The sequence below is a fragment of the Motacilla alba genome, chromosome 2, assembly GCF_015832195.1.
Source record: "Motacilla alba alba isolate MOTALB_02 chromosome 2, Motacilla_alba_V1.0_pri, whole genome shotgun sequence".
NCBI lineage: Eukaryota > Metazoa > Chordata > Aves > Passeriformes > Motacillidae > Motacilla > Motacilla alba.
The window spans coordinates 130,926,152-130,998,240 of NC_052017.1; the positions used below are offsets into that span (position 1 = coordinate 130,926,152).

At 43.2% G+C, this 72,089-nt stretch overlaps 1 protein-coding gene and 1 long non-coding RNA gene across 3 annotated transcripts; one reads left to right on the top strand and one right to left on the bottom strand.

Moving 5' to 3' along the window:
• Positions 1-486: 486 nt before the first annotated feature.
• YWHAZ (tyrosine 3-monooxygenase/tryptophan 5-monooxygenase activation protein zeta) lies at positions 487-26,442 on the bottom strand. Its single transcript, XM_038127073.1, has 6 exons — positions 26,295-26,442; positions 23,784-24,087; positions 8,675-8,798; positions 5,205-5,368; positions 5,020-5,115; positions 487-1,548 (listed from the first exon to the last, which is right to left on the bottom strand). The coding sequence occupies exons 2-6, from the start codon at positions 24,075-24,077 to the stop codon at positions 1,489-1,491; spliced, it is 738 nt and encodes a 245-aa protein (XP_037983001.1). The 5' UTR covers positions 24,078-24,087; positions 26,295-26,442; the 3' UTR covers positions 487-1,488.
• A 1,002-nt stretch (positions 26,443-27,444) lies between these two features.
• Positions 27,445-49,892, top strand: LOC119697027. 2 transcript variants are annotated; one of them, XR_005255704.1, is made up of 3 exons: positions 27,445-28,238; positions 39,547-39,816; positions 40,861-49,892. It is a non-coding gene; the product is annotated as an uncharacterized LOC119697027 (long non-coding RNA). The 2 variants fall into 2 exon arrangements; XR_005255703.1 differs by having other exon boundaries at positions 27,445-28,002; positions 28,098-28,238; positions 39,547-49,892.
• The last annotated feature ends 22,197 nt before the right edge of the window (positions 49,893-72,089 follow it).

Consider the following 72,089-nt stretch of genomic DNA (forward strand, 5'->3'; position numbering starts at 1 on the left):
CCTTCCTGGGGGATGGGGAATGCAAGAGCATCATTGCTTCATCACTCTGGACTTTTCCACAAACTGAGCTGTAGTGTCTGAAACCGCTGGACAATATGGAGGCTCCTGCTCAGGTCTCCTTTAAAGACCCAACAGTAGCAAGCGAGAGTTTTCCATATAAATAAAACTATTCCAAAAGGTCAGCTCTTAAAGAAGTTTTTAACGCCTTTTGCTCTAAGTCTGGGGACCATCTATGTTAAGCTATCTCCAGACTTCTAATCGGGAACAGTCAGAAAGCTCAGGCACCTAAAAGTTGTAAACTAATAATTAGAGCAATCTTAAAATCAGGTATGGGGTATTCAATCTCAACTTCCCTAAAATGAATTAAATACCTAAATGTGTATTAAAATTTTCCATAACAGAAATACACTTTATATTGAATTTCTGTATAGTACTGCCATTCCTCTTAAAGGTGTAGGAAGACAGATGACATGAAATCTACACCAAAGGTAGTTGAAAAGTCCATTCATAAAACTTTTATTCCACTTACATCAACTTAATACACATGTTCTGAACAGTTATGCTTGGATTGTTCATGAAAATTTCATAAGACATTAAACAAAGCTAGCCATCATCTCAAGTTATTTCCCTGTTAACTATTTTTACAGCACATGCATGTTAGGCAAGTATCAAAAAAAAATCACAAAAGCAAAAAACCTAAAAAAGTTAAATACATGGGTTTTTTTTTTACTGCTGTGCTCGATATACAGTGTCATTATGAATATCAAGCAATTCGTTTTTTACTGCATCTTTACTTGTACATTTGTTCTTAGGTTGCTTAAACCATTTAAATACAAATAAAATGTGTAGCAAAAATAATGAAAGCAACAGCAGGTAACTTTACAAATAATGGAATGTGAACCGTTTCTCTGTCCTTCTCTAGAGAAAGCTGACTGGGTTATCGAACTGTCTTAAGGAACACTTCAGCTGCAATCAAAGATGTACACTTGATTGGAATATTCCACAGATGTCACATGTTCCCCTGACATGCAATATCTATGGGACATCAGTTTATTCACAGCCATGTGTGCTCCAGCTTGGATATTCAGACTAACTACACCTGTGGCTGCAACATTGATTATCCCTTTTTTCCATCGTGACAGACCAATATGCAAGCAGTCATCTTTGCCTGACATAGAAAGCTGTTTTAACACTGGCCTTGTGGGAAGCCACAATGTACCAAAAGTACTATGCCAAACATGTAAAACTTGTATAAAAATTTCACAACCCTATATTGGCCACCTCAGATGAAAACAGATAAATTCCCCAAATGTTAACTGGCTCTATTCCCCTAATATTAAACAAAACCACATGGGAAATATAGAAATCCAAATAGAAGTAACATAAACCTGTCAAATCGTAAACAAAAACTATTTGTGGGACAGCATGGATGACAAATGGTCTACTGTTTAAATTTCAGAATGAGGCAGATGGAAGTTGGAAGGCTGGTTAATTCTCCCCTCCTTCTCCTGCTTCGGCTTCATCTCCCTGGGTATCCGATGTCCACAACTGTTTAGGAAAGAAAACAGAGAAACAGGTACATTATTATACATTTATTAGTAATAATTAGTATGTAATTTTTAGAAAGAAGGTCTATGTCTTAGTAATAGCAACTTCTAACAGCACTCCTAAGCACTGTGGAGAAAGAAAACGCACACGGTAACATGAATCTATTTCTTGGCTATGGCAAGACGGAAATTCAGTTCTAGGCGACCCAACCCTACGCTGCATTTAATGAGCAAGTTTATGAACAGTGAAAACACAAGTCCCTTACTCACAGGGCTCACTAAAATAACAAGCAGGCAAGAATCAGACCTACTGAGCAGGTGAGTGAGAACCAGGAGCTAACAGCAATTTCTTTCTCCTCAAGCAAGTTTTACATGCCTTTCTGAGGGAAAAGCTTCAGTAAAATTATCTCTCCACATCCAAAGCTACAGCAAATGTTTCCTTTTCTTCAGAATAGGCCTCTGAAGGTTTTCTCTGTTTTTTTAAACTCCAAAATATTTCATCAAAATCTCTACCCCCTAGCTCTGTTCAGTTAGTTGTGCTCCCCTTTAGCAACTTTCAGAACACTGAGCTGCCAAACTGGCGGGCAGGGCAAGGATGGAAGAAAATCAGACTAAGCATGCACTATGAACAAAATGTTATTTTCAGCTCCATAAAATCATACTAAGGAACCATATATCAAGATTAAGTACCAGCTAAGGAAACTGAGCATCAGTTCCAGAGCAACAGTCAGTGCCAAGAAATTATTTCGTGAGCCAAGTATCTCCATGCTGGCTGCTTCCAAACTATTCCCAGCCCAATATGATTTGTCATCTCTCACTTTATGGAGTTAGAGAAGCATTAACCAAATCATTCATGCTCTATAGTATAAGGTGGTAAAACATAAAACCAACTAATTACTGACAGTGCTATACCAATGAAGTCTTACAAAATGCCTTTATTTTTAAAATCCATTATCAGAAACATTTCCTGCTTTCAGGAGCAGAAGGCGACAGTGAAACCTGTAAAAGACCAGTATCCTTGTCCTTGTTCTGAACATAATGCATGGTATCTGCACTTAATCTTCCTTGCTAAAGGCATTAAGCAACAAGTTATTTTACTGAAGATAACAGCACACCAATAGTCTGTTTCTAGACCTGCACTGCAATCTTTAGTACATTACTATATTACTACTTTAGTCCCAAATTCAGCGCTATTCTTGTAAGGAGAATTAGTAAGAACAATTCTATCATATTTTATCAGAACTCAGAAACCATTAGAGGTTTCTATCCTAAATCATCACCCCTAGAATACAGTCACAAGAGTAATTTAGTTTGGAAAACAGCTTCAAGATCATCAAGTCCAACCACTAACACTGCCAAGTCCACCATGTCCCCAAAAACCACATCTACACAAATTAAATACTTTCAGGGATAGTGACTCAACACTTCCCTGGGCCACTTTGCTTGACAACCCTTTTAGTGATGAAAATTTTTCTCATGTCCAATCTAAAATACACATTCATTAAGACAAAAGGGCCTGAATGCTATGAAAAGGGCATTACCCATTTTTCCAACTGAGACCCTAAGATCAGTTTAACCAATCTGCTCGGGGTGGGAGGGAAACGCTTAGAAACAAGGACTGCCTTTTACTTAATAAAAGAAAACAAAATTTCATTACAGAGCAAAGAAATTATCTAGAAATTCCAGTTAAACAGATTTTGATGATATGTAAAACAGCCCTCTGAAAATTTCTCTGCCTTCAGTCCCCACAGAGAATGAACAAATTTCTTCAGCCGTACAAGCCTTGAGGTGAGCCAACCAACAACTGCTACTGCACAGAACTGATCAGCATGCTAAATCACTGTCTAAAGCCCACCTACCTCAGACTTCACCACTTGCATAACTAGCAAAACAGACCTTTTCTACATTTATGAAATTCACTGTAGTCTGTTAGTCACACACATATCAAAGTTATTTTCTACCTCAAGAAGTTGTGGATAAACATGGAATCAATGCACTCTTACAGATCACACTAAGCATTTAAGGCAAGACACATCACTCATTCAAGAATATGGAATCTTCCATCTGTTTACAGCTTTCTCCTTGCAATGGAAAGCTCACATCAATTATCAGGCCTACCACCCTCATTCACACACTGTAGTAGCTCAGCCTGACTTTTGTTCTTGTGAGAAACAATTTGCTTTCCAACTGCTATGACAAGCTTTACATTATTTTTACTGGGAAGTTAGCAATTAAAGTCAGCTTCTATCCTCTGTTTCAAAACCACTCATTCAGAGGGCAGCTCTTGAGCAATCCCACTCAAGGGGACAGTACACAGACACTGAGAGCAATGCCAACCCTATATCTGTCTCCAGAGGTTGAGAAATCACTTCCATTTGTTTTGTAAGCAACAAATGGAACAATAACAAGTAGTTTTTGCAGCAGTGTTAAGTTGCCATTCCCATGGAAAAGCTCCAAAAGACAAGAGAAATTAAATGTTAGATGCAAAAGCAGAAAGTGTGGCAACTCCAATTTTTTACAACTGCACAATTTTACTTGTAGTTATTTTTAAAGCAGTACAGCTATTTTGCAAAGGTCTCTGATATCAGAAGCACAAAGTGTTAACAAGGGGGCTATGTGTGGCAACAAGAAGTGTTTCTTATTTTTTCATTTCTTGCCTGCAGCTCTTCTCCCCACAGACCAAGGAGTGAACTAAGCTATTTAATTACACTCTTGCATGTTTGCTCACATTTAAGTTTCATTTGCTTTAGATGTTTATCTTTGTCAGTTTTAAAGTTCAAAGTACAATAAAAAAAATCCCACACACAAGATGAAGATTTTGATTATTCTGACAACTTACACCACAGCCGTGAGTCCAAGGAGGAAAAACAAAAAAAATTAATTAAGGCAGTATGTTACAATTGCCGTGGAAATAGCCTAGCTAACATAGATTTCCATTTCAGCTTTACCAAAATTAAAGCCAAACAAAAAACCTCTAAACCACAAGTCCTTAAATGGACTTGCTAGCTGCTAACTTTGTTTCCAGTTTTCATGTAGAATCTCTTCCTTGCAGATACATTAATGTAGAATAAGCTATAAGAAATTTGACATAAGCTTTAAAGAAGCAAATGCAACTGTATTCCCAAATGCTGCTTAACACTGGGTAGTAGGTTTGATAGTCACAGTTCAGACTCATCATTTAAACATGCTAGGTTCCTTGAATAAAATAACCTGAAAAATGTGGTAATTCGTCATCTGTCAGAAAATCATAGTAATTAGCATGGAAAAAAAAAACCAAAACAACCCAAACAAAACAAGGGAAAAACCCCCCAACAAACTAGGCAGGAAAAATATTTAGCTCAGAAGGATGATGCACTATAGATGTCACTTGTTTCTAAGCGACAGACACCTCCATGGCCAGGAACAAAAAGGACACCTTGAAGTGCCAGAAGACCAATTCTGTAATCTATTTGCAAACTTTGATGATACTCACTGTCAAGTTGTCTCTCAGTAACTGCATTATTAGCGTGCTGTCTTTGTATGACTCTTCACTTAATGTATCAAGTTCAGCAATTGCTTCATCAAAAGCCTAGTGTTATAAAAACAAACAACTCCATTAGCCATGTGACAAAAGGTTATGCAAATAATTTAAATGGAATTTTCCCCTCTTTGACTTACCGTTTTTGCAAGGGAACAGGCTTTCTCCGGGGAATTGAGAATCTCATAATAGAACACAGAGAAGTTCAGAGCCAGACCTAATCTGATGGGATGTGTTGGTTGCATCTCCTTTTTACTGATTTCAAAAGCTTCTTGATATGCCTGTTGTGATTGCTCCACTATCCCTTTGGGGAAAAAACAAACACAAACAAAACCCACAACATGTAAGTAATTCACACACTGTATGCAGACATACAATCAGGACTGTGTTCACACTTGCATGAAGAAACCATGTCAGGAGTGAACGCCTGTGAATGAGCACTTCACCTACCAAGTCGCTATTTAATGAAGATTTCATTAAATTACATTTTCAAATTATTAAAAAGGAGGGAAATTGTTAGTGACGAAATCACAGGTTTGAGTCTCTTCCCCATGCCCTGTGACTACTTGTATTTACAAATGTTTGCAGCAGTTCTGTAGCACTGATGATAAAACCCACCATCTACTTGATACAGTACCACAATTTCCAAGTCTTTAAAACACTGCAGTGCATTAGAGAGCCACATTTTAGTCACAGGAAGCACTGATGACCTTTGTTTGTCATGCTGAACCCTTTCAGTAACAGTCATAGATGAGTCTCCATTCAAACTGCTTGGCAAAGACAGTGTGGCATACCTCAAATCAAATTACATATGTATTTTTAAAAGCTTCCAACACAGTTCTATTTCCAGTGCAGATACAGAAAGCATTTTTACCTAACTTAGAAGTTCTAGTATCTATAAACTTTGAAGGGAGAAAAATTAATAATTTGGCTCCTTTATTTTAGAGATTGTCACTCTTAATTGGTTCAGTTGTAAGTTATTAACACTTGGCAAAAACCAGCAACTAGAATGTGTATATGAAGATTGAAGAGCTCAACAGTTTCTTTTCTCACTGAAAGCATGTGAACCTAGAGCAGGTTCTGTCTGCACAAGTCAGAGATCACGGCCCAACACAGCCCACCAGCTGCAGGGGCCAGGGAGGCACTGCATGCTGAGCACAAAGGGGCGCTTGTTCCTCAGCTCTCCACCAGCATCTGAGAAAAAGGTGGGCAGAAAGTCATCCAATTCAGATGCAAAAAGGATTCCAAACCTAACATTTCTGGATCAAACCAGAAATGCATCCAGCATGATGTCTGCAAGAGCGCAGTCACACGTATTCAAAAACAAAGAAAGGAATTTTAAGGTAAAGACTCAAAAATACAGCAGGATTTAAGTAAGGAGTTTTCAGACTCCAAGTCTTAAAACAACTCAGGATGTCTATGCAATTTGTTCACCTTCAGATAAGTCACAAAAATTAAAGCATCGTATTGTTCTCTTCCACGTGGAAGAGTGAGGACATTCACTGCACAGTTCAACAGTACTCTCTCTACACTCATCACTAATAATGGAATGCTTCAGATCAGACAGCTCCCCTAATGTCTTGAAAATGACCAGGAATTAGTACATTACAGTTGAGAAGAACTAGGCTTACTGCAAGTTTAATTTAGAAATAGTGAGAAATGTTTAACTCCTCTCACAATGGAAAAGCCTTAGAAAATGGTGCTGTTTATGAAAGGTAAAACAAACAGAATGAAGAACAAGTCACTTAAAGAAAAAATACTTGAAAATAAAACTCTCTTTAACATAATTTCAAAGCAAAAAGTGTATTTTTTCTCCCTATTTGAGAAAAGTTACCTTTTGAGCAACAATTTGGAGCACTTAGTGCATAAATTGATGTATTCTGTAATTTTTAAATCAGTCACACAGTATAAAAAAGTTTTTAACCTTGAATTCTTTAAAAAGTGCAGATCCAAAGTTAAAGGATAAAATGGAGTGAGGTACCTGCTTGACATTCCTGTCTGCTAGACTGCCATAAGGAGTCTAAAAAAAAAATCCAACTCCTAGTATTGGGAGCTTTATATTGTTGCTGTATTTGCTGCAAATGGCTGGAAGAATAGTGTCCAACTCAACAGCCATTCTTTCCTACACAATAATTATCAACTGCTCTTCTTCAAGTCACAGACAACACACAGGAAAAACATGTGACATGAAACACTGGAGGAGGGGGATGAATTGAAAAAATGGAAACCCACCACAAACTGCTCAGCCAGGAGACTGGATTAAATAAACTTTAAAAGCACTTTTTAAACAAAGATTTTCACAGTCTAACTTTAGAGCCTGTAATTTAATCCTCAACAGAAAAAGAAACTTTGGGACTCAAAATATTGTATCTTCTATGCTTTTGAACAGAGATCACTAAAATTACCAAAGGAAAACACGGTAACTCTCTATACCAGATCTAAAGTACTGGTAACACATACAATTCTGCAGTCACCAAGACTGGCTCAGTTTGCATACAGTAAACATGAGAAATCAAATCCAGCCTTACATACTAAGTATGGGGATCTTTGTGTAACACTCTATTATCCAGCATGCTGGGAAAACTGGGCTTCACTGTGTAATGTGGATATAACACCTGCCAGTAAAGCAGACATATCTATCCCCTTGAAATTATTCCATGTCTGTTTCACACCTATGCCAAGCTCAATCTAGTCTCTGAGGTCCCACAGCCATCGTTCTGTGCCACACTGGGGGCTGCAGGTGCTGCCGAGGGCAGAGCCCAGCGCTCCACACCCCCGAGGGTTCCTGCATGCCCAGTCCCTGCAGGCTCAGGGCAGCCCAAGGGAGCCTGACACACCAGGCTGGCTCTGTGCTGAAGCGTGCTGCTCCTCAGGGCACACTGCCAGCAGCCCTGAAGTGGCTTCAGGAAACAGCCTGGCACTGTTTGCAGCGAGCTGGATCTTGCTAATGCATTGCTCTGAACTGAAAGGGATTCTGCACGGAGGCAGCAATGCTGTTAGGGTGGCTCCCACCACCCTAACAGGAACTCAAAATGCTGAGTACCTAATATTAATTTTTTTAACTAAAATTAGGTGAAGGCAACTTACCTGCAATTCTGACAAGCTGCTTACATGAAAATACAAGAAACTTGAGGAAACTGAAGACATTTGGACATTAAACTACCATGGTAACAGAATAAACTTTCTTAACACTAACATTAATTTTATTAAACCCTTTCTCCTCCAGGTTGTTTCTAGTCTCTTTGCTCACTGAACATATGCAGACTTTTTATATTCTGTAGAAATGCAGGAGGAATGGCAAGAATAAGTCTAAGAGGTAACCCAGAAGATTCCGCCACACAGAAATGCATAAACCAGGACTTCAGTGGTAAACCAGATTTCAAGACTTTGTGACTCCGAGTCTGGTTTGTGCCTCCATCGGCATGTACGTGGACATTTCTGTAACTCATGTGAAAGCCAATAATCTATGACTTTCCTTCAGGAAACAGGAAGCCTATTACTAAAGAAATTCACATGCAAATCAGAATTACTCTAAAATTAGGGTTGTGTCACTACCCCACCAAGAGCAATCTAACTGGACAATGTTTATCCACAAGCTGACATACAATACCTTTCTTGTCATCTCCAGCAGCAACCTCAGCCAAGTAACGGTAGTAGTCTCCTTTCATTTTCAAATAGAAAACTTTGCTTTCTGCTTGCGAAGCATTAGGGATCAAGAACTTTTCCAAGAGAGACTAAAAGGGAAACAAAGAACACAGTGTTTTGAACATATGCTGAACCAACAATTCAATTATATTTCAATTTATTTCAAAGTCAAGACAGCTTCACTTCTTGCTTATTTTCTTCACATCCTACATAACACAGTCAGCTAGAGAACGTGTTCTGGATTCCAATTCTAGATATAAAAGGAATGATGCATTGTGTGCCTTGATGGGGAGATGGAGGCTGTGTCAATTTAGCAGATGAGTTTTACATGACCAAAGGATGGCTTTCTATAAATCACTATACAGAACTCTGGCAGAAATAAGGTAGTCCAAAGACTCTGGGCAGAGGGTATGCCATGGAAGAAAGCTTGCATCCACAAAATACAATAAAAGGATTTGATATCATCAGTTGCCAAATCAGAGACCTAATTATTTTACATACACAGGCAATAAACAAACTTCCCTAGCCAAGCTCCCATTAACTTTAATGCTCTAGTGGCATTCCCAGCGAGAAACCACAAGGTGAACCTGTATTCTTGCATTTCCAGTCAGCCAACAATCTGACATTCGGTTCTGTAGCACCTCTGACTTTATGTGCTGCCCTAACAGGTATTTCCTTTATCTTCCAAAGCAATAGTAGCTCTCTAGAGTCACTCCACCAAGTCCTCCCCATGGGCTGACATTTAAGACCAGGTTTTTCTAGATTATTCTAACGGCTTGTTAACATAGCAAGTTAGCATAGCTGAGGCAGTCATGTAATTTAGCAAGAATTCTATTATGATGGGAAAAAAAATCACTAGCTCCAACATATTCAGTCAAATTAAGGTACAAGCTTGTCAAACTTTGTGATATTGAGTGCTTGAAGTCAGACTCTAAAAGAAAAGCCAGTTATTTAAAAGTCAAAAAAGGTACAGCATGCCTGAATAGTCAGAATTCAATCAGAAGCTGTTACATATACTTGGTGAAGGCTATGCAGAAAATAACTTTTTAGAAGAGGTTTTAGTACAGATTTTTGGCCATTTTCCCCCCTATACACTAGATGACTGACATTGCAGTTTTGCTTCACTTTTTTTAGCTTTTACTTCCAAGGATATCACAGAAACAGACAAACTAATTTAGTTCCAACTTACAGAAATGATTGCTGCTTTACAGCACTGTCCTCTCAAGGCCATCCAGCAGGTTAAATGAATGTCTTCCAGGACATACTGCTGGGACAGGCTGCAACTACTGCACTGTGACATGGGCACCTGTGCTACCTGCTCTGCCTAGTAGGCCAACTATTAAGCTACAGAAAACCGCAATTCACAGAAAGAGCAAGAAGAGCAAGTCTGGCCTTGGCTTTTGTTTTGGTTGCTTTTTTCTTTAATCAAAGTACAGCTAATTCATTTATATGAATAATGAATATTTACTGGTAGACTCAAACTTGCGTGAAACTCCTCAAAATGAAGCGACCCATCACAGCAGATCTCTCACTTCTATTGCAGCTGACAGATAATAAAGAAATCAGGCTGACAGACATGAAAGTCAGACAAGGTTCAGCCATGCCTATGCTACAATGAGATAAAAACCTGTAAGTGGACTTCCTTTAGTGGCTTCAACAGAGTGGATTTATTTGTTTATCTTTAATATTAGGCCTTTCCAGTTATGTGGGGGGTTGGTATATAACTTCATTTTATAATCCCACAGGGAGACACTGAAAAATCCTGCATGTCCTCACTTCACATCTGAATGACAGCAGAGACAATTCCTTACCAACAGAAGGAACTCGACACAAGCCAGTCAGCAGCAGAAGTATTTTTCTGGAGACAGCCAAAAGGGCTGCTGAACTGCCTCATGCTGAAGGCACCCTTCTGAGGGCATCCCACCATGCCAGGAGAAGGGTTCAGAGCCAGCTCTGTCCCAGTGAGGCTGGGATGTAGAAGGAGGCCAGCAGGTTTATGGGTCACACACCTGAGCTCTCTGTGACTCCTTACACACTCTGTCCTCACCACTAGAGAGCTTCAAGGTTTGCAGCAGTGACATTTTCGTGAGTGCCAAGGACCTCCAGAGACAACTGAAGGCTGCCAGCTACTGAGAACAAGGCTCCTTATCAGTTTTTCTCTGTGAGACTTCAATTAAGCCAGGTGTGTCAGTTTGCACCTACGCTTCTGGCACCGTGGGGAGTTGCCCTTCTTCTGCATCCCCCATTAACTGGCCAGACCAAAATATTTTTAGTGATTCCAGACACAGAAATTATTCCTCATCCCTACAGAAGGTCATTTGATTAAAACATACAGCTCTACTCATCCACACAGCAGGAACCAAGCTCCAAGATTTAAACTTCACTTAGATCACAAATGAGGTGAAGCTGTTTGCAAACTGAGTGGGTGAATTGCACCACTAGACAGATAGGAGGAAAGACTACTAATTATCTTTTTAAACAGACCAACACCAGCAGGGCAAAAGCAGCTTGAATACTGTAAATCTTGTACTGCAAGAAGTTCCAAAGCCATGCTGAATTTCAAAGACTGATGAACTGAGAAAATCCCTTTGAACAGCTATTCACAGAATATGGCCAATGAAGAGACTCCAACTCAAACTGCACTGGGAGCTTACTAATATCTGGATGAAAGAGTCTATTCTATACAAACAACACGTAGGACTGGTGTGCCACGTATTTCTGGAAGAATTTTATTTATGGCAAATACTTCATAAACAGCAACAATAAACCCTGCAAGCAGATCAATATTTAAAAGCTAGACTGTGAAATGATTGAAAGGAGATCCCTACCCTATTATTTATTTAGTCGTATAAATTCAGTTTCTTCTGTTTGTATTAGTCCATTTATTTCAGGATCTCTTTTCTTTTACTGGCAGAAGTAGACACAGACCACTCCTCTAAAGTTAGCCTGAAGATTCAGGGTACACAGATTTATCCTAAAGAGAGTGGCTGTGAAAGCATAACATGTATTGACATGGTATGGCTACAGAAAGCCAGACAGGTAAGACCAATGAAACTATTAACCTTTTAAATTTCAATTATAGAAGATAGCAGAATCAAAAGCACAACAAATCTTAACAATTTGTTATCTGCCAACATATCAGCTTATGGGGAATACTGTTTATCTTGTAGATTTTTCTAGCAGCTTTAAGTGCAAAGCATCTCTGGAGGATACATCTTTTCCACAAGGAGGAATATCTAGGTATTTAAGTTCTATTGACAGGTTGTTCATGCACAGCTTAATTAGTACCAGCAATACATGCTCACCTTCTCTCTCCTTTACCAGTTGATGGGGCAGTGTTCATCAGTATAGAGCTGATCATCATGCAGGCCACTGAAGTGGGAGCAGCTAGTCCAAGACTGATCAGTTAGGTGATCTGTATCTACCTAAGCTGATGTGATCTCCATCACTGCAATGCCTACAGCACCCTGACACCTGCAGTCCATACAGCCCATGTCTGTTATTGCATTATATGTAGCTAAGGTCTCATGCTTGTTAATGATGTTCCTTGCTACCACATGAAGCTTCCATCCAGGTTGGATATACACTAACACACGGGCAGTTAATTACAGCATCTTCATCACAGCTGGTAGGAACAGTTTTCTGAACAAAACTAAACAGTCCCTGCCTTTGAAACCCCCCAAGGACGCAGCAGTAATTGTAAGAGCTTTTAATTTGAGAGCAAGAATCTAACTGCTGTGAAACAAACCATATCTTTGTAGTCAACTAGGCAGATGCAGCAGCATTTTAGAGCACTTTTCAGCCCAAACTTGTTATACCTTGTACAAGTGCTTCTAATACTTTTTGTAAGTCTTTTCAGAAAGATTTAATGGGAATTACTTTTTTTTTTAAAAGGATGTACTAAATCTGAACATCAACTCTCACTAACATGCTGGCTGTTCAAAGATCAACACTTCACAGCTGCAATTCTGGTTATGACTTAGCCAACAGCTTTCTGCCTCTCTGGACTGGCCAACAAACATGATCAAACTCGGGAGATGTCAGCTGTGCTGACACACACCATTGGTAGCATTTGGTATGTTCCCTCTCCCTCAGCAAGTACTAGAGAAAATTCTTTGTCTCCCAAGACATACCAGAAGCTGTCTGCACACAACTTGAATTATCCTAATGGTGAATTTCAATCCTGGCTTATTTTAAACACTAAACTGGGGAGAGATTGGCTTCCTTCATTCTTACACATGTTCTACTGCCTGAACAGGATACAGTCAACAGGTGGCAACATGAAATACATCACATTTTGAGCCACTTTGATGAAAGGCTTTTCATCAAGGCTCCTGTGGTTTTGCAAGATCAAGTCTGAAAGGTTAAGGGTTATCAGACTTAGGAATGTGAAAGAAGCCTAACAAGTAGTTACCAGTAAACCCCAATAGCCAACCTTTTCCTAAAATTCTGCCTGCTTCCTACTGCAAGTGGACATGCTTCAGTTGTCCAACTGTAGTGAGGCCTGCAGTTGAAGACAGGAAACCAACACAAAGACTTGAAGAGTCCTTTCCTGACACTTGAAGCCTAGAACTACTCTTGTTTTAAAAGCATTTGCATCCTTGGCAAATGACGTCTGTGGGCCAGAAATCTATACCCAAACCCACCACAGGGACATAAAATTAATTTTATTTTAATTCTTACTTTTGCCTTGTTGCTTCTAGTTCAGTGCTTATTTCCTTTTATTAAAGGCTTGGTCTCGGTACATGTTATTGCCTAGAAACTTTAGATAATTATTAATGCACTAGAGATGACTGCATCAACAGCTCGATTTTCTATTTATATATTTCCCTCCAGACAAGCAGGAAAGTAAGAACAGTCATCAGATTATAGGAAAATGTAGTAGCAATTAGTGGATAATACACAGGTAAAGTACTGGGAATGAGAAGCCTTATTTTTAAATATGGAAAAATTAATTATTAAGATGTCTAATTGAATAAAACCACTAGAACTATAGGGGAAATAAAAAGATATTATTCTTGCACAAAAGAACCATGGTGCAGAATGGGAAAACTCAAAAGAGAATACACTGATAAACTTTAGGTACTTTAAATACTACCAGTTCTTCTCTGAAATAACCTGGGTTTTTTGTTTAATAAATAAGCAGCCTTTTTTTTTCATGCAGTATCGAAAGACACCTAACAATAGTTAGGATGTTTTTTCTAATTTTGAGAATAACTTACACAAGAGTACTAGCTGAACTTCAACTCACTTGTCACCCACCCATGGTATATGACATAGGGATGAAGATGACATGGAAGAATTCTTGTTTTTTAAGTTAATGAAAGACATAAAAAAACCTCTATCTTTTTTAAAGCTCAGCTTGACACTAATTTAGTATTTAATGGCAACACGCTGGTATTTTCATGATGTAAGTAGCATCCTTCTCAAAGATGTTGTAAGAACACACGAAGGATCATACTGGCTGACAGGACTCCTCCGTCTGCTAACCTCACTGCAACACTGCCCAAAAGAGGATGCCACAAGAAAAACCACATGAACAAAGCAAGAAAGTCTCATGCTTCTCTTAGCCTCCATCAATCCCCAGGGACTTCCTGAGCCAGATGTGGTTTCTCTGGAGGTAATAACCTTTAAAAGGCTTCTCGTCCACATTCCACACATTGTTCAAACTCCCATTACATCAGAACAACCTTAATAACCACAACGCGCCACAGAAGAAGCTTCAAATACTTGTGTATCTGTACTTGAGTGTTACTTTTGTCTTTAAACTACTTCTCAGTTTTAAAAAAAACTCTTATCAATTCCCATTAGAAGCTAGCAAGTGATTTTCCATGACTGTTTTCCACACGAGGATTAAGTTATGAGCTATAAAACAACACATGCAATTAGCTGCACTACACAGACTGGCACACACACTACAGAGGGTTTAATGAAACAATTTGTGGCCAGTCTTTTTATTTACACACATCCATCTGAATTGTTGGAGAAAGAGAAAAGTATCTGCATTTTTAAGAGGTGTATTTTTAGACAATCCCTTCCCAAACCCTGTTTTGACCCAGGCTTACTATGCTGCTCCTGATTACAGCTCCGCCCAGAGTTTGGGATTAAGGGCTCTGTAACTGCTGCCTCATGGGTGACCTCTATCCCTCTTGTGAAAACCAAAAGGACTGCTATCAGCCTTCTACCTCAGCCAAAAGTGACACTACAGTTTAAAGTCACCTACAGAATTCTCTCTGCTAGTTTGCTCACTAGAACAGGAATACAAGAAAAGCTGTCAATATTAGTGGCTGCTGAGGCACTGGAGATCTCTGCTGGAGAAGGAAACCAGCCTGCTGCCTGTTCTCAGTACCACTTATTCTTTCTTTCCATCAAATTGGCTGCCCACAGATAAAGCAGCAGAAGTTTAAGAAAGGTGACAAGGCTGGCTGGAAGAGATGAAGCACGAGCCTCAGCAGGGGAGGAATTCAGAACTTGGGACAAAGAATCTTAAAGGGGAAGGGAAGAATTCTACTGTGGAGTAATTTGCAGTGTTTATGCAACAGGGGGAGATGTGGAATTGCTAAGAGCAGGAGAAAGGTACACTTGATTAGCAGTGTTGCTGTAGTCAATCTGGTGAAGATCTAGAAAGGAAACGAGCAGAGGAAATGAAGTCTGAGTAGTAAGACAGTAACTGAAAAAAAGATCTAAAAGGACTAATGGACAGAAGAAAATCCCATATGACAGAAACAATGGCAAAAAAATCTTAGTTTGTACATAAAAGTACTACTAAACCAGTCTAAATGTGCTCCCTTAGAAAAGAGAACAAAAGCAGCATCACTATGAACAGGTGAAGGAAACATGGAAGAAGTAGAACACCCTGAAAATCATCTTCGTGCTGAGCCGTATGCTGGGGGAGAGATGCAAGTCAATCAGAAGTAGGTGTGGGCAGAAAAATGCATACAGGGTGCTTGGCATGGACACACTACTGGTCAGCAAAACAAGAAACAGACAGCATCTGAGGCAATAAGAAGTAGCATCTCAGTTCACACTTTTACAGCCATACATGTAGCTCCCCTTGCAGATCTGCCTTCCCCAACTTAGAATACCACGTCCTTTACTAGCTAGTTTCTTCTACTGTTTTGCTTTCCAATTAGTGTTTATGGCACAGGAGGCAAGTATGCCTTCTATCAGGATACACTCTTGAGATAATTCAAGACTCCTAAGGTGTTTCCTGCCAATCATTATTGTTTTCTACCAAAGCATGCATAACAGACATGATAGTGAGGGAACCAAATTCTGAAGGACAGGCAAAAATACCTCCCCAATTCAGCAACCCACTCTGAGGAAACTCATATGAAAGGCAGCAGCTGTAAAGACACTTAATAGAAAAACATTAGGATTAAAGTCTTAATATTTTTGAGGCATCACTATAGATCTTAATAAAAGTTTCCACTGAGGATCAAAGTCAATATGCAATTTTTATCTGGGCCTTTTTTTTTTCAGCATCACCTCATTCATCTTGAATACTGGGGACTTGCATCAAAATAAAATGGTACCAGATGCCTCAATCATTATTCTTTTCACAACATCCTCTGCAAAACTTGAGATAATAAAAAACTGAAACCAACTGAGTTGGGTGAGAATTTCTGCCCAGGATGTAGGTCTCAGCTACAGCTACTGCAGCTGTACTCCAAACCAGAACACATCCTAAAAATCTACAGTTTTGGTCTCTAAACAAATACTAATAAAACTCCCCACAAATATGATGCAACACTTTTTATCCCAGCTCAGAAGCAGAAGCCATTTATCTTTTAGCAGCTTGCACTCTGAGCAGATTTCAAACCTCCTGAAGCAGAACATGGATTGACTAGGGGTTCACTATAGCACAGTGTTAATAAAAACATTTTATTAGGAGAAATGCCATTTTAGGAATGCAAACCTAATCTGCACTAGGAGGAAATGACCAGTTGAAAGATCAGATTACCTTTGTTGAATCTTTTGTAACATAATCACAAAGGGTAATATCCAGAAAAAAAAAAAATCCACCACCAACAAAAACCAACTGGCAACTTTTCTCAGCCTCATGTGAGCTGCCTTACAGAATGACAGAATCAAGTAGGTTGGAAAAGACCTCTGAGATAATTGAGTCCAACATATTATATCTGATAAAAAAGTAAGAGTTCACTGTTGGTCTCAACAGAATGTGACTTCTTATTACTTCTCTTTGAGGAGGCATTGCCATTCTTCTGTCAGATTCCAAGAAAAATAATCCACTGCACAAGAGTTAATATTCAGTAAAACAAAAAAGGAGTTTAAGAAATAATTACAATCTTAATTCTCTTCAATCAACTTTAATAGCACAAGCTTTCTCAGGCTATTTAAAAATGGTAGTCAACTACTGCCTGAATGGACAACCAGCTTCAGAGGCAGGAGCTGATGTCTGCCTGCAGCAAAGTACAAGTAAAGCGTTTGAGAACCTGTTTCAGAAAGACACTTCTGTCACAGGCACGGTAACAAGACAGAAGTTTCCTGATAAAACCATAGATAGTGCAGTATTTGTTTGTACAGATGCGCAGAGATAATGCACTAACTCTGCTCATATTCTAAATTTTATGTTTCTACCACTTACAGCTTCCATAGGCACAAGAAGCTGATACATTAGCAATGCAGTGTTTCCGCTTCTTAGATTTCTAAGCAACCAACCAGTGAAACAGACGCAATTATCAGCTTCACAAAATTGCACCTACATGCAATGAAGTTCTTCCTTCAGCAGCACAAAGAAGATGAAGAGTGATGTGTCACAGATGACTAAACTACCAACTTACTTTATTTTGCTGCTTAGAACTGAGTATCAGCAGTAGGTACATAAAGTACTTGAACAATGAAGGCTGCTGTCAAGTACAGCAAGTTGTTACTTCGATGCTTTTGAACAGTGTAAGCACTCTGTACCTTTTTACTATAAATCAAAGCAAATTATTAAATATTAATGCCAAATGAAATCAGTACAGCAGGCTAGTGGTTATAATAAAGGTTTATCCTACTTGCAGTAAATGCAAGAGGATGCAGATAAATGTATGTATGTGGATACACATGTGCAAGCAGAGTTAATGTAAGAAGTAGCTGCATTCATGCAGAGCACCTTTGCTGATTTTATGATAAATGAGAGCATTAAACATACATGTCAACATTATGGATGCCCTTCTTGCTGAGATTAGAATAAATTAAAAACGGCACAAGTAATCCCATATTTAAACTGATCCATGAATGATGATTTAATTATCAAAGATTCAACAGCTTTGTAACAGTCTAATCGCTTACAAAAGTAAAGGAAATTACTCTAGCTTAGGCACTGCTTTCACTGCAGGCAAATAAAAAAAACCCCAAAAAAACCAAACTAACAACCCAAACCAAAATAAAAAACCAACAGCCAAAAAAAACCCCCAAACCTGAAAGGGTGTAGCTACAATGAGGGAAGTGAGTGAAATAATGAGGTTTATACAAATTGCCTCTGCTTCCTACCTTCAATACATTTGAGCAATGATACCAACCAAACCTTTACTGAAAAAGCCAGACTTGAGAGAGTTAAACAAAAGCTTAAATTATAACCACCCTTGTAAGTCAAATCCTGGCTACATTCTGCTCTGCAATATATAAAAGTTCATTCACAGAAGCATTTGTGAACCAGAGTACTCACATATTTTCACATATGTCACTAACACCTTACCAATCACTATCTTTTAGTGCAAATTTGAACAACTTGAGATGACATCTTGAGTTCTATGTCCAGGTTTGAGCTCCACACCACAAGAAAAACACAGATATACTGAAGAGACGATGGGGCTGGAGCACATGAGGTACAAGGCAAGGCTGAGAGACGGGTTTCTTCAGCCCAGAGAAGACCAGCAGATCTTACTGCTGTGTACAGCTGCCTAGAGACGATGGAGCCAGAATCTTCCTTGAGGTCTACAGTGACATCACAGGAGGCAGCAGTCAAGTTGGAACTTGAGAAGCTCTGATTACACGTAAGTATTCTTTCCTTAACAACATGAACAAATATTAAGACAGGCTGCCCAGAGAGGCTGTGGAATCTCCATGCTTAAAGAAAAGAAAAATGTGACTGACAAGGCCTTGAGCAAAGAGATCGAACTAGACCTGTTCTGAGCAGAGTTGAACACAATGACCTCCTTTCTAACCTCAATTCTTCTGGGCACCTAACTGCCAGATTTCAACACATTAATCACCTCCTTCTGCTACTGACATTTTTGCAAATAGAAAGTTCTACAAATGTCTCCCCCTTTTTTCTGAAAAAAATGACACAGATCTCAAACACGAAGTCCAATAAAAAATAAAATAAAATTAAGCAAGCCTGAAGGAATCACAGAACTGAAGGTAGTGATTTTCAGTCAGAGCACTGAATTTTCTGTTAGTAGCAGATATCATCATAGCAAGAAGGTTGTATGGTCCTGTCAGTCGACAGGTTAGTGCACTTTAACCATCAGGAGGACACACTGAGCATACAGTGGCTGAGTTTTAAAAAGACAATTCTCACATGTGCATGTCAAAAACCATATGGCTTCCTGTAGGAGAGAAGGCCAAATTTCCTAACCCTGTCATTACAAATTATTAAACATTTTATAGAACATAGTAACTTATTAGATGTTTGCAGGCAACTAGAAAATAGTTCCACAGTAATTTGAGAATGATGGCAATAGGCATTAATTCTGTGGTATGCTCTTTAAAAAGCCATTTAGATGCATTTGGAATGGAAATACACTCCCTTCCCCCAGTGAACTGTAGCCCCATGACAGGTTACTAAACATTCTACTCCCCCTCTCAAACAATATACATAAAAAAGAAATGTAAACCCAAAGTCACTAATCTGAGAGATAACTGAACCTTCTGCTCTCACAATTACCACTTCTAAAAAGTGAAGCATCCATAATTCAAAAGCATCCAAAATTCAAGTATGAGCACACAAGGAGTATGTTTTTATGCTTCTGGGGGTGAAATTTGGAAGAAATAATGTAGTGAAGAAATCAAACAATTCATCTTACTGGAAGGTCCTAAACAACACCATTAACCTGCTGCTTTTCTGGCAGGAAAGGAGTTGGGGAAAAGTGCTGAGTAGCACCAATGTGTAACAGTAACTCCAGAAGGCTGAAGGGCAGCCATGGTTTGCCAAAGTTCTCCAGACCTTAATAACTAAAAAGGGAAAAGAAATAGTGAAAGGGTGCTTGGGCGCTGCCAGAGGAGATTTACTTAGGGCATTTCTGCAGTGGAACTTGGAGGGGGAAGACTAGGCATCAGGCAAGAACACGGGAACTGTCACATACTGTGCACTTGGAGGACACGCAGGGACTGCTGCAGTATGTGCCAGCCTAGGAAAGAGTGCAACTGTCTGGAATTATATCCATACTAATGTGAAGACAGCCAGTCACGTTTTCAATTATTAGTTTACATTTAGTTCATGTAAGACACTTCCTGAAAGCTACCAGAGCTCCTGAGAACTTCTAATGTACAAGCAGTGCAGGGTGCTAGCTATTCAAAGACCTCTCCATTCTTCTCTGTACTTCAGAACCCTTGTTAGCTGAAAAATTCAGCTTACTGCAGATTTAATTTGAATCACTTCAGTTACAACTCACTTCTCTGCTAACAGCAGTTTAAAGAAAATCCACACCTGTTATATTAATAATGATTTTTATTATGGAAATGACAAATGAAAGATGACTATAGGTCATTATACTGGTACTTCAGACAGACCTTCCTTTCTACTATAGAAACTGAAGCAGAACGTGAAGCACACACTTAGCTAACATGAGGAAAAGTATTTAACGAAAAGCCTAATTTCCTGTATCAATTGGAAATTTTCTATAGTACTCAAAGCACTTTTCAGATGCTCAAGTATGGCAATGTACTTCCTTAACACAGAGCATCACACACACTACATTACCACTGAAGAATCTGAAAATACAGTCTTCATTGCCACAGTGCAAGGAACTTGTACTACACCCAATGTGTCACAATTATTTGATGTTTACCAGCACTACCAGACCAACTCCAAACTAGAGCTGGTTATATTACACTTTAATATATTTAAATGCGTATCTGACAGAATTGGTGCTGGAACAATACATTTAAGGTGTCCCTTCTTTGTACAGCAGCACTTTGAGGCTGCAGGAAACAAGAGGATGAGTTAAACTCTACATTTTGTAGAGTTGTAGAGGTACTCCATGGCAGGCTGAAGAAAAAAGATTCAGGAAGTGGCAGGGATGCAGATGCTGTCTTTTACTGTTGCAAGGTCAGTGTAAAGAAGAAAAATAAGCATTCAGACCTGACCACATTACTATTAAAACTTTTACTATTGGGCCCAAGAGGGATAAAGCAAGAAAGAAGTTTGTCATTAATTGCTCCTACTCTCTCTGTAAATTAGTAGAAGAGATGGAAACAAAGCCCAGGCAGAGTTTAGTATACTTGGTATCTACAGGATTAGAGGAGCTATTTCATCCAGTACACTAGATTTCATTCCAACAAACGAGGGAAGAGAGCAGGAAGCTGCAGAGGAGCCAGCTTTGGCCACACTCTTCTAGTCACAAACACATTCTCTAAATTGCTTTCCTCCCTTCAACACTGAAGTTAGGACGGCAGTCATACTCAGCTGTGATGTAACACCCGTGGGCATTAAACATTACTTAAGACACTAGCAGACAACTGAAGACACAACAGCAGCTCAAAAAGAGCCACAGCCTCAATAAAAGATACAAAAGTTGCAGAGCTGCCCTTGTACTCTCAATTCGTAAGGCTCATGATTAACAGTGAAAGTTTAACATTTCAGGTCTTATTAATTAATGGTATACTTCACACCAATTAAGATTGGGTAAGCCTCACTTTTCACTTCTGTAAACAGTTATAGATTAGATAATGCTGCATAAAAATTACAGAGATCGTCTGAAAAAAACCCTGAAAAAACTAAACCAAACCCTAGTTCTACATTTGCATGTAGCATTGTACAGACCCCTGTGTTCAGGTTAAACAACTGATTCTTACCACAGTTCTTTTTTTCTCGGTTACAGCAATACAGTCAGCCACATTTCTAGGTAAGAATGAACATGCATAGGATACTTCAAGAAAGAAAATAAGAGTATAGCTTTAAATAGAAATCTAAATTGTCAATGTAATTGGCAACATCAAAGGTCGTACATGTCATTTGGAAGTATTTTTAAATCCTATCCTTTGAATACAAAAGTTTTAATTTTTTTTTCTTTTTAAATGCCAAGTCTAAAAAAGTAGTATTACTGCTAATCACCGCTTAAGGCATTGTTTCTTCTGGACAGTAATTTTTCTTGAATGTATTAAGAAAAATTGGACTGGCGACGTTAAAAATTAGTCAGTCATTAGCTTCTTAAAAATAGTAGCATGTCAAAGAACAGTAACTTCTTTGAATTATACATGTCTCATTAACACAAAGAAATTCAAGTCCATTTTGAGATTCAGAAGATTAAACAAGACTCTCCACCCATATTCCTCCCCTCCCAGGCACTCTAGTTGCTGCAGCAAACTCAAAAGCTGGGTTTTGCTTTAGCTTTTGTATTTAGCATGCACAATAAAAGCTAGTTTCACCTAAACCTGGTTTCCATTATCAGACAAAAAATTAATTGCAAATGCTAAATTCTTCTAAGGTTTCTAAGCCCAGATTAAATTAAAATAATTTCTTAAACCAAAACATAGCTTACAAAATAATTTCAGATCACCCTGAACTGAAAGCATCCACCCCCACCCCGACTTTCCCATCAGAAAAATAATTAAAAAAAGAAATAACCAATTAGAACGCCAGATTTGGATCCTCATTTCCTTGGCTTGAATAGATGAGCCACCACTTTACAACACAAGTACTAGTAAATCAGTTCTTTCCTATGTGTAAGTTCTGCATTTCATTTTCAGAGTAGAAGCTGAAGTTATCTCGTACAGGAGATAACAAAACATACAAAACTTTGCGTGTTACAATAACCATAGCGGCCAGCCTGAACTGGAAGCCAAGACTCAGTTATCCATGCTGACTCTTACAAACCCTTGGAGAACCAGTCTTCTAGAAGCTATCACAACCCGTATCATATAGTTATCTCACACATCCAGCAAAATTTATGCTACTCATTGATCTTTACATTCATATGGTATCAGACTTTCAGGCACTTAGCTATTTAACGCTTCCCTCATGTCGCATGTCATTCTGTCACCTGCAGGTGATCCCTTGTCACATATGGATGACAGCCAGCAGCGTCCACAGTGCAGTGGACAGCTCTATCGCTGACATAACCTCTACCTCACAAGTGGCTGTAGGACTGAACAGCTGCTCCTGGCGTGCTCAGTAAAGCACCACAGGAGTGTGCAGTTGAAAAAACCTGACAATCTGGAATAAGCATTTGGAAGAGGTTTGGATTTCATAAACCAGCTTCCCAGTGAAAATACAGTGTTGCTTTCTGTACACATGCACATATTAACATAACCACAGGTCTCAGAAAATGCCTGACTTGAACACCCTTTGAGTTTGCTACAAAAAGTTTTAAGTTTAAGCGGGTATCACAGCATTTCTACTGGCTCTTCCTGCAAGCAATTTTCTGCACGGCTGAGTCATAACTAACATTACATCATCTTACCCAGGGAGGGGCACAATTTCCGTAGAGTAAGAACTACCTCTTACAAACACAGCAGCATATTAAAATTGTAGAAATCAAATACATCCTAGGATACAAATACTGCATTAAAGGGGAAAGGGCACTGGGGGAGGAGAAACCCCCAAACTAAACCTGTACACAGTTCAGTCTCAGGGAAATATATTAACCTTTCATAACTACTACTTTACATACAATAATATTTCTACATGCCTCCAAGTTTATTAGCATTCATAACTATAATTTGTAAATAAATTAACAGCACATTAGAGGGAAAGAAAAATTCAGATATTTTTTTAAACCTTATTGTCAGAAATAGCATAGGAGACCACAGCTTCACTGACAGATTAGAAATAGTCCCAGAGGGCCCAGCACCATTTACTCTGCAACTCTAAGTAAAAACGGATCAACAGTTTCATTATTTCTCACCAGCACATCATTGCAGATGTCTCTTAGCTCGGTCTCAATTTTCTCTCTGTATTCTCGAGCCATCTGCTGTTTTTTCTCAGCGCCTTCCGTCTTTTGTTCAATACTTGAGACGACTCTCCAAGATGACCTACGGGCTCCTACAACATTTTTATAGGCAACAGAGAGAAGATTCCTCTCTTCGTTGGACAACTCAGCTCCTTGCTCAGTCACAGATTTCATGCAACTTGCCATGTCATCATATCTTTCAGCCTGCTCAGCCAGTTTGGCCTTCTGCACCAGCTCATTTTTATCCATGCTGATATTTCTAAAGAGGAAAAATAGTGAGGCATTATTCAGACATTGGTCAAGGACAAAGGTGTTTTAACTTCATAGGCAGAGCAACGTGTATTCTCTAGTTTGGAACTACAAGAGGTACAGCTGAAATCCAGCACACAGGGCATACTAGCAGCACTGGCTGCTCAAACACATGGAGTAGAGAGTTAAAACCACCGATTCCTCATGAAAAACTGTAAACTTTTAGAAGTATGTTATTTTAATAAACACAAAAAAAGGCATCCAAAGGTGAAGTGAAACCAAATAATTTCTATCTTATGCACAAAAATGATCCTAATTCTTGCCACCACTCTTTCATAAAACTGTATTATCAGTGCAGCAAAACTGACAAAGAAAATATGCAATAGTAACCTTTCCACAGGACACAACCAAATAAAGGCTGGACAAAGAATACCAAGCAGCATTCTGAGCCTTCACAGAATCAGTTACATGCAGAGGTACTTCACATAAACATCTGTAAATCAAATCCCATGCTGCATGTTAAAAAGTCACAGTGCAACAAATATCTAAATTATGAGCTGTACACCTTCCCACAATGCGAACTCCCTTTCCCAAAATGGGAATCCCCATTATGGGATGTTCTGTGTCAGGTATTGCTGCTCTGCCTGGGAGGCTGCACTTCCACAGACGAAAGAAAATTTTACTACTTAATAATATGATCTCAACATCAGTATTTCATATAGCACAACCTGACAGATATGCTTCATAAACTGTCCTATCAGCACTTAAAATTTTTTTTAAAAATCAAACTCTGATAAGCAGAGACATTGAGAAATTTCTTTTGACACAGGAAGAAAAAATACTTCTCCATCACCTCCCATCCTTCTGTGCGTCCTAACTTGATCATTTGGAGGAACTGGTAATGTGCTTTGGGGATACATTATCCTTTAAAGTTTAACAGGATTACTAAAGCATGAACCAGTTTTGGTCATGAGTGCTTTTCTATTTCTGTATGTTCCACACACCTCCATCAAACATTTTCACTTTTAACCACTTTTGCCATTTTATGTGACGTTAGGAGAAACAATGGCAGGGTTATGTTCCGTCTTCGGGAATAAATTAAGCACATTTTAACATTCCAGGTGACTGCAAGTTTTAACGGCTCCTGTCCCCAACAGGGAGGCACAAACCCGGCGCCTGCCTGCGAACGCCCGTTGAACAACTTGCCCACACCGCGCGCTCGGGGTTAAGGAGCCATTTTAAAGCAAGAGCATGGCGGTGGTTATTTACCGCTCGGAGTGACCGGGGCAAACGTGGTCACAACGCCGGCCCCGCCGCCAGTCCCCGGGGCACCGCAGGCTGCCGCGGCAGCATCCCCGGGCGGGCGTGCCGCCCGCCGCCCCCGCGGGCTGGGCGCTGCCGCGGCTCCGGCACGGCGAGCGCGGTGACAGTAGAAAATGGAGCGGCCCGGGGGCGGGCGGAGCGGAGGGCGGGGCGGGCGGGCGGCCCCGGGGCGCTGCGGCCGCCCCTCCCTCCCTCCCTCCCTCCCCGAGCCGCACCCGCCGCGGGGACACCGAGCGCCGCGCCCGCCGCCTTTGTCACGGCGGGTGGGCGCCGGAGCCCGGCCCGCCCCAATCCCGCTCCCCTCCGCCCAGCGCCCCCGGGGGAGGATGCCGCGTCCCCGCCCCGGAATAGGGAAAGCCCGCGGGTCCATCCCCGGGGGATTCGGCGCGGGGGAGGGAAAGCGGCGGAGGAGGAGCCCCCTCCAGTCCCGGGGGAGCCGCCGCTCTCGCCCGGACCCCTCGGCCTGGGGGGGGGGAGGATGGGCGGGGGGGGGTGGGAGAGGCCTGGGCGTTGATGGGGGGCGGTTGGGGGGGGCCTGGGCGGAGGGAGGGGAAGCGAGCCCGGCCGACTCTTCCGCGCCCGGGCAGGGCTCCCGGCGGGAGACCACACCCGGCAGCGCCCGCCGCCCGCGCCCCGGCCCCCGCCCGGCGGGGGCGGCGCTCCCCTCCCTGCGGGCACGGGGTCGCCCTCACCTGCCGCCCCCTCCGCCGGTGCTTCCCCCTTTCTCCCTGGCGGAGAAAGGCCCTCGCCGCCCAGCGCAGCGACCCCCGCGCCCCGTTCCCTCCCCGCTGAGCCGCGCCGGGGGGAGCAGGGCGATGTCCCCCGGCCGCCCCGCTCAGTGCTCCCGACCTGCCGCGTGCCAGAGGAGCCGGTTCCGGGCGGCGGCCCCGTTACCTGAGCGCGGCGGGCGGGCGGGCACGGGTGCGTCGGTGCGGGCAGGCGGCCGGCGCGGACTGTGCGGCTCTGGCGCTCGCGGCGCTGCAGCCTCGCTCCCTCCCTCCCTCTCCCGGCGCCGCGCACGGGGCGTCTCCGCCAATCACCGCGCCGCTCCGCGCGGGCCGCGCGCCGCCCGTGACGTCAAGCGGCGCCATGGCAACAGAGCGCGAGGGCGCGCGCGAACCTTCCCCACCCCCCCCCCCCGCCTCCCCCCCCCCCACCCCCCGCGGTCACGCCCAGAGCGGTTGGCGGCCCCGCCCGCGGGCGCGCGCCTGCCCCCCGCCCCAAGCCCCGAGGCGAGCGGGGCGGCCCGGGGGCGCCGCGGGTTCGGGGCCGCGTCCCGCCCCTCCCGCTGTACCGGCCCCGGCCCGGCGGGGAGACCCCCGCACCCGCCCGGGGGCAGCGGAACGGTGCCCGCGCCTGCGGCACGGAGCGGGGGCGGCAGCGCCGCCTCCTCGTGCGGCCGCGGGGTGTGCGCGGATGTCACCGCCGCCCCCCACGCACCCCGGGCGGGCTCTCCGGGCTTTGTGCCGCCCAGAGCTCCCAGTCTCCCCAGTATCCCCCGCCGAGCCCCGTGCGTGGCTGGGTGGCTGAGCCCCCGGGGTGTCGGGGGGACCGGGGCTGTCCCGGCACACCCGCGGCCGCGGGACGGCTCCGCATCGAGCCGCGCCGCGGAGCCTCATCCTGCCCCGGGAGCGCCACCCATGCTAGGGGTTAAAAACGAGAAGTCCGGAAGAGGATGGGGGACCGGGGATGGCGGCAGGCCCTGGGAGACCCCCCCACCCGGGGCTGGCGGATGGGCGCTCAGCGGCTCTGCAGGCGCGGGACGGTCCCTCTGGAAGCCTCTCCCTTGGAAAGGCAAGCGGGCATTTCGGACAGCACCACCCAAACGCTGATGAGAACCTGCTGACAGCAGTAGGAAGAGTATTAATAAACACTGCCGTTGTTGGAAATGCTTTTTCATTTTCCGAAAAAAACCACCCTGTTTCCTAAAGGTCTTGGAAGTCGGCATTCCCTTGTCTCGTTTCTGAACAGCATGCCCCAGCCTGAATCCTTGTCTCAAGTATGCAGTGTCCTGACCTCTCCTGCTTTCTCCTGGGCTCTGGGATCAGCACTGTTTCACAGGATTAGAAATAAAATGGAGAATAATAAGATGGAGAAAGCACCTCGATATATTTTTTTTTTAAAAGGGCCAGGTAGGCTAAAGGTTCTCCTCTAGATTCCTGTTGTACCTGGCACTGCCATGGGCCAGGAGCACCTCCAGAGTGGGAGCGGGATTCCCTCCCGGGGGCTTGCGGCAGGCTGCCGTGCCTGCGGGAGACCCCGGCAGCTCTCCGCCCTGCTCCCGCTCGGTGCACAGCTCACGGAAAACCTCGGGCTCCGGTCACGTGCCCGGGACGGGGTCCCGGCTGTGCGGCCGCAGCCGGAACGGGCGGCGGCTCCCGGGGCGGCTCCGCCGGATCACCGCGGCTCGCTCGGCTGATTGCTCGGAACAGCTCCCGCAGGAAGAGCCCCTGCGCAGGACGGGCCTGTATTTGTGTCTACAGCCATAAAAATCTGTTGGTGGGGCAGAGTGAGGGAGCAGCGTGGGAAGAGTGAGGTGCTTGCTTCTGGAAAGCAGGAGGAAGTTATGGATATATTTGTGTTCTAGAGTGGCCGGGAGCAGGTTGGTTCGGTACCAGAGGGAACAGCATCTACAGGTTCTCCCGCAGATGCTCTGCCTCCTGCTCTTGCCTGCACGCCTCTCCCTGTCTTTTCCAGGCAGTTCCAGGACAGCTTCCTAGGGTGGTCTTGCACCCTGCCGGGACAAAGTGTAAACCTGAGAGTGAGATAAAGTGATCAGAACGGGGTCACTTTCATCTTCAAAACAGCGATCCTGTATTTTGACTGAATATCAGAAAGGTGCTACTTTAAGATCCTTATATCAAAGTTGACTTTTTAAGAACCAGGCTTTTTTTCATTATATCATATAAAGAGCAGTTAGTTCTCCCATGGTGGCATTTCACCTGCAGAGTTTGTTTCTGGATTTCTTACTACCCTTCCTCGTGGCCTAAGATGTATGTTGGGGTTTGTCGTAATGTACTCCATGCAAGTTTTGCCCATCAACCTCTGTCATGTCAGACATTAACAGTGGGATATTTAAAAAATTATTTCTCATCAGTTCTAGTTCCTTCAATTAACTCCAAGGTTTAATGAATTTCACTCGTGTTCCTATGGAATATTGTTGGAAAGCTTGTGAAAAGAGCTAAAAAAAGCAAAATAGGCAATATTGTGCAGAGTGAAGCTCACCAGAATTTACTAGCTGTGTCAGGTGAGAACATCACCGTTGCTTAATTTAAATGTGAAGAATATAACCCTTCTCCTTGGTTTCTAAATGATGCTTCATTGGAGTATATAGGTACAGAGGGGGGTTTTTGAAACAAACATTGTAAAGCTTAGGTTCATAATGTATTCCAATACACGATGCTTCATCTTATATGTTTTTATTTTTTACCATTATTTTCCACTTTAGGAAGCAATAGGAGGAGAGCTTTAGAGCTGTACTTGAACACAGATGGTATGATGGCACAGCATTTGCTGCATCTTGTTTCAAGTTATGTTACAGAGTTCATTTTTAACATAAGCTAAAAACCCTTATTTTGTAGAAAAGTCTCATTGAAATGGCAACCACCCAAATATAGAGCATACGTTTTCTGAGGTACTTGAATATTTTCTGGTAACATGATGAAAAATTAACTGATGCAAGAAAAATTATAATCCTTAAAAGTGCATAAAGAACCCAAACTGGAGCCTGCATTAGAATGAAGCACAAGTGTGTACAGCATTTTGATATTTCCAGGAAATACAGGGGAATCCCGTGTGAAGTAGCTGCAATACTGTAGGCAGCGTTAATAGTTTTGTGGAAGGAAAGCATCAGCCTTTCCATTCTGTCCTTTCCATTATTTTTGGTTTTGGAGTGAACGGAACATCTCCAGCAACAACCCTAATTGCCACTAACCATAGTTTTGTTTGCTAGCAGCCCCGTGCGTCAATAGACGCTGCACTCTTTCCCCTTTAAGTGGGCTATTTTTGCCAAACACCATTTCCACTCCTCTGGATTTCATGAACACTGCCATTTGGAACAGATCCGAGGAATTAGCTTACTCACCTTTGCATATTCTGTCTCCCAAACAGATACTTGCCTGCTGTCTTTTATTCTTACACATCCTGCACTTTTCCCTCATTGTGGAATGTTTTGTTTTGTCTTGCTTATTGCAGTTTTGACCAGGGAACTCGGTCTCCTAAAAACCTGGGCTTTAAGCAGCTTTCCTGTTCTTCAGATGCATTTTCTCTGTTGCTCTCCTCACAGCTTTTTGTTCGATGACTTGCACTTTCACTATCTCAGACTGTCAGGCGGCAGCCAGCAGCAAAAACTCATTTGCAGAGTTAGAAACATTTGCATATGAAAGTACATATATGCGTGTTTATTTACACTCATTCTTACTTTACTTTCTTACATGAGAAGAAGAAATCCAGGGATGGGGAGGGGAAACAATTACTCCGGATATATTTTATTTCCCCTCCAAAACAGCTTTTAGTTCTTCCTTCCCATCCTTTCTCCACAAGTGCTTAGTTATTCTTTCTTGTGCTTAAGCATAATTAATTAAAAGTAGACAAGTACAAGGTAGGGTTATCCCCGTACTAGAAGAGAATGGCAGGATTTTTGGGGGGCCACCTTCACATAGACCAGGAACAACAACCCAGGAAATGCGTAAGAATATCTCTTGGAAGTCAGTGACTGCTGTCAGGACTGGAAGGCTCGTGGTGGTGGCTCTTGGTGCTAACCAGGCTGCTGCTAGAATATGGAGATGTTCTGAGTTACTGTTGGTTGGTGTTTGTGTTGTTTTTGGGTTTTCTTTTCCTGGGAACAGGAAAATGAGCAAAGGCAGCTTAGCAAAGGGCATTTCCCCAGAGACCAGGAGATGATTCTGCAAATTTACGGCCTGCAGAGGGAAGAAAAGAAGAGCTGGCAGCTCTGTTGTGTGCTCTCCTGCTGTTAAGAGCTACATTTCCAAAAGCTGCTTGCTTAAAATCCTGACTGTTGTGATTTTGTTACATACCTTTCGGGGCTGATTCTCAGGCTACATGATCATATGCATATGGGTGTATTTTCATGCAGCCTTTGTGTGCTTCTGTAGGGTTTTGAATTTCTTTCTCCCACTTAGCAAAAGTAAGATCCTTCAATTAATACAGCCTTTCTGGAATGAAACATTTATTGACATTTTTAGGTATATATCATACCTATCTTTATTATTTTTCCTTGGCCACTGCTTGTGATTTACAAGCCAAACTTCAAGCTTTGCAGAAGGGAATAAGATCTTTTGTTCACCTCCTTTGTAGTCTGATTGTGCTTTTGGATCAATGGATACTCTTCATCCTCAGGACACTCTTGTAGGTTGACCCACCTGAAAGTGAAGGATGCACACATCTAGAGTGTTCTTTTCTTTTTTGTTCCCTCCCCCATCCCCAGTGTTCTAAAATGAGTCAGATTCTGACTCTCTGTCTGGTGCCAGTGATAAATCAGGAATTGTGGATAAGGCTACTATTTTCCATCACTGAGTGGAAAGTAGTTGGAGCTGCTGGATCTCACAAGGCCTTCCTCTCTGCCTCTTCAAACATTCTGTAGTCTCCTCATCTGTTTGTAGTCTAGTTTTTTGATAAAAATTACAAATCTAGCCAAAGAATCAACGTGCCAGTGAGGAGTCCTGCATAAGTAATAGTTTACATTGGATTCAAATCCTTAAATGATTCTGTATACAGATGGATTTAGGTGTATATATTTTGGAGAGTTAGTGCACGGTTGGAAGTGTCCCTAAGGGTCATTCCTCCAATTCACCTGTCAGTACCATGTGAAGATACTTTCCACCAAAATTATTTTTAAATGTTTGCAAACATCTTGTCAACAGTGACAAGTATCCAAGGAGGACAGGATACCCAACAAATAAATGCCATAGAAATGATGAATTGTAGGTTACCACATTCCCTGATTCGGAAAAAAAAAAAAAAGAAAAATGGCAACTGTCTTCACAGAACCTGTCACCAAGTGATGAAGATAAATCAGCACTGCTCTTTGCTTCCTACTGACCTTTCTGAGAAAGGAAGCTAGATGCTAGTCTTCCTTGTTTAGAGAAAGCTCCTGAAACTTATGAAAGACTGTGAGTTTGCAGAGAGGACACTAAGAGCTGGATTTACTCTAAAGAACTTTATTTCTGACCCTCAGCATATGAGATGGGGGAAAACATCAGGAATCGGCTGCACTTATAGGGCTGCATTTACTTCCACTAATCCAATAGCTGAAAGGAGGTTTGAGAGGTCTGGGTGGTCAGGCTGTCACATACACGTATGCATGTTTGTATCTATGCATAGGTGCTGAATCTCATTTATTTCCTTTCATTGCAGTCTTCAAGTACGTTAGGGACATTGTAAAAGTGTGCAAGTTCTTGACTTGTTGAGAGCTCATTTTGAAAAAGGCATCATGCCATTGCATCGGGTGTATCTGTTTTCTCAGAGAAAATCCAGTTTGTTTCTGTACTTGCACTGATCTTACAATTATTAGATATGAACTCAAAAGTTGCATGTAATAACAAAGTTCATCACTCATGAGTAAGGTTGATTAATCAGACTATTTTGAGATGCAGCTAGGGAGCAAGTGTTTTAGGGATGCTGCTGCAGTCATCAGAATTTTGAGGAATCCAAATGAAATATCCCCACCATCAGCAACAAGAAGGAGATTTAACATGAATGTTTGAAAATTCTTGGCTAGATAGAGGCCTGCAAGTAGAATATACATGATTTATATATTATGATTTTATTATATTCTCATTCCTATCTGATTGCCTAGTGCTGAGGTATTTGCATGTCTTCCATAGATACAGAGCCCATCACATCTCTTTTCTTCATCATTTCTCCCTCCAGAAAGCAAGAGGGATGGTGCCAAGATGGGCACGCTGTGCCCTGGGATGCAGGAAGGTGGCTGGGCACCTGCTCCTTTGGGAGCACTGACTGAACTTGAGTCCTCTGGGGCTGCAAGTAAGTTTGAGTGAACTTAGCATGGCATTGATAAATGAACTATGCATCAGACTTATCCCAGTCCTTCACACAGGGCTGAATTACTGAATCCAGAGTAACCCTGTTCATTTATAGATTAATACAGTTCTCTACTTTTTGCAAACAATGGCCATTGGGATTTGGGAACTCAGAACTCTTTAGCTCGTATTCATTTCCACTATGTGTAACTGCTCTCCAGTGAGCAGGGTAACACTTTAAAAATGTAGCCAGAAGAGATAGGATGTCTTGAAGCAAACTTGAGACTATCATCCTATTATACCTACTTTGATTTATTTTTGGACTTATTTTTTATTTATTTGTTCTTACTAGCTAATGTTATTTTAATGTTGACTGTCAGGAGAAAGGCTCCATAATGTCTTGGTTCAAATCAGTTGTGCCACTTAATTTCAGAGCTTCTCATCTTGCATGCATTTATCCTCAGTTTGTCTCTTATTTTTTAAATATAAATTATTTATTTTCTTAGCATTCTTTAGAAATAGAACATAGTTGTTGGAGTTGAAGGGATCAGAAAAAATGCTAAGGTGCAATTCTCATAGGGTATGCTCTGAGGATTTCTGGAGGACCTAAAAATGAAACAGCACAGCTCCTCTAGGATACACACCAACTTCTAAACTCTCACGCTAAGCATTTGCCATTAAAAGGATCAATGGGTAACGTATTGAACCTATATGTCTACAAGGTAATCCAAGGAATTATTAATACAGCAAATTGTTTATCAGATAATAATTTGAAGCTAAAAATAAAATGGGACAGCACTTCAAAGGTTGTTTCATGAGGTGGTCCTTTTTAATTTCTAGAGTAAAAAAATCTCATTAATCACTTACTGGTATCTGAACAGTTTGATAGAGCTGTGGATGGAGGTAAATTTACTAATATATTTTACTTAGATTTCCACAAGCCCTTGGCAAAATTATCACAACAGGCTACTAAAGGAATTCAAATGTAGTTTTACAAGGAAAACTTAGGCCTCTAAGTACGTACTAAAGTAACTTTATTCAAGTTATAGGCATTAATAGCACTTCTAATCTTGAAGCTTCGCTTAATGCAGTAGGAATTTACATTTTCTACTGGTAAAATTGCTCAGTTCCCTTGTTTTTGCTGCCGAGCACGTGCAAAACCATCTTGACAGCTCCAAGCTGCTAAGCCCCAAAGAAATACATAAAATAAGCATTTTCTTGCAAGTTTCCTCACAACTGCCTGTCAGCTTCAGTTTTGCATCCCAGCAACCAATTTCAACTCACTTTATTTTATACTGACTACATTTATCAGAATTTATTTTATATTCTTGGTAGGATACTGAGGGAAGATCTCAGGGCCACGAATTGCTGCCAGAGTGTTAGACAACATTTAGCATGAACAGGGTCAGAAATTAAAACTTGGCATTTTTTAGCCTGGTTGCCTTTGAAGTTAGCTTTGTGAGAGTGTGTTGTTTATCTCTCTGTACATTCAGCAATTCCTCTGAAAAACTTTGGGACTGGGTTTCAAGCAAATTTGAAAGATGAGCTGAAATCTCAAGATCAATAAGGTTTGTGAAAAACTGCAGCTGTACAGAGGACAAAGCGTGTAATGAAATGCCTGTGCTGAGGCAGAGGCAGGTGGGTGCAGCCCTTCCACAGCGCTGAGAGCCCCCAGCCCAGTGGAGTGGGCTCAAAGATGTTTTGTTTGAGCAGAGCATGTGCCCTGTAGACATTGGGCCTTGGAAGAGAACCTGAGGTTGTAAGGCAGAAGAGATTTTAGGAGACGAGGAACTTAAGTCTATGAAAACAATCAATCAAAGCCCACCTTGTTTGTTAAAGTTCTTACAGAACAACTCAATTCTCTTGCCCTGCCTCTTCTTCCTCCTTTTGGCCCTGAACACCGTTTTTCCTCCCAGGATCTCTGGAGCCTGTTACTATCTTTGTATTCCCTTTGCTCTCCTGGCTCAGCATCAATTTCTGTAACTTAACTGCTCTAAGGCTCCTGTCTGATTTAGAAATGAGGTCTCAAATATAGACCCTGGTGTGAGCCAGTTAATGGCTGGCTGTTTCTTCATCCAACAAGTTCAACCAGGCTGTTAGGATGTGCTCCTGTCAATTGCTGTAACAAAACTAATTGGTACTTACCCTTTTCCATCCTGCCTGGAGAATCTCCTGCTTTGATATTTATACTCCTGAAACACTTGTGGATTCTTATCATGCCCCCTTGTCGGCTACCTGACATTTTGAAGACCCAGCTGTTGTGTGTGGGAGCTAATGAATCTAGTTTAAGAGAGGCTTACTAGAATGAAGGAAATTATAACTTTTTAAATCTATACACACAATTGAAATAGTACATTGCCATGGTTTTATAATATTCTTATATGGAGCTTTACAACTGCCCCACAGGTGTGTGTTACTCTAAAAAACATATGAGAGTTTTATACTTTACAAATCAGCTTAGCTGGAGAAACAAAGAAAAATGCCCTGCCTCCTTTGTCTTTTCTGTCAGATTCTTACACAAGATGGATAACTTATCTAGCCTGGAAATGTTTGGAGGAGTTCTCTGATCAATTATCTAAACAGGACACAATTGAGCTGATGTCAAAACAAAGACTACACACATGTATAGTACTGGGCTGTGAGAAAAGCTGCTCTTCTACACAACTTCCAGCTTGTGAAACCTGACTGGTTTTGCATAATAGATAAGCCCCAGGAAGTATAAAATTAGTGGGAGTACTTGCAATGTGGCCAAGTTACAGTTTTACAGTCGTTTAGAGGTCAGCAGCAAATTGTCATCTACACTCAGTCCTGCAGGGAAAGCCTCTGTAGGGACGGAGCTCTCAGGCAAATGTCCATATGATTTCCCTGTGGCCATATGGAAAAACCTGAGCCTGGAAAAGGAGCTGAGATCATATTTGCAAGTTAGTGCCAGAGTTACCAGGCCAATCTTTCTTGTCATTTATCTGGGGCAGACTTTGAAACCTAAGCCCCAAAGAAAGATTTTTGAAGAAGAAAATCCAGGCCTAACGTCTCACAGGGCAGGCACTCTTTTTTTCTCCCAACTTTTGGGTTGTCTTTTTTGTATCACTTAACTTGAAAAGGATGTTTCAATGAGAAAAAGGTTAAACTCCTGAACAAGACGACCAAGTTTGTAGATGATATTATCTCTCAAATAGTTAATGTCTCACTTCTCAGTTAAACTATTTTGTTTTTTTCAAACTTGGCAGACTTCTAGGTTGGCTAATTAGGAGTACAACTAGGCTGTAACCAGATGATCTCTATGATACAATAAGCAGCATGTGAGCAGCAATAACAGCAGTAGACTAACTTCAGAATGCTGCGAGCTGCTCTGAGCTTCACCAACAGATTTGTTGATCAGCTCCAGATTTTACAATGTCATTTTTCTTCTTTTACAGTAGAAAAACTGTCACCAGAGCTGGTTACAGCTCACGCCTGCAAATGCAAAAAGTTGTATGGAGACAACAGTGCACAGGAAGACTTGCTAGGCTATGAATTAAGCCAATTATTCAGAGAAGATTGTGTGCACAAGGAAAGCTCAGAACTCAAAAGCAGAGGTTAGGTGCCTTTCTAAGGAGAATAGGTGGAGGGACAAGATTTGGGGAAAAAAACCTGCTGAAGAAAATGTTCCACTTACTGTGAAGACAGAAAAGAAGGAGGGTAATAAAAGAATGAAGCCTATCTAGTTTCAAAATTTGGCTGAAGAAAAATCACTACTACAGATAAGATCCATAGATAATCTCATGGGATGTAGAAAGATCTGTACTGTATCCCGCAACTATCAGAAAGCACATGGGGTAGGGGTTTCTTCAAGAAGCAGTTTACAAGACAAAGTGGAGATTTGGAGGTGTCCAGCTATAGCTAGGGTTGATGTCCAGGCAGGAAGTTCTCAAAATGTCCTGAATTCCAGGCTTGTATCCGTCTGTCAATGCAGTCTGTGGTGCAGCTGCTCAGCACTGATGAAGAAACTCTCTGACTCGCTGAACTTTTTGTTTTCTCCATCTCCTACTAGTAGCTGGTGCAGGGGTTCTCTTTCTGATGAAGCTTTTGAGCTCTCAGTGCATAGGCACTTGGTCTCTGACACCAAAGCTACTCCTCAGTATCTGGACACAACTCAGGGAAGATTTTTGCTGTAGGTTTTTGGTTAACAAGCTAGGCTGACATACCTTCACCTCAGCTGTAAATGAATCCTCTCCTGGCACTTGTACAGTGGGCCATTCCCAGGAAGATTTGGGAGTTTGTTGGCATGTCCTGCCCCTGGCTCACACATTCCCTGGCATCACTCTGACATTCCTACAACAATTTATATCCCCAGCAGATCACTTCCCCAAGTAAATATGGCATAGCAGCTCAGAGGGTGGTCGAGGACTGCTCAATACATTCATTTGGATATATGCAGAACTAAAGTGCTCTTTTCCTGTGCCTTGGTGCTTTGCCACCAACCAAAAATTCCCGCTCTCCCTCCTGCTGTGATCTTCCTCCCACAGACCAGCCTTGCTGGTGATTTTGTCTTGCTCCTCCCTTCCCCAGCAAGCTTCTTGCTCTGACAAATTCTCCCTGGGCTACAATAGCTCCTGCCAGGTTCCTCCCAGTCTGTGGTCATGGCTACTGGGGTGGATGTGAGCATACCTGGCCCTAACGCCACAAACTCTCCTTTTGCACCCCTAATAGCCTGGAAACGGCTTCAAATTCATGAATCCATCCTGCATATAATTTGAAAGTGTGTTTTCTTCAGAGGAAAAATAAATTGCAAGAAGAAAAGTGTCTCTACCTTAAAATAAGCCTGTGTTGTTTTGGGAGTGGAAAAGAATCTCTAAACAAGATGACAAAAACCACACAGTATATTATTTTGATTACAGTTGTTCTAACTGAATATGTCACAGATCTGACAATAATTAAAGGGATTAAAAAATACAGGAGGTACGTTTTTTTCCCCTAGTGTTTTGAAATCAATCTCCATGTTTGCTAGAGATCCTTTTCTCTGCTCTTTTGTACCAAGGTCCTCAAGTAAGATAATATTTTTCCTGGGGTTTTTGGGAGAGGGTCTTAATTAATTTTGATTAAACATTTCTAGAGAAGGCTGGCTGCCACAAAACCATGTGTACTGCAAAGGCAGTATTTCTGAGGTGTGGTACTGGCAGGCACTTATTCTGTAACCTTGGGGGGGCATCTTTGCTGGACCAAGTGCATGCTGCTCTTCTCCCATCACACCTGTTGTGTCTTCCTTGGAGCATCTGTTCATTACTGTCAAGGGAGCCCGGGCAGTTGGCTGTCCACAATGCCAAAGGGAATGTCTTTTATCAGGTTGGGGGGCATTAACATGTGCTTTTCTTGTGGAGATGACAGCAGCAGGTTTCTGCATATGTTTGTTTCTTCCCATCTTCTTTTTCGTGATGAATTCAGTCAAGGTCTGATTTTTTATATATAAGGGGGGGTTTGGTCTTTCACCATACTGCTTACAGCTGCAAGGAGGGTGCTAGGGAACCCTGATACTCCTCGAAGAGATATCCTGAATTTATTTTACACAGTGATCTCCAGATAGATGCAAAAGTAGTCCTTAGGGCACAGAGCAGAAACAGATCTTTTCACCCTTGTTTGTGAGCTCTGGACAGCAGACCAGCAGGCTGCTGTTGCTCTTAGGATCAATGCTCTGTTATTAATTTTTGGACAAACACTTAGCAGGAGCTAAAGATCCCCTTGTGGAGACTGATAGCAAGAGTGTGCCCTAAAGAAATGGATTTGCCTTCTCTGAGGTGGAGAAGTGAATTGGAGTCCTCCATGTCCCTGGTGAGTGCTCTTCCCACTGAAGTGCTGTGTTAAGGTGATGGGGAAGAGAAGCTTCATTCACTGGTGGAAAGGAAAACTTGCTCTTCTCACAGCTCTACCTTTGGAAGAAACAAATAGCTCTTAATCCCTGGCAAAAAAATTTTCTTTGCTTCAAGCTGGATGTGGGCAGAATGAAGATGCACCATTGGAGAGGTGCAAAGGGTCTGGATGCGTGTGCATGCAGCAGCAACAGCAGCAGCAGCAGCATCAAGAGAAAACTGACATGACTCTGACGGGGCTCTGTCACGCACGGTAATTAAAAGGCGTAGGCAGAAAGTCTGTCCTGTGGGAAGTCCCAAAATCTTGCCAGAGCTTGACATGAGGTGGGTGTGGAGGAAAGGGAGGTCTCCATGTTTTATGCTGAAACATCATACATATTCATGAGTGTCCGTGTTCACGGTCCTTGTTGCTGTGCTTGGTTCAACCAGGAGCCAGTCCTGCTTAGAAGGCAGCTGTGGATGGGATGGGCTGAGGGTTGTTATTCCTGCTTCCCTAACAATCCATGTAAAGATGTCAACCTGTGCTGAGATCCAGTTAGGCTATAAACACAGCAAGCTGGAATCCCTGGGAGAAACAGAAAGATAGATGACTTGCCTGCAGATAAACAAGACAGTGGCAAAAATAGTACCTGGTCTCTGGACTGAGAAGCCTGGAATTAGCCTGGTTTGTCTTGTGCTGCCCACAGCTCGCAGACAGATGTGAAATGTCGGGCTGAACTGGAATCTGTCAGATCTAATTAATTATAATATATTAAACAATTAAAATAATGAAGATCAGGCACAATCACATTCAAAACAAAGAGATTTAGCAAGATTAGGCTGTTAACGCTGTACAGATGATGCCATTAATCTTGGGGGAGATCCAAGATAAATGATACAATATCTAGCTAGTTGGGAAATGGTAAACTGGAGGTAATACCAGGTTTCCAGTAAGGGAGCACATGGATTTTCCCATTCAGTTTTGCAACCTTATTTTTAGACAAGAACAAAATACTGAACATATCAAGACATGTATATGTGTGCACATATACCCTGGGTGTGATGGGTGTGAGTCATACAACGCGTGGACTTCAAGGGAGTTCACAGCTTGAAACGCTCGGTTAATTATATATACTATTGCACTTCCCATTTAAGTTTGTAAGAGTTATTCTGTTATTTGTGGTCACTTTAGCCCTGGGGGACCTGACTTTGGCCACTCTGGGAGCAGAAATTGTTCTTTGTCCATAAAACAGGTACAGCCCTTCAGGAGATGAGAGGGGGCTTGGGGCCCCATGCTTATTCTTTTTTTTTGTTTTTTTTCAGGATCTCATCATGACTGTTGTCAGCAGTAACACATTTATGACACTCTGATGTTTGTGAGAAGAGCCCACTATGTGATTCACATGAAACCATGTTCCCCCCTGGAAACCCAGGTCTGGTGGAAGGTCCTGGAGCCCAGACACAAAGCCATGGCGAGCTGCAAAATACCCTAAATCTGTTTGCTGGAGGCCAAACATGGAGAAGAACAATTGGTAACAGCTGCTCGTGGAAAAGCAGGTGAATGTGACCAAAAGCCTGGCCTACACTTCTCAGGTAAAATGATTTTACCAGAAAAGGAAATTCTTTTCAAAGAGCCAAAGAAAAAAGATATTTGAGGCCTCCTCTGGGAAATAAGGATGAGCAATCGGAACTGCTGGTTTTCTTTGTATAATCGAATACTGTATTCCTGGAGGGATCTTTTTATTTGGTTCTTTCCTCTCTCTGGTTCCTCTCTACAATGTACACAAGCTGCAGTACAGAAAATAGAGATAGTCAAAGAGAGATAACACTGTTCAGAGAGAATTTAATTAATAAGTCCTTGTGGGACTGAATGGGTAAGTATGGAAGGAGTGGAGGAAGATGAGCAAAAAGAAATCCTATTAATGTCTGACTGTATTATATACTTCATTGAAAGAAAGCAAAAGGTGCACCAAAACAAGTTTAGAGTTCTTGAAAACCCTAAAAAATAATGTTAGGCAATGTATTTTCTCCTTTGATTTTGCTTTAGACAAACTTTATACTGTGCCACTTTCAAGGAGGACACTTTAGCAATAGACATCTGAAGACCTCAGAAAGGACTGGGGAAACAGAACAGAGGGAAAGACTCCCTCTTTTTTTTTAACCACCACCTTCCACAGTTGCTCAAGAGAGACACCCATGAAGGCCTGCATGGGTGGATGCAGGGTGCACCGAGACACAAATACTGGACACCCGTTGCCCCGCAGCACGCAGCAGGCAGGCAGCAGCAATGCTGTTTAGTTTCAGGCTGACCCATGAATGAAAGATTCTTGGCGTACTGATCTTGACCTCTCTTCTGTCCTGTCAGCTGTCACTTCCCAGTGCCCTTGGGCTGGCTGAATTTGCTCTTGCTGATGGCCTTTGTATAGTTCCCTGTCCCGGTGCTTGTGTTGAAACTGGGCTTTTAGGTTTTTCAGTAGATCTTGGAACTGCAAATTAAAATCACATATCCCTGCTTTTACTAGAAGCTTTGCTGAGGTCCAGAAGTTGCTGGAAGCCTGATACTCTTCACCGTTTACTGGCTGTGAATTATGTAGCTACCCGTATTTTTAATTTCCTTTCATTTACTTGTGTGTGCAGGACCTCTGTCATGACCAGCAGGAAGCTCTCCCCTGGGTACAGAGAGGCAATTCAGCGTCTGTGCCAACCCCAGCTTGTAAAAGCCTGGCAGCTCTTGACAAACAAAGCCTAGAAATGTTGCTATTAAAAGCATTTATTGAATAAATCCATATGTGACAAAATGATAGCTGCAAAAAGCAGTAGAATTGTTTTTTAATGGATAAATCTTATTTGAAAGTTAAAGCTGAGCTGGGAAAGCTCAGAGAACAGTCACCTGAGGATAGAGCTTTGAGCAACGTGGGAAAAATTAGAACCAATATGAACAATATAGAGGATAATAGATTTGAGAACATCTGCTTTGAGTGGAAGCTTTTATGTAAAGAAAAGAGAGGATAAGCCTGGATTTAACTTTGGTATTTGAACGTTCTCACAAATAGAGCTAGCAGAACAAGCCCTCATTGCCTTTAGCAGGCCTGCAGCAGTTAGAAGAGCAGGAGCCCTGCCCTGCACAGGGTCCAGCAGGCTGCCCTGGGCAGGGCTCTGCTCCAGCCAGGGCACAGCACAGCTCCCAGGCACAGCTTTGCTTTGCACCTTGGCCACAAACGGCCCCAGCCAGCCGGGACAGCCTGGGTGCTGAGGGAGCAGGGCAGGAAACCTCCCTACAGGGCAGGGAAAGGAGCAGAGGAACAGTGATTGTGTAAAGGCTCTTGCAACAGCTGAAGAGCTCTGCTGGAAATCCAGAATTACCAAGGGACACGATCTTGGTTTTATGTCTCTGCTTAAAGTGTCTTTGCTTTGGCCTTTCCTGGGTGATCAGAACTTGGTCTAGACAAGAAGCAGGAAAAAAAGCTCATTGTTTAAAAAGAGACATTGGGACAGTATTTGGCCATAAGTTCCTCCCCCCCACCCCTCCCCCCCAACATTTGCTATCTGAATTGTTGCTTAGATACTGAATAGAATTAGTCCTGATGGGCTTTGGGTGGATGATCGAATATTTCCTGTTGAGGGATGGGAAACTCTTTCTTAGAACTGGCAGTGGCAGATGTGGTAACCTAGAGATGGAGAATATCCTTCCTGGGAGGAAGGAGTCTCCAGCAAGGACAGACAGCTCCTGTGACTGCTGCTGACATTCATGAATGCAGTATGGGAGTACTCAAAGTGATTCAGGAATTTCTTGGCACACATAATATCCACATTAGGAAAATGTTTTGTATCATTTCAGAGATGGTCTAGCTTGTCCAGCGTCTTCAAAGAGGTTATTGGAGAAACTATGAAAACAGCATATCAGGATTATAAAGGTTTATTGAGAGCTAGATAGAAATGAAAGGGAGGACTGAAAAATGTTATGGAAGAATGAAAACAACATCTGAAAGTACAGCATCAGAACTGAATCTGCAGAGAACTCCTGGATGTATGTCACATGCAAACTCGTATGCAGAGAAGATACTTGAGAAGCAAGGAGTTCAATCTAGCAAGGAACAGATTTTTCAAAATCAGACATAGAGAAACAGTAAGAAGCACCTACTATGTTTGGAATGTTACACATACAGGTGCAATTGCCCAATTTAGAAATGAGTCTGACATTCCTGCTCACAATCTAGGAGCAAGCGAATGTTTGTGTGCACCATTGCTGTAAATCAATCTCATCACCTATGAATATCTTGCTTTTGGAAATACCAATATTTTAAAATGAAAAAAAATAAAAATGCCTCTCTTCAGTTTCTTCCTAAAATAGGATGCCTAATGTTGGTAAAATTATTTCAAGATTTATCTCACTGGCTTTTCTATAACAGCCATTTCTCCGTGTACTGCTTCCCAAAGTGGTAGTGGCAGAGCTGTGACATATCATCAACGAACATTATGGGCTTGGTGCTTGCAAACCATTTTTAATTAGAAAGCATCTTAGTGAAACCCCCTACCCCTGTCAATTTCCAAAATTTGGGCTACTTAAACCTTCAGAAGTGTCTAGGATCCTTAATTTCTACTATACTTTACTCTTAAAAAAACCAAAAGAAGATGTATAAAAGAAATAAAGTCACATCAACACCTTATACAGGGGAGAATAGCTAGAAATTTGAGAATAGAAGCACATTGTATTTAATTCACAGGTAACACCCCCTTTACATTACGAGTGAGCCAGGGCACTACTATTGTATTCCATTCCTCAGCTAGCTGGAATGGCATGTAAGTAAAGCCCAGCTCTGCTGTGTTGTCTTCTTCCCTCCTTTGCCTGGTGGTTTTGTTGTTCTGGGGATGAACATGGGATGCTCTGCTCCCTACCAGCCCCAGCCACCCCCTGATGGTTTCTGTCTCAGGAGGGGAAGCCTTGGTTCCAGACATTTTGCACAGTGCCTGCTGTATGGGACCCTACCACTGGGAAGAGCAAGGTGGCTCTGAGACAGAGGATAGACTAGACTTGACTAGACCAGAACAGTTCTATTGCAAGGGACCTACAGAGATCATCTAGTCCAAGCAGATTTTAGATATCAGCAAAGCCTTCTGCAGGGACAGACAGTGTTTTGTCACCAAGTGCAGACATGCTGCAGATGCAGTCCCCCACTCCTCAGAGGAATGCAAGGGATGAGTGCTGGCACAGCACAGACACAGGACTTCAGGCTGTCACAGCAACACAAGGCAGCAGCCCTGGGAAACAAGGCTCAGAGAATCACAGAATAAGCTGAGTTGGACGGGACCCACAAGGATCACTGAGTCCATCTCCTGGTCCTGCTCAGCACCAAGGGTCACACCATGTGTGTGAGAGCATTCTTCAAACACTTCCTGAGCTCTGCCAGCCTTGGTGCTTGGTGCTCAGGAGTGCAGGGAGCCAGGGCAGTGTTTGCTGTTGGGGGTGAAGGAAGGGCCCCATCCTGCAATAGCATTTCTGTCTTCACCCTTCCTATCTCTGCAGTAGGGGTGGCAGTAGCAAGCCTGGTTTTCCATCACAGTGCTGCCCTTCCCCTTTCCTGTGGCAGGAGCAACTCAGCCCTGGCCCCTTGTTCTGAGGATAGCAATTCTCAGTGCCACCAGCTCTTCTGAGGAGCCTTTGGTTGATTCTGCCTTGAATTCCCCATAGCAGAGTGCTGCAGTTAAAGCTGGGCACTCACAGCAGCCCCTGGTCCTAAGGCAGCCCACAGCAAAGGTATAAATGTGTCCCTCACAGGAATTCTTAAGGAAAAGCCAAAGGCTTAAGTTATATTAGGATTCAGAGCTTGCAGCCAGGTTTTGCACCAGCAGAATAACCCCATGGCTAAGGCAAGGTCAGTGAAACTGGAGAGCCCGGCCCATCTCAGCCTGCAGGGATCCGAACGCGCACACACATCCATCGGGAATATTGTAACCACAAACTGTGCTGCTGCCCATGCAGCAAAACCAGACCTTTCCACCACAGGGCCCACTGAGGAGCTGCTGCCTCATCCTCCAGCCCTTCACTGCCTCTTTCTGAGGGAATTTCAGCAATCTGCTCCAGCCTCGAACCTGTACTATGAACCAGCAAAAGCCCCGGACTCGGATGCCTTTGAAATCACTTTGCTCTATTTCTTCCAACAATTCCCATTTATATACTGTGACATTTAAGTGTCCCAGACCCTTGAAGCAGAACGACTGGGCAATTATAACCTGCATTTGTTGTTCAGCTTGCGCCCCCCTCCCGTGAGCTGAACCGTGAAAACAGAGCTCACACCAGCTCTGCTCTTGAGAGCAGGCAGCACCATTTATAAACCTCAAGGATGGGCTTTATGGCCCATCCACAGTCACGGATGCAGAACTCCTGCAGGTGCACAAAGCTTGATGTTCAAATAGTCAGTCTGATCTCCAGATTCTTCCTTCCACAAGGCCCGAAAAGCTTCTCAATAGAAAAGAGCTAATCTGAATTTCCCATCCAAAAATCCTGGTTTTATCTCTGTTTGCAGACTCTCTTGTTTCTTGGCCTATTCACAGTGGAGGGTGCTGTATAAAGATTATTTATTATCAACCTCCCTGGGAATGGAGTGGGACTGTTTATAATAATCCTTTGTATTTCTTTAACACTTCAGGCCTGATTTCCTAGCTCTTGGCAAATGTGAGCACTTCAGCCTTGTGATGGCTATTCAGGAAGGTCAGTGCTGTTATCCATGGGTTACAGGTGGGAAACTGAGGCACAAAGGTCTTAAATGGCCACTGGCATCCCTGGCTGCTGTGTGAAGTGGATTTAGATGCAAAGCATTCCAGCTTTAGCTCTGTGCCAGCCCTCTCGTAACAGGCCCAGCAGGAAGAGGTGAGTATGAAGAATTCTGCCATCCCAACAGTAGTACAATTTGCCAACTCTTGCCTGGATATGGGGAGCTCTGAACAGGACTGACGGGTCACAGGGTCTGGGGCCTGTATCACCTTCCATCACCTTTGCTCTGGGGCAGTGACTCACACTGGGCGCTTAGGTAGGACAGATGACACACACAACACTGCAGAATTGCCTGGTGTTTTCTGTCAAGAGACCTTGATGAGAGTCAGAAGGTACATTTCTAACACAGCCAATTCCTTTCCAACCACAAAGACATCCTTCCTTCCCCATGTGTGTCTGTCACTTGTTTTGATAGCTGCCATATTTTTCTAACATGAAATAGACACACATAATATGATCCCCCCCCCATTTCTCAAGTTTATCTCATGCAAACATATTTAGGAACCGGATAACAGAGCAGAATGCTGGCCTTCAAACCATAACTTTTAATGTTGGGTGAAAATTAAAGCAAAAATAGGTATTAAATTTGAGAGAAGCTGAAAAAGTTCTGTTGGAACTTGGAGGAATTTCAAATGTTATTTTTAACCAGACTTTTAGCTCTTATGGGAAACAAAACTTAGAAGGACAGATATAATTAGGTCAGATATTGAGAAACTTATTATGCTTTGCTACGGATGATCCCAGGAGAATGTAACTTAAGCCCTTTTTTTTGTATTAAGATTCAATCATGGTTCTTCACTTTTTAGTGTAAAATAAAGTAGGGTAAAAATATGTTTGTATTACTAACTGCTTCAGCATCTGAAGCAATGGATGTTTGACAAGAAATCTGAGGACAGAAGGCAAAGTTTTTATTTCACTTTGTACCAAAATACATAACATTATGCTAGCATCTGTGCCAGCTTTTGTTCACTGTGCTTTTGTTCACTGTAATACAATTGATTTACTGGTGTATCCTGGGAATATCTGATGTTTGGTATCTCCCAAGCTCCACTGTGCAAATATTAACTGCACCTTGCAGTAGGATTGCAATGCAAACATCATTCCTATTACAAGTGAGGAAACTGAGGCAAAGAGCCCCAGTTGTTTGATCAGCCCTGAGCCTGTTTCACTGCTGCAGTCAGGACTTCAGAACTTCTGCCTTCTGCTCCCACTGCTTCTGCAGAGAGATCCACCTTGACACGAGAAGTGTGTGCTTCTTCCAGGGGAGAAAAGCCTTTATCAAAAGAAGAAAGGAGCCAGTAGGTGGCTGATAGTGCTGTTAACACATGGATCTGTCATTACTCACAGCATTTATCATGTCTGTTGCTGTGAAGCACACTGTTCTTCTTTAAAGTAGGTGTCTAATTTGAGGGATACTGGTTTTCCTAGCAGCTGCAGTGATCTGGGGAGGGAGACGTGGTGAGTTGCCTGCAGTGAGATATTGCACATCATTTGTTGTAAAGTCTGCCCAGAGAGGGGTGAAAGTGGACTGAAGTCATGCTAGGAAGCTCCTGGATACCAAGTTTTCCCAGCACAGTCCCATGGGCTTTGGAGTAGAAAAAACCAATATTCTCACTAACAAAGATTTGTTGGCATCTCTCCTGGAACTCAAAGCCAAATCAGACACAACACATAAAGGTGAAAAAAGCCAGATAGCTTGAATTTTTCAGGGAGGTGGTTTCACTCTGTCAGCAGCAACAGGTCTCCATTGCTAATGTAAAATGTTTCTCCATCCTACAGAGAAGTTGTGTGTATAGTTATTAGCAAAACCTTTGTAGTGTAGGATCAAAATGCAAATACCTGCAGTGACTGGAGTATGTGGATTTGGGGCTCAGGTTCAAACCTTCATCACAGATGAACGGAATAGAAGGAATCTCTTGTTTCTAGACCATGTCCAGGCCAGAAGTGGTGGTAAATCTGAACAATGGATTTATCTGGAATTCATCTTGAATCTGAAGCAAAGAGCAGCCAGATGCAGTGGCAGGACCATCTGGAGCTAGGTAAGCACACTCAAGACAAGCTGATTCAACTGGTGTTTACCTGGAGCAAGACTCCCTACCTAACGTGACATTGGAGAAACATAAAAGAAGGCAGGAAACAGAGGGTATTTAAACAGGAAACATCAATATTTCTTATAATATTTTTGACAAGTATAGGTAAAAGGCAACCATGTAAATTCCTATGGTAAGTTAAAATCTCATGCTTGATCAAGACAAAGTGGTGGAAGGTAACTGATTCCAGTGCTGCATATATTTGTAGCAACACAAAAGTGTCATCCATCCCACTGTTGCCAGTATTCAGGAGTTTACTTGCTATCTGTACTGGTAAATGGTAGCAATTGCAGTCAGAGTTTCCTTGTCTGCCACAGGAGGTATTAAGGTTGATGAGCTGTTCAGAATTATTACTAATGACTACAACGGAGTGATACTGCTCTTCACCTTCAAGGTAGTAAGTGGTGTCAAACTATGGCAATAATTTCCTGGAACAAACAACCTAGTTTTACTTTCTAATGTAAATTGTACTCTCATTGATGCAATAAACTGCAACTGTTTCTTCAGGCTGTGGAAGACTTCCAGTAACTCATAAAAGCCTCAATCATGTAATTCTGTTGGGTGCTGCTTCCTCCCAGAGCCTTGCTAGCTGATCCTGCAATAGGGGCCATACAAAAGAGATTGTGTACAGCAAATTTGGTCATTTCCAAACAGAGCTTGCTTGCTGTCTCTCAAACATGCCACTTCCTACGTGCAGCCACAGAACCTCACTGCCCCAAGAGACTCAAATCAGCCAAGCTGTAACTCAAAGTCCAGAAGTAACTATTCTGAGATAGGGAAGTATCTTGGATAACCTGTTTGGCATAACACTTCTTGGTAGCATCCAGACAACAAATTGACTTAAATTAAAGCTAATTAAGATTAATATTATCTGAGAATGCACATGCTTTCCTGTACTGAGTAACTCTGCAGCCACACTTCTACAACAGTACTTTCTTACCCACTGCTTCTTTGTGTTTCTGATCTGAGTCATCTGTCAAGTCTATCTCAAGCCTTGTCAAGCCTTGTATAGTTCTGCCAAGAGAGTAAATTTCCTTACTCAGGGTGGATTGGATAAAAGAAGTTTGGTTGGTTTTATTTTGCTTTCTTTTCTGAGTTTCTTTTTTTTTTTTTTTTTCCTGAAGGAGATGGTTTAACTTTTCTCAATCCAAAAAACTTAAGACAACCAAGTGAAGTTTTTGCTTCTGTACCAAGAGTCTGATTTTCCCAGGATACTAATATCATGTGGATGCATAATGCTGCATTCTAATGACTGGTGTAACAGTGACAGCTCTCTCCTGATGCAATGTCCAAGCTCTGAATTCAACATCTGAGTGTTCCCTGCTGCCAGCAATAGTGCCTGCACCTCTAGAGTAGTGGCAAGGGTGCAGACAGTGAAGAAAGCAAACTCTACTTCAGGTTTTACAATGCTCAGCTAAAATACATTATCAGGCCAACATGCAACTTCATCCTCAGGCTTTGAGAGGTGAAATTAAATTCCTTTTAATCCTTGAAACATCATGTTTCACTGTTAGCATTCAAGGCAAAGAGTAAGATGGCTACTTGAATTTTCTGGTTTTTCAGAGGAAAGCAAAACCAAATTTTTTCCTGGTTTGATACCAGAGAGACATTGTCTACTTGAAGTAGAGCCAGTTTGTGAAAATGAGTTAAAAGTCATCTCCTTGCCAATTTTTGTGGGTGTTCATGCTGCCTGGTTAGCAAGAAAAATCCTGCAGGGAATCTCATGAATGTCAGTGCAAGCAGGTAATGAAGAGCTAAGCCTCTGCTACATTTCTTTCTTCCTTCCTTTGAGGAGGAGGAGGAGAGGGGAAGGCAGATGGTACATCTTCTCTGGAGCACTGTGCTTATGTCTGTTTTTGAAGCTTTACCTCTATAGAATTGATGTGTTTGACTAAAGGAATATATCTTTGCTGCAGAAAACAGGAGCAAGACATCAGCATGTTCCGTGACTGCATTTTTCTGAGCTGGAGAAAAAGTACTATTGAGAGCAGGGAAGGGAGAGGGCAGGAGCTGCTCACTGCAGAGCAGTTCCAGCTAGAGCAGAAAATATCCGTGACTACTGCCAACGTGCCAAGTGGAAGGTGTTGGAGAGTGTTGTTCAGATTTACCAAATTGATGTGATTTATTGAGCTTTTCTTTCATCCCCCTCCAAAAATGTTATGTCTGTTCAAATACATTTTTTACTTTATTGCTCACAGTTGGAGGTGTTTCACACAATGAGGCACAGGTACTATAATGCAGTTTCCCCAGATTTCTCCATGAAAGCTCAAAAATGCCTAAGTGTTCTTATTTTTTTGGATAGACCCTCTAAAAATTGAACCTAACCCCTGTTCTAGCAGTCAGTTTATAGCAGAACAGTAGGAAAACCTATTTCAATTTGGACTTTATAGGTACATTAAAATACTTTTTTTTTTTTTTTATTCCAGGTAAAGACATAGCCTAGGACTTCTTGGGGGAAAAACCCAAACAAGTCTTTAAGCCATTGTTACATTAAATTTTGTTCATTAGTTTCTTATCACATTCTAGGGAAGACAAAAATGTGCATACTTATAAAATCCAGGGGAAATATTTCCTAAATAAAAGGAGCATATAAATAAAAGGGGCATAAAAGGCTTCTGTTTCAGCCAGCTGGGAGGTTTGGAGTCTACCATATTTGGGGGAGGAAAGTATGTTAAAAACACATGTTAATTTTATGCTGAACACACTGAATGGTGTTCATTTCAGCAGTCACCCTTCTGAAAACATTTCATTCCAACATATTACCGTAGAATCACAGAATGGTTTGGGTTGGGAGGGACCTTAAAGATGATCCAGTTCCAACCCCCTGCCATGGACAGGGACACCTTCCACTTGACCAGGTTGCCCAGGGCCCCACCCAGCCTGGCTTGAAACTTTCAGGAATGGGGCAGCCACACTTCTTCTGCCCAAGCTGTGCCACTGCCTCGCCCCTTTCAAAGTGGGGTTTACATTGGTTTGACTGCCCTTCTTCTGTCCTGCAGCAAGCAGCTGGCAGAGATGGTGGTGGAGTCAAAGGTGCAGCACCAGACTGTTCAGGAAATGGTGGACATGAAGTTTCTGCTAAAAGCCATCTCTGTAAACCTGGTGCTTCAGGTTAGCACAGAATACTGGGGTGAAATCTGGCTAAACTGATGCCGGGCAGTGTGTGTCTTTGGATTGCATCTGCGCTGGTGTGGGAAGTGGAGTCGATGTTTCTGGACTGGGATCTGCCTCCTTTGAGCAATCATGCACCACAGTGTGCCTTTCAAGTGGTGAAGAGCACCTGTGAGCTTCCCACTGGCTGTGGTAGAGCCAGGCATGGTGCAGCTGAAGGGGACACAGGCAGGACTAAAATATCTTTGGTATAGGACCCAGAAGGAACAAAATGGTTTGAAGGCACCTTTCCATGTGTCTTCATCTTGATTTCTCATTCTACTCTGAAAAGAAGTCCTAGAGATGTCTCATTGCTTCAGTATTACAAAGTTAGGAAAATAAGAATTCTTTATTTAATCCTGACTATTCTGCAGCAGTTTACTTCTGCTTTTGTATATATTGCACCATACACAAAGTTCCAAAAACCTTTGCCTGTTTCTTTCTGTTGGACACAGCTAACAAAGACACAGGGGAGTCCCAATGAATCAGCATGCAGCTACTTCAGCCCATTGCTTCTGCTGAGATTTCAGCAACGCACACGGCAGTTGTGGAATGCCTGTGCTGCTTTACATTCAACCCCTGGCTTATTCTGAAATAACTTTCATGTGTAGGCAAGCCAGGACAAGGCTGCAGTGCTAACCACCCGGTCTTTCTGTCTTCAGGAATTCTCCCGTGGGAAGGCAATGCTTCATTTCCTCTTTAAAGAAGTGATTCGTCCCCGTATCTGCCACAGCTGCACAAAAGGGGGGAGACTAGACAGAGGATCTGTGTAAAAGGAGAGGCTGGAAGGGGAATAAGCAAATCAAACTCCCTTCATGTGAAGTTCCCACCCACCATTGTGCGATGGACCCAAACCAGAACACTGAGACTCCTCTCTAATGCCAGGGAAATTCAAATCCAGGTCCAACCTAGAAGCCTAGGAGTGAGAGGTAAGGTAATATGACACTTCTCCGGGATGGCTGTTCGAAAGAATGCAGGAAGAAGAAAAAATTAACCCTGTCTGCATGTAAAGTGAGCCACATCCATCCTTCATTCAAACCCAGGGAGAAAGTCTCCCTTTTGCATAATTCCTGTGCCCCAGGCAAGAAAGGGCATGATACAGTTCTGATGACGAGGGTCTAAGGGATGTGGAATTTGTTATGAATATTGCAGACTTTGCAACACCAATTGCGCTGGTGTGGAGAGGGCATAACATAATCAACATTTTAGGAATGTCTGCTTGCATTTGATACAAAAAGCTAGCACATAAGTTGCACTTGATATTTATGTTTTTATGGGTGAACCTTACCTACACTGGAATATTTGGTCATCTGTGTAGCACTGGGTTCACAATGTGTGTTGTAGCATCATCTGCCATGAATAAGTAGCAAAAGAAAACAGGGAAATGTGGGCTTGCTTCTGCATGAGTGGACACCCTGTGAGAGAAGGTGGAGTTGCTGAAAGCCTTCTTTGCCTCAGTCCCTACTACAGGAGGTGGTTGTCAGGTTGTCAGACCCTGGCAGGAAGAAAGCAAGCCTGGAGAAATGAGAACTTCCCACTGTTTGAGGAGGCTCAGGTTAGGGTTCATTTAGGCAGACTTGTCCCTCACACATCTATGGAGCCCAATGGGATGTGCCCATGAGTGCTGAGGGAGCTGGCAAATATTACTGCTCTCCATCATCTTTGAAAGGTTGTGGAGAACACAAGAGGTGCCTGAGGACTGGAGGAAAGCCAGTGTCACTTTAGTATTCAAAATGGGCTAGAAGGAGAGCCCAGGGAGCTACAGGCCAGCCAGCCTCAGTCCCTGGAAATGTGATGGAACATTTCATTCTGGATGTCATCTCTATGCATGTGGAGGAAAAGAAGGTCATCAGGAGTAGCCAGCATGGACTCACAAAGGGCAAATCATGCTTGACCAACCCGATTGCTGAGATGTCATGACTGGCTGGGTAGATGAGGGGAGAGCAGTGGGTGTTGTCTTCCTCAGCTTCATCAAGGCCTTTGGCACCGCCTGCCATAACATCCTCCCAGGCAAGCTCAGGGAGTGTGTGCTGGTGGGCAGAGAGGGAGGTGGTTGGGCGCTGCCTGGAGAGCAGAGCACAGAGGGCTGTGCTCAGACACAGAGCCTGGCTGGAGGCTGCAGCTCAGGGTGTTCCTGGGGTTAGTACTGGGCCCAGTCTGTATTCACCATGTGTGCACCTGATTCACCGTGACCTGGATGAAGGCACAGAGTGTCCCCTCAGTGAGTTTGCTGGTGGTTCCATCGCGGGAGGAGTGGCTGATACCCCAGAGCCTTGTGCTGCTGTTCAGTGGCACCTGGACAGGCTGGAGAGAAGTTCAGTAAAGGCAAGTGCAGAGTCCTGCACCTGGAGAGGGATAAACAGGGAGGAATAACTCCACGCACCAGCACAGACCGGGGCTGAGCTGCTGGAACCAGCTCTGTGGAGAAGGACCAGTGGGTCCTGATGGACAACAAAGTGTCCATGAGCCAGAAGTGTGTGTGCCTTGTGGCCACCCAGGGGTGGTAGCAGGAGTGTGGCCAGCAGGTCAAGGGAGGTGATCCTGCCCCTGACTCAGCCCTGGTGAGGCACATCTGGAGTGCTGGGTCCAGTTCTGAACTCTCCAGTGCAAGAAGTACAAGGAACTACTGGAGCAGGTCCAGTGGAGGGCTGTGAAGATGATGAGGGAGCTGGAGCATCTCTCTTATGAGGAAAGGCTGAGGGAGCTGGGCCTGTTCAGCCTGGAGAAGAGATGGCTGGGAGGGGATCTTATCATTGCATCCAAGTATCTTAAGGGAAGGTGTCAAGAGAATGGGGCATGATTCTTTCTAGTGCTGCCCAGTGACAGGATAAGGGCAACGAGCACAACCTGGAACACAGGAAGTTCCATCTGAATATAAGGAAAAACTTCTTTACTGCAAGGGTGACAGAAAACCTGGGGAACAGGCTGCCCAGAGAGGTTGTGGAGTCTCCTTCTCTGGAAATATTCAAGCCTGCCTGGACATGATCCCATGCAACCTGTTCTAGATGAACCTGCTTTAGCAGGGGTGCTGGACTAAATGTTTTCCAGAGATCCATTCCAACCATTCTGTGATTCCGTGGATAAAAATTATCCTAGAACTCAGTATCACTAACACTTGCTTTATTGTCTCTTTTTTTCATGGATTTGTGGTATTTAGACTGTGGTACAGGAGTGGGAAAGAGAGGCAAACATAGCAGCACTCTCACACAAAGCTTCCATTAAACCTTTTTTTTGGAGAGGGAACAGATGAAATTTGAAAGAAATTAAATTTGAATAAAGAGCCTGGGGCAATGGCTGATTTCCACTTCAGTAGACATCAGAGATGGGCAAGGCAGTCTCAGCTATGGTGCTGTCTGAAGGCTGATGCTTTTGCTTCAGTAGCATTGAAGTGCCACCCACCATCAGCTGAAGTTTTGTTCATTCTGTAGAGCCAGCCCCTGTGATGTTCTGGTCTGGAAGGTACAGGAGTACCAGCTATTGCAAATAATTCAGCCAAAATCACACAGATACACAAACCTAATTGCTTGACAGTGTTGTGCTTGCAGATAAAAGGCAGATATTTAGTCCTGAGTTTTCAGAGGTGCTTAGTCAGTGCTGAAGAAGCGAAAATCTAAGGTGGGAAGTGCTTCTGACATTAAAAACGGGACTTGCACACTGCAAAAACCATTCCAGTATAGAAGATTTAAAACATACGGTGACTTTACCTCCTCCTACCTTTTGGATCAGTCACTACTGCAGTTAGCTCAAAAAAACCTAAGGCAAACTACAGCCAAAACTGTGGAGCTGCATATGGCTTTGACTCAAAACTGTGCAAAAATGCAGCCCTTCAATGGTTTGGGGAGTTGAAATCATAATTCCCCTCCTCCCTCTGCTTCATAATTCCCATTGGGAAGGATACCCATGAGGAAACTGACTTTTGCTGCTCCCCAAATTGGCCTCAGTTTGCTGAGAAGGCTGTGAAGAAGTCAGGGGAGCTGAGCTGAGAGGTTGTGCTGGTACCGTGAACCCCATAGCTGAACTCTGGAGAGGTCTTAGGTGGTTCTATTTAGAAGCTACAGCTTCTATCAAATTAGTTATAGCTCCCTGTGGGCCTAGATCTAGGCCAGTTTTAAAATCATCACAGAGTCTATTATATTTAAATATGTACTCCACTCACAGCTTTAGTGGTAGCAGTGCAACTTCTAAACCAGGTCAATGACTAATCAAAGGCAGTTTGAACTAAAAAAGGGAAAAAAAAGTGGCACATGCATGACTTCTAGATGAGGCCTTGTGCCTCACACTCTTCTAATTTGGGGTTTGGCAGCTCTGGGGTCACTGTGATCCCAGATCACTTCTGGGCATTATCCTGATGACTCTTTAAAGACACTCTGGTGTTTTACACAGTTTTAAGTCCTAAGTGGCCATATGATGGTAAAGCTATTAAGGCTATGTTTATGCCATCTTGAAGATAACAGTTCCTCATGCACCCTGGTATAATGTTACACATGCAAGTGTCTCCACACACAATTGTGTCCACATAAAAGTGCCATATATCAAGTCCTTGTGTGAAATTGCCTTGATTTCTAAAGCTGTGGTGGGATTGATACCACCTGATTTCAGGGCTTTTCACATCTTTTCTCTGTTAGGCAGCTGGGGTCCCTTTGTGGTTAAGAGAGAAACAGGCACTCAAAAGGTGTTTTGCCTGATCTTCTTTTTTGCACGTGCACAAGGACAAGAGGAATCAAGTTCTGCAATCAATATGTTGATTTCTCTCCCCTGACTTTCAGAGGAGTCCGGAGTTTTGTTTTGGAGCTGCCATTCCAGCACCCAATCCTCCTGCTCCCCCTGCCACTCTTGTCTCCCTGCATCCCTGACTGATTGTAGCTTCCTCAGGAAACACATGTGGGCAGGAAACACAGCCAGCCACACGCGTAACCCCGGCAGAAACACACAGTGCTGCCACCAGAGATCCTTTCTGAAGGTGGGGCAAGCTGCAAGAGACATCTGTGGGAAAGGGACAGGTATTTGTCATGGACAGCCAGGAGACCAGAAACACCACGGTGCTGAATGTTCTTGATAAACCCAGCACAGGAATCACACAGCACACCAGTGCGCTCTGCTATCACGTCTTCCTGTTTTTACGGACTCTGTCTTAACCGTGCAGTGAGGAAGATTTCTTTCCTCATTCTCTTCAGGCCTTTTAAGTCTCCATATCTTGTCTGTCTCTTCAAGTGCCCCCATGCCCCTGGCGCTGTTGAGGTGGCAGCCTGCAGAGCCCCTTCGGGACAGGGCCCACCCCAGCCCGGGCCTGGCTGGCCCTGCCAGGCCGTAGCAGCCTTCTGCTGGAAGATGGCCGGGGCTGCCTCAGCTCCAAGCTACAGGGAAAGCCGGGACACAGGGAAACTGGCCAACAACCCAAACCCACCCTGGGAGTGTGTACAAACAGATCTGGCAACGAGCCCGGCCTCCCAGGAGCTCAGGGAGAAATACCACCACGAGCAAATGTAAAACACCGAGACAGGAGGACGAAGAAACAGCCGAGCTTCTCGGATGATCCGAGGCGGGATCCAGTGGGTGTTTCACTCCTTTCAGTTTCCTCCCAAAACCCTGGCTCACAGCGATAAGATCACATGGTTGCACAAGCCAATTATTGCACAATTTTGTTCCAGGCGGTTTAGGAGGCTGCGCGTTGTTTTTTAATATACACTGCCCCCTCTGGCATCCCGCTCCGCTGCCGCCGGGCTGCCCGGGGCCAAGCTCCCGCAGCCATGCGGAGCGCCAGCCAAGGGGAGCGGCGCTGAGGGGAACCCGAGTGAGGCACGGGTTTATGGACCACGCCAGCTAGGAGGACATGCCATGTCCTCAGGCAGCACAGGAGAAAGTGGGAAGATGCTGGTTGGAGAAGCTGGCGAGAAAGTGCTGTCATTTCTGGAGCACAGGAGGTGTAAGAAGATTTTTCTGCCTTCAAGTGCCATTCACATTCCTGTAGCTGGCACTGCATGGTGACAGGGTTCAAATTATTTGACTTCCATTTATTTTTGTTTCTTTCACGGTTTTCCTCGGCTATGTCAGCACTTATATAATCTTCATCAGGCTCTGATATTAACACCGCATTAAAATGAGCAGGGAATAGGATTCACACTGCTGCTGGTTTTGCTTAGAGACAGGTGTTCTCTGAGATGGCTGAATGACAGTAGATTTTTATGGGGAAAACTATCTTTATAACAGATAAGACTAAGAATAGACAAACTCCTTGGCTTGCACCCATCTTTCAAAGAGACATCCAGATGGGAATCCTGAGTCCAGTGAGTCAGACCGTCTGTGCAAGATGAGGGGGCAGAGGGCTCCTTCTCTGCAAATCTTCTTGCCAGATAAGCAGGATTTAGAGAGCATTTTCCCTTCACAAAAGCTCCCTGTGATCCCACAGAGAGCTGGGGGCACCCGTGTAGCAGGTTCTGGCTGTGGGCAGGACAGCAGTCGTGCTGTTCCTCAGACAGTGCAGCCATCAGCACATCCCTCACTGGGGGCTGCACGTCGGTAAGGGCCTTTGCACCCTGGGAAAATGCTTCCAAGAAGGGAAATGTGTTGGCACTGTTTGACAAGAGGAAATGATGAAGATATGTGCTCAGATATCTGAGAGAAAGGGCTTGTCCCTCTGATGGGTTCAGAGAGGTTTTTGCTCAAAAAAAGAGAAAGGTGATGGTGGTCCAGCTGGGCTCAAATTGTTCTCTTTGTGAGGTTCCAGTTGCCTCCCTTGCTGGCAGTTGGAAGGACAGACAAAAGCCAATATTCTAAAGCAAGAAGGGTTGAAGAGCAAGGCGGTGCGATGACTCCTTGAAGCTGCCTATTTGTTATTTTCCCACATGAGAGGCATTAATCCCTTACTTGATTGGATGTGCCAAAATGAACTTTGTCTTGGAGGTACTTCTGAGCCAGCACAAAAGTGCAGGCCAGATAAACACAACACCCAATTTGGGATTCTTTTTTTTTTTCAAAATGTTTTTAAAGAATTAAGGATAACTGCCTTTGAATTAAGTGGTTTTAGGAGTCGTGCCTCAGGAGGGAACTAGGTCATTCAGAAACTCTGGTGGACTGCTGCCAGAAACAATTTCTTTTAAAAGCAGTAGCTGTATAAGTGAAATGAGAATACAGAAATCCTTACTCTTACACCTCCAAGTTGACGTTTAGGTGAGATATCTGTTGAAGAAGCATCCTTACAACAAAAACACAGGTCCCTGGGGTACCATCAGCAAACTGGATATTCATTAACCTCCATATATGACTGTGTTTATGTGAATGACAAATAGAAGGAAAACCTACACTGTTGAAGAAAAACACAGCTATACTGCAGAAATTTCTTTAAAGCTGTAAAGATAAAAATCCATATTTTATATGGATTCACCTACTCCTAAAGTCAAAGCCTAAAGAAATGTCTTTGGTGTTCAAAGAAATGGCCCGATATGTATCTTTCCCTTACTGCAGGATTTCAGTATTGTGAACACTTCTAGTGTGCAAAGCTCAATAACAGGTATTGCATATCTTTTTGTGGGGGGATTCATTCTTGATTCACATGACAACTTAATTTATACAGTCTTTGTTATATGAAACAAATCAGACCAGCTGTTCAGTGTCAGCAACTAGAAAATGCAGCTTCTGAGATAATGGAGGCCAGTATCACTGCTGTAGTGTGCCATTACTGGTCCTATGGGAAAACCTTTTCTATGATAAGGAAAAATAGTACCTATATGCACCTATATTTATTTTTAATTATTTTACAAGGAATACTCTAAAAGAAATGTCCATAAAGCAAAGCAGTGAAGAAAAGTTGTACTTGTTTCTTGCCAATGATTATTTTTGCTAAGGAGGAGAGCAACAGTGGTCCTTTGTCCATTTTTCTGAGGTGACAGTGTCTTCAGTGTACCATGCATCAGTGAAGGATCACTGCTGCTTGTGAAGGGTTTTCAGATGTTCTCAGAGAAATGAGGTATTGTAGGATAAGGTGTTAATTCTATCTGATCTTGCTGTTATCTCCATAAATCCCAGAGGCAAATAACATGGATCTTAGCAAATCAGTCCCCACTTATTAAGAATGGCATTTCAGGGTTTGGTAGAGCAGCAAATTAATACTGCATTCTGGATGACTGGTTGGAGAGGTCTGTTCATCTCTTTAGTTTCTCTGCTCATGGATTTTAAATTTTCAGTATTCAAGGATGCTGACAAACATTGTTTTCCCTGAAGCTACTCCTCTGTAATGTCATCTGTATAACCCAGTGCAGCACTGTGAAACAAATGTACCTCTTTTGTATTCACAACACGCATTTTTCATTTGCTTACACTCTGCGCTCAGAATAACTGAGGTCCTGATCTATAGCACAGCCTAATATCCGTAGAAATTAATGGAAGTGAGGTACCCCTTTGTCTGCTTTGGGGTTCTCCATCTGGTTCCTTACGTTTCTGGTTAGCCTCGTGGAGATCAGTTGCTTGTTTGGGAGGGGATGGGTTTGTGTCTGTCAGGAGCGGTGATGCAGGGGAGAGAATTGGTATAGTTAAGAAAGCAGCATGAAACTTCTGGCAGGTATCAATTTCACAGGAGAAGTTAAAAAGAGAGATGTCTAAGCATCGAGTGAAACCAGTTTCTCCCTTTTTCAGATTTTCCCCTAACCTTAAGTCACTTGTTGCATGTCAAAGACAAGCTCTTAGGCATGAGCACAGATTTGGACTCCATCAAATGCCACCTAAAATCCCTGTGGAAATGCGGGCAGCAGGTGGAATTTGTTGTTCAGATGTTTCCAGAGGCTCTTGCAGAAGACTCCCCTGGGCAGAACTGGCCAGATATTTTCATCAGCTAAAGATATTTCTGGTGGGAAGCTGTGTAGGTGCCACTAAGTACTGGCATTTATCTGGCAGCAGATCAGGCAAACAACCTGTGCCCCCTGCCCCTTCCCCACAGTACCAAGTCATGGAGCCTCTCTGTCTGCAGAAGTGGTCCAGGAACGTCTTTGTCAGAGTCCCAACCCCAAAGTTCACCTGACTGCCCTGATCTTCTCAGTATCCCCCTGGTGCTGCTAATGGCAGATGAATCTCCCTCCATTTCCCTCTGGAAGCATATACTGAACCTTCCATTAAGATGTTTATGCCCTTGCTTATGACCAGACACAGAGATTGAGAAACGGAGCCCTTTAGCATGTGGGACCAGCAGGGCTAAACTCAGGAACAACATCTCACCCTTGCTTTTGGAGGTCGGTACCCCCTCCCTTCCTGCCTGAGTGCTGGGGAAGCACTGCCCTCTGATGTAGGAATTTCATCCAGCTGTAGCACCTTCTTCTGGAAGCACAGCTCTTTCCTTCAGTTATGTTTTTGGAGCAAAGTCACCACCTCTGATCCTGAGGACGCATGTATGCTTTAGATACTCCACAAGATCCCCTTCTCCTATATTTAGAGATATCTGCACACTGATATTCTGCAATTTATTTACCACGCTGTGGTTTTCAGAGGAGGACATCTTATCCTACATGGTAGAAGACCCAGAGCAGCCTGTAAGAGTGGAAGAGAGTTTTGATTCAAAATTGCATTGTGTTAGACCATGAGGATTAAATGCAGAACTCAGCACTTCTCTATATGGGTAAGATAATATTAAAGACATAGAAAAGGTAACATTAAATGTTAGTAATTTCATTAGATCAGTCAAATAATTCTCCTAATTCTGTGCACAAAAAATTTGGCCCTCACTTCAAGTACTCTAAACTTTAGCAGAATAAAGCAATGCCCGCTCTGGGCTGGCACTTTAGATCATGCAGTGAATTATGCTTAGACAAAAAACTGTATTAAAAAGCTAAGTGGAACTTGACAAACTATCAAAAATGTTTTATGTGAAGAAAATGTAGAAAATGAGTAATATTTATGCATAGTTAAAACATATTTGCCAAATGCCGAGGAAATGGGAAATATTAATTAATTGTGGTTTTTTACAGCAGAAAATTAATTGAAATTATTCAAAGTCCAATTCTGTTCTCCTTATGCTGTGACTAACCTAATTGAGATGAATAGGCTACTTGTTGAAAAAGCAACTACTCAGCATGACTAACTTTGGTGGAATCAAGCCCTCCATGAACATTATTAACTAGTTTTGAAATACAGTGCTTATTCTGTTTCCCTCTGCTCAAAGACAGGAAATTTGATCCACTTCTTTATTCACTTCATTTCCAAGATGCCCAGAAAGGTGTCATTGTGAAATGTGCCAAGTAAAAAACAGATAGTCATGAGAGGCACAAAAGTTACCTGTCCTTGCAGGTGGAAAGGACTGCTGCGTGTACGAGCAGCGAAATCACACTTCCAAACCGTGCGCCGCAGGAAGGCAGCACCTCTGCTGCTGGAGGCTTAGCACCCTCAGTGTCAGAGTGATGGATTGGGTTTTCCAGTGCCAGCTGAAGGCAGATAACATAAAAACACAGCCCAAGACCTTCCCCTGGATTTCTCAGGGCGATCATGTTCTGCAGCCATCTGCTGTACAGAGCCAGTGCTCTCAGTGGTGCTCATTATGAGACATGGGTCTAAAGCATTTAACATAACCACAGTCTGACAGACAGAAAAATGTTTATCCCCTTAGGGAAGATATCAACAAAAAGCACATCTGGATGCAAAGCAAAGCTTCTGGATCCCTTCCCTGTGGCCTGACTCCATAAATGTTGAAGTATTTTTTTTTCCCTTTAGGAGGACTTTATGGTTTTTATTCAGAGATGTCTTAACAGAAAAAGATCAGAGAGTAGAGGTGGCATCCCACATGTCCCACTGGCAGATCTCTAGATTTCCCCAAAAGGAAATCCTAGTACTGTTTCTGAGTCCTGCTTTTTGTTTTCTGCATCCTGTGTAGGCAGTTCTGCCAGCCTCTAAGTGGAGAGGAGACATCTGGCCACAGGTGCCCAGGCCTATTGAGTTGGTGCAGTTTCCAGATAGTTACTGGTTTTCTCTCTGCATCTGACCTAATTTAAGAACTTTTCCCTTAGTTCTAATATTACTAGATGTCTATTTATTAAGCTTTTCTAATCTATTCAGTTTTAGTCTTTACATAACAAGCTCTTACAAATATAAGACTACAGATTTGCTGACAATCCACTCTTCAGCGTGTCTGCTAATGATGCTGTGGATTCATAGGAAGATGGACAACACAGGATAGGATGTCAAAATGTTCTGTGTTCAATGTCCCATGTTTTACCACCTTAGTGATGAAATGTTCTGCACTGCTGGCTAGAACATGATGACCAGTGTCCTGCTGTCTGCTCTGGTCATCTGCCAGAGTTTGGGCTTTACTCTCGCCCTGACCTTGCTGATACTGCCATCACATGAAAGGAAAGGCCCGAGATGTAACATAATTGAAGCACAAATTATCTAAAACTGTGAAAACCATGTTATAGTTCGAGCCTCCTGCATATATAAGGCCTTAACTGAGTGCATCAAGTCCCAGGCAAGGTTGTGCATTCCTCCAGAAGTCCTAAGTATGTGCAAGGTAACAGAGAAAGAAATGTTTTGTCATGCGAGACCGGACGGAAAAGCAGGCGTGTAATTTATGCTGTGATCTAGGATCCTGTGAACATCTGTGGAGAGGACCACCCCAAGGATGAGTCACCCCACCTACTTCAGACACCTCTCCTAGGAGTGGTGAGTCACCCGTGACAGTGCCCGCTCTCTCTCCATTGATTGCAGCGGAGCTGGGAGCAGCCGACACACAGCAGCCACCAGCTTCTCCCTGCTTGGAGTTAGGTGAGTTCTGCCTCTGCTGGTGGGTGACCTCACCTTGTCTGGGGCGGTGGCAAGCGAAGAATAGCAACTCTGTCCTTCCCTGTTAAATATATGGTGATAAGTAGCACTAGTTGCTGGAAGCCATTTCTGGAATGAAGTCCAGGACCACCTCAACTTAGATAAATTTTGTACTTTTCAGGCCTTTCTGTCTTTTGCAGAGAGGACCATGACACTTGCAGTCCCTCAGTTACTATCCCCCATCAGAAATGGGTAGCTCTGCCCTTAAACCTGTATGGTTGGCATAGCGATTAATGAGATTTGAATTAAATGATAGTACAGAGGCTGAAATAGTTCCTTGGGGAACCTCTTTTTTCATTTGACTTCTGTTCACCATTTATATACAAATTTGAATTGCTTCACTTCTCTAAGCCTGTGCTGTTCATCTTTGAGAGCTGCCTATAGAAGTGTTAGTGAAGCTGAAAGGATTTATAGGAGAGACCTGCTCTTTACTGGGGCCTTCTAAATCTCTTCTAAATTGCTGATGTCTGCCAAGCACAGGCAGAGAGGCCTTGTTGCTGGGCCCATGGTGTTTCCTCATCCTGGTTCCCATCACATTCAGTGAGCTGGCAGGGGCCATGTGGTATGTGAATCATCTTCTGGTTTTATGCAGACTTTCCCATTTCATTTATGTGCTACTTATATGGCCCCTGCCTAAACATAGCATTACATATACATGTCTTTACACAGTCAGTGGGTTCACTTAGGACTCTGCAATGTGTAGATTTTTTTTCCTTTTAGCAGGTGCTTGCTTTCATTTATCTGCATTGCATTTCCTGTGTCTTGAGTTTCCTTTCAGCTAGATTATTTTAGGTTCTTGAAAGCTTTTCACCACCATGGTCACAAATTTACTAATTTGATTTTTTTTTTTTTTTTTTTTTTTTTTTTTACATCTGTGAATATCCTTACCTGACCTTCATCTTCCATAAATCACCAAAAGTCATAATGTCTGAGTTCCAGAAAATTCAGTTGCATGGATAATAGAAAGAATGCCTCTTATCCAGTGTGGATAATATGGACATGGTCTTTCTACTGTGGTAATAGTGATCTTACCCTGATACCCCAATTCAGGCCAATCTGTTACTACTATATAGGTTGTGGTACAACACTAGACCTTTTGGACCAACTGATACCAGCCAGAGGTTTCCATCACTCTGTGCTGATGCCATGGTCCAAAGCCTCTGAAGGAGGCCTGTTTTCTTTATAAGGAACCTTAGGGGAAAGGGGCCTGAAATGAACATTTTCCTTTGCTACCCACCTCTCAGTTTGGACACATTCTTGTGTTGACTTGAAGGTCATGTTTCAGCTTCAAAATCCCTTTCCACGATTCTGACAGGTTGGAATATGAAGCATTGAGCAGAGAAGAAATGAGTCTGGGGAATAACTGCAACAGAAGCTCTGGGGGAATATCCTACCAAGCCAAATTTCTCATGGTTAAGGAATGCCACCAAAGCCATGTGTCCCATATTGCAGTTTCTCTTTGGAACAAATTACGATCCCTTCAGCTAAACATTAATATTTTAAGCATGAGTTTTATTCTGAAATGCATTTTTAAAAATCAGTTAAAATTCTATTAACTGTAACTCTTACAGTTAATTTAAATAGCTTGTTTGATTGATGGATGGCATATGTTACTGTCAGACCAGTAAACTGCTCTGAACTGTAACCCAGGAATCAGAGGGTTAAATATTGCAGTTCTATGCAAGAATTGATTGGGAAACCAGGTGCTCGCTGTGTACACATTAGGTAGAACTTTCTGAGAACAAGGTGCCTCTGTAAGATTGTTGTTCTAGCTTGAAACTATGTTGAAGTTATTAGAGTGGAAAGAGAGTGGTATGAAGAACATCTTAAGAGGGCAAAAAAGATTATTAGTGTCTGAGCTGCTAGGCTGTTGTTTTGAGCTCTAAGGAAGTTTCCTTTTTTCCTCCCTTGTGTTTAAGTAAGTATGAAACACCTATGAAACATTTCTTCTGATGTGCCAGGAGTACTTAGACAAACCTTTCACATATCAAACCTTGCTGTATCTTATTGATTATTTCCTACAAGCCTTTCCTCGTACATCTCAGTAACTGAATGCCATTGTACGAAGGGAAGCTGCCTGATTCATCATAAAGCCTTTCATTTTCTGACTAAGTTGCCATGGCTGCCATATTTCCCAATAAGTTCCTCATTCCTAATATCTTGTCCATGAAATCAGGAACTATAAAAAATAACCAGAAATCATGCTAGTATCTGTCACTAGCTATTCTTCTGTTTTCCAAGCTTGTCATCCAGTTAGGGAACATAAGATACACTGTGTGACTAGTCCAATACCAGTAACAGACAGCAACTTGTCAAAATGAACATTTGCAGACAGCCCACAGCATATTTTTTTTTTTTCTCAAGTGTTTGAGAACACTTACAAATAACAATTACATTCAGGAAAGCCTGAGAGTACCATTCAAACCAACGAAGCCTGAACTTGTATTTTTGACTCGGTATTATTTCATATTCTGAGTGTGATGTGTGCATCTTTGTGTATAGGATTAACCAGAGAGAAAACAGAATGCAGAGAGCCAGACTACTCTAACAAAGCAGTACCCTGGTTGGCAAAAAAAATTTTTAAAAATTTAAAATGTATGTCTAAAATCTCCTACTAAAATCTGTCCCTCCATCATGATGCATTAGCAAGACTTGCATGCTTTGAAGACTGAGCTTTGCTGGTGAATGCTGGATGTTTGAAAACCCTGACTGCAGATAATTTGCTTAATATTGTGCAGCAGAGACAGGAATGAGAACTACATCTCCAGAAACCTAACTGGCAGCCAAGGGACACAAGTCCTTTCTTGCATCCCAGCAGTACTGCAGCTCAGCTTGGCTCCAGAAGGACTGGTGATCATCCAGCTGAAATTCGGTACAAACATCAGGACTAGCATGAGAAAAAGTGGTGACATTTCAGTCCCCAGGTGGTCAGTGGGCTTGAAAGGGCTGCCTCAGAAGGAGGAGAAAACAGGTTCCCCGCAGGCCTGGCAGCAATGCAGAACTCCAAGGTGTAAGTGCAGGCTCAGCTGCACAGGGGTGTCCTGCATGGAAAACAGGGAGTCCCCAGAGCTATGCACTGAACATGCTCACCTAACTCCAGCATAGTGAGTATGTATTAATGATAAACATAATGTTCCTATTTCACTGTCAAACAACCCAGAGGAAATGTGTATGAGGCACTTAATGCCATGAGCACCCTGCTCCCAGTCTGGAGATGGGTGGAAAAATTGAAAGCCCACATCCTGAACTCAGCGTGCTTCTGTACAATTCTGGTTTTTCTCTTTACTTTCTTTCATGCTGGCAGCCTCTGCAGCAGATGGTTGTCTCTGCAGGGCCAGCATGGAGCACCAGCCCTCTGAGTGGGCATGTGTTGTGTGGGGCACAGGGGACAAACCCCAGCAGGCAGAGTGGAACAGCATTTACTTGGCCTTGCTGTGCTCACTTGGGTGAAGGTACCAGCAACAGCTTTACTCCATTCATGCCTCTGGCTTGGAAACTTGGAAACTCCTGGTGCCAGGCCATGATGCTCCAAGACTGGGCACTCTGTCCTTACAGGAATCTCTAACATATGCAGCACAGAGTACCTGTCTGTACTGCAGACAGGCAGGGGCGGCAGGGGAGAAGGGTCCACCAAGCAAGATCCACAGAACAATGTGCCAAGCTGGGACTCCCCAATGGTGGCCTGCAGGAAAAATGTGGGACAGCTCTTGGGGCTGGATTCTGCCCATTATTAACATTTGAGGGAGATACGAATCCTCCACTCAGAATTTGCTGCCCTTATCTCCCTCTTCCCCTTGTAAGTTACATTCCAAAACCTTTATTCCAAACCTAGAGAAGGGGAAGTACCAGGCCATTCAGAATGGAAGGGATGCCTCAACAATCCTTTTCCAATGGAGTGCAAGTCCTTCTTGGAGGGAATTTGATTCTCCAAGAACCCTTTGCCAGCTGAGCTATCAGCTCTTACCATTGGAGGGAGAGTTAGTGCTCCCAAACTCCTATTTTGCATAGTGAAATCAAGCACCCACTGGACTAATAAACAGGAGATGAAAAATGGACACAGTGTTCCTGGTGCTCAGACACGTACCTCCCTGTACCTCCTTGCACCTCCCTGCCTCAAGGCAGGTTCGTGGGGGCAGCCTGCCTGACACTGTTTAGAAGGCTTCTCAGGAGAAGCTGCCTCCCCTTGCCCTGGGCAATGCCAACCTCCCAGGAGATACCTTTTCCCCAGGAGGGAGAAGGCTGCCTGTCTTTCTGACACCTCTCATCTCCCTTTCTGTTGATGCTGCAGTGGGTGTCTGTGGGGATGTCTCAAGGACGTCCACGCATGCTGTCCCCAGCTATTAGTCTTCAGGGTGAACGGCTGTCGGCTGCAGCCCCTTGGGTTTAGTCACCTGCCTTCCCAAATGCCAGTAGACATTTAGGTCAATTGATTGCACAGGCTTGCAGAGTTGGGTTTCTGAAGGCTGGGTCTCCAACAGCAGCTCCTTCAGAGCCAGAGACAGGAACTGCCTCCTAGAATGTATCACCACCAAAAACCTTCTCCCTGGAGACCTGGGAGAGCAGTTTGAGGCCAGGCTCCTAGGCAGGAGCTCTGGATAAAACCCATTTATTTCTTGTTCATGGGTGTAGCTAGTTACATAATAGAAAATAGGTTAATTATGGCCCAGATTTACCCTGGCATAAAAGCAGGTGAAAGCAGTTACATCAGGAGTGATCCCTGGAAGAGAAGGCAGCAAAGATGCTGTAGCCCCATGGGAGGGTACTGAGTTGTGTACACAGTCACTGAGTGTCTGGCTTTGCAAGGAGAAGGCTGAGAAAGGACAAGTCTGCTGATTCAAAGAGAAGCCTGAGGAGTCTATGCAGGGCCTGGATTCTGAGTCAGACAAGTCCTTTTCATAGCAGAAACCAGAGGAGTAAGGTCTTTGAGGACTGGGTGTGACAACCAGGTAGCAAAAGAAAAGGTGCAAAGCTGGCAGCAAATTAATGTGGGATTACTGTAATTTAAATGCTTCTTCTTCCTAGGGCAGAGAAGTCCAGTGAGAAAAATATCTGGGACTTTAGTTCCCTTTCAAACTATGGGGAGAGCAGAGCTTCTTGTCCCCAGGCCTTGATCCCACCAGGTACCCTGGTGAGGAGCGTTGAAGCACCTTTTCTCAAACCATTTGCACTGATGCTTTGTTTTCTTGCCCATTTTTTAACATTCTGTCAGAGTTGCCAGTGTTGTACCTTTGCTTGCTCAGTCTCTATTTGCTACATGGATGAGGTAAAGCACAACGCAGCCCTTTGTGAGTGTGCATTGAGAAGTGCTCAGAAAGGCACCTTTTCTAGCATTGAAATGCCAAACATCAGTGCAGGTCAGCATCTAAACTCAGTGAGTAATGGAAATAGAAAATAAAATCACTGATGGTGTGTGAGCAGACTGCTGAGACCATGGGGCCATCTCCTCATCCTGAGGTGACTGGGTGCAGGCTCTAGAGGAAGACTCAGTAGGCGAGCTGCAGATTTAGGAGTCTCTACTTCAGGAGAGCAGATTTGGGCTTGTTTAGGGAATTGTTAGGCATAATAAACTTGGAAACCTGTGGGAAAAAGGTGCCAAGAGTCTGGCCAGCTTCTAAAGAAAACACCAAGAGCTGAGGAACATAACTTCCTGTTGGGTAGTCAGACCAAAGGCTTTAGGGGAAGAACCGCTTGCCTAAACAAGGAGTTTCTCAATGATAGAATGTTTTGGATTGGAAGGGACTGTAAAGACCTACACTTGATGGCAGTTCTGCTTGAACAGGTGACTGGACAAAAGACCTCTTGAGGTCCCTTCCAACTTTTGCCTTTTGTTTTCTTTTTATTAGACCTGCTTGTGAAAGAAATGGAGGTGGATTGCTTTCCGACCCCAAATAGCTGCCACAACCCATGGCCAGGTGCAGCATATTCCTGCAGAAAGCCTGAGGCTGGCTGGGCCATGAGCTCCCATGCAAGCCAATGGTTCCTCCATCTGTGTGGGAGCAGGCAGATACAGGACAGGCTGGTGGTGCTAGCCATGAGGAACCTGGAAGCCACACTGACCCAGCAGGGAATCAGCCACCCAGCAGAGCACGGCCATGGCATGGAGGTGACACAGGGCTGGACAACAAGGAGCTGCACAGGAGGCATCCCTGGTGGGGTGGCTTTGGGGTAACATGGCCAAAAATGGGATGTGTGGTGGTTGTGGGCATGGCAAACCTGGCATCCCTGTCAGAACTATGCCATTCCAGAGCAAGGTTTTTATCTTCCTCTGGCCTGATTGCTGAGCCTCCAATAAGGCCATGCTGTTTTGCTGGGAGTCAAAGGAATTAATCTGGCCAGGTTAGCCCCATTCCTTCCCCTTACCTGGCGTGATTTTGTAGATTTGCTGTGCCTTTGTTGCCTCTGTTCTTGTTGCTCCTTCTCTTTCCATGTTTTTGCCTTATTTTGGCTGCAGCAGCCACAGTTGTTAATTTTATTAACTTGCCACATAGAGGGAAAGTGCCGGGAGGAGCTGGGGGAAGGGGAGCAGTGGCAGAGTGTGCAAGTGTGCATTTCTGTGTGTGTGTGAGCGTGTGAACACATCTCCAGGGCACGAGCAGAAGCAGGCTGGTTCCTTCTTGGCTGCCTCTCCTCAGAAAGAAGAGGAGAAAGTGCCAAATATCATCTCAGCAAGGGAGCTGCTAGTCAGGGAGCTGGAAATCGTCCCTCTCTTCAGAGCTCTGAAGAATGCAAGAGTCTTATTTAAGTTTTTCATGACTCCCCTGCATCTTCAGAGAGCTGAAGTAATTTTTCCCAGAAAGAGTGATATTCATTAGGATGGTGAATGAGGCAGGAAACTTGACAGGTATTTAAGACAGACCACAACTGGATGGACTGGATCCAGCTGTCAGGCACCTCCAGAGAAAACGTGCTGAACTCCTCCAAGACAGTTAGGTGAGGTAGGATTACCTCCTTTGCAGAGCCTTCCTACACCACACTGGGAACATCCATGGAAAGTCTTAATTTAGAGTTTGGACACTGTAATTTAAAAACTATGAGAAAATCTTCATTAGGAATGCCATCAGGAAATAAGAGACATAATTTTCTCCACTTGGGAGAAAAATTTTACAATCTTTCTCCATAATAAAGAACTAAAAAAGCAAGACAGCTGTGCATGGACAGAAAATACAAGTGCTTTCATCACATAAGCCATCTTGATTTATGTGCCCTAAATCAAATGTGGGAGCTCAAGTCTTTGGCTGGAACCTCAGCACTGGTGGTTGTTCATCAAGAGAATTTGCCCAAGCAAGAAAACCTCATGGCTTAGTAGTAATTTTTATTTATAGTTTGATCAGAGACAAGCAAATCTGGGCTCAAGGCTGGTCTGGTCTTCCTGTTCTATGTTAGCATGCACTATGAAATAATTGGGATTCAATTCATTTGGATGATGTCATCTTACAGAAAAATCCTTCAAAACCAGGATGAAGTCTGCATGAGACCTCCTGTGTCTGGTGCTGTGGGTGGCAGTGCTCATGCTGAGACCTGGACACCAGAAAACAGCATTTGAGATCCTCTTTGAATACAATGTGTAAAAGCAGAATGTTGTACTCTTCATCTGCACAGTTCCTTAAGGAGATGGCTTTATATGTGGTCTTAACTACATGGAAATGGCATTTCAAATTTTTATAAGAAATTTATTTATTTTATTTCCAGGAAGAACCTATCTCTTTGAAAATTGTATTCCTGGGTTAAGGCAGGCAGAATGACACAGGAGTTAGGGATACTTATTGTTTTGCACTGCAGAGTACTGGAGAGTAGGAGCTGCTTCTGACCCCACCTGAGGAGTGAACTGAATGCAGGAATGTAAAACTTGCTGTGAAGGTATCTTGCCTTTAAGATCTTTTCACCCTTTTTTGCTTTTGACAAAAACAACCCCTGCTTTGCAAAGAACTGAATTACTCATTCCAGACTGACAGATTGCCTTCCCATTTCTCTCTATTCTGAGCAGTTGCATTTTTCAGCTGATACCTGGAAAGAACATCGTCTCTTAAGAGGCTGCATAGGATGGTAAGAAAATACCTGCCTAGATGAGTCACTGGGGAACACAAAGGGAGAATGAAAGCTGGAAGCATTAAGTTGCAGAAGTGTTCCAGGCAGAAGAAAATCAGCACAGACTTACTGTATCCAAGATCTGCACTTTAACAAGAAAAACATTAATTTTTTAATTAAAAACAAACAAAAAAACCCACAAAAAACAAAACATTGGGACAATAGAGAAATCATGGAGGGAATTTAACTCAAAATAGTTGTCTAGCTATGGTTAACACCTTGGAGGCTCAGGTTAGCTTGCCTGGAGGTCAAGTATGCATGTTCCATGCAGTTCTTCCTGGTTGTACAGGTGGGGTCACACTGTAAAAGAGATGGCTGGTGGTAAGCACATGCATGTGGATGCAAGTGTGTGTGCAGCATTGCTAACCCAGCTCCTGAGAGCACCAGCAAAGGAGCTTTCACCGTAAAATTCAGTGATTTTCTTCCTCACAGCTGCCAAGCAGAGTCTGAAGCATGACTGTTTGCATACACAGGTCACTGCTCCCATCAGGCTGCAGGGCAGCCCCAGCTCGGGGTGTTCTGGGGTTGCCACTGGGCTGTGCTTTGGGGCACCAGCTCCTGCTCCTGCTCCTGCCACCCAGCATCCTGTTCCCTGGCACCGTGGTCAGACCTGGATGACAACACTCGAAACAGATTGACCCAAGCTCTATCAAGCTGTAGAGAGAAACAAAACACCACTTACAGCAAGGTCAAAGCACTTGTCCTTACCTGCTAATAGGGTGGAAAAATAATTAACCAGGGGCAGAGTGCTGAGCAGCATGAGGGAAACTGGGCAGATTACTGGTATGCAAGCCAGTGTTCTCCATGTGTGCACCCCTGTGTTTGTTCACACTCTTTTTAAACAGTGTGTACAATGTGTATCTTTGCAGCCATAAGGTGTTTTCCCATACTTTATTTGTTAGTTTAAATGAGCCTCAAGAGAAAGTGGAAGGTCTTGAAAAGGATACAGGCTCACCCAGAATGGCCTGGTCTATCTCGGAAGGTGTTCCTAAAATGACAGAGAGCTTTAAGTCTCCTGGATTGACTGCTGCTTTAAAATCACCTTTTCTGAGTTACACAGCTGACTCTCATGGGAGATACCCATGGCTTTGTGGGTCTCTCATAGCCAGAGCTGTAATTTTTGCACTCAGTGATTGTTTAAAATAAGTAACTCAAGAGGCCATGTCATTAACCACCAGCTGTAATTAGCAGCCTCACTTTAATGGCCCTGTGTCCCATTCACAGTGCCCCAGAGCTGATGGATGGTGGTCAGTCACAAGCACAAGTAATCTACTTGCAGCAAGTCTTGGCAGTAGTGAAACTCTGGAAGTTCCATCCCAGACTCTGATAGATGTCTCTCCAGACTGGGTGTCAGCTTCCCACAGTGTGGCTTTCCAGGATCCTGGGGTGTCTGGCTCAGTAGCCAGAGGCTGTGGAGCACACTCTGCTAGCCTGGCCTTGCCACGGGATGAGATACACTTTTCCATAACCACTCTGGGGTGAAGTTATTTGTCATAATTTGTTCCCAGCTAGATCAGGAGTAAAAAATGAGTCTCCTCCAGATTTCCTCAAGCTCAGCCTTGTCTTGTCTCTAGTGTTTTACCAAAGCATGAGTAGACAATGACCATCTCATTACAGGCATGTGGGAGGCATCATGACAACAGCTGCCTGCAGTTATTACTGTCTGCTCTTCTTGCACTTCACTTCCCAGTTCCATTTGCTCTTCAGTCTCAACCCTTGAGTTCTGCATGTGGTTTCAATTTGGGTTTATTCTGATGTGAAATACTGGTAGAGCTTCACCAGGAATGAACAATGAAAACCCTGATAGATGCTTGGGCAAAATTCCTGCTGGATCAAAGCCCTGGCTATACCTGGATAAGGACTTCAGCCTTAGGCCTATGCACATTACAGCCATCCCTGCCAGGGTTGCAGCCAGCAGTTGCACAGGACTTCAGCTAAGATGGGCAACAATAAAATAAACTATCATATAGAAAGAT

Coding starts and splice junctions, on each gene's coding strand:
- YWHAZ (XM_038127073.1), bottom strand. CDS start 24,077: ATGGATAAAAATGAGCTGGTGCAGAAGGCCAAACTGGCTGAGCAGGCT. Junction 5,116..5,204: donor CCTGTTCCCTTGCAAAAACG/GTAAGTCAAAGA, acceptor TTATAACACTAG/GCTTTTGATGAAGCAATTGC. Junction 1,549..5,019: donor TACTGAGAGACAACTTGACA/GTGAGTATCATC, acceptor TTTCCTAAACAG/TTGTGGACATCGGATACCCA.